The sequence below is a fragment of the Scaptodrosophila lebanonensis genome, unplaced genomic scaffold, assembly GCF_003285725.1.
Source record: "Scaptodrosophila lebanonensis strain 11010-0011.00,11010-0021.00 unplaced genomic scaffold, SlebRS2 tig00000053-arrow-pilon, whole genome shotgun sequence".
In the NCBI taxonomy this organism is placed as follows: domain Eukaryota; kingdom Metazoa; phylum Arthropoda; class Insecta; order Diptera; family Drosophilidae; genus Scaptodrosophila; species Scaptodrosophila lebanonensis.
Genome location: NW_022060548.1, coordinates 6,464,832 through 6,536,920, shown reverse-complemented (window position 1 = coordinate 6,536,920; position 72,089 = coordinate 6,464,832). Strand labels below are relative to the sequence as shown.

General features: G+C 36.2%; 3 protein-coding genes and 3 non-coding genes across 7 annotated transcripts in view; 2 read left to right on the top strand and 4 right to left on the bottom strand.

Annotated features, from left to right (window-relative positions):
• Positions 1-6,235, bottom strand: part of LOC115623441 (homeotic protein deformed) — a 16,836-nt gene extending 10,601 nt beyond the window's left edge. Inside the window, exons 1-4 of the mRNA XM_030517790.1 lie at positions 5,579-6,235; positions 5,261-5,545; positions 3,551-3,651; positions 3,295-3,472 (exon numbers count right to left, since the gene is read on the bottom strand). Of these exons, the coding sequence (XP_030373650.1) occupies positions 3,295-3,472; positions 3,551-3,651; positions 5,261-5,545; positions 5,579-5,984 (970 nt within the window). The 5' untranslated portion in view covers positions 5,985-6,235. The remainder of the gene's footprint in view (positions 1-3,294; positions 3,473-3,550; positions 3,652-5,260; positions 5,546-5,578) is intronic.
• Positions 6,236-50,433: 44,198 nt separating this feature from the next.
• Trnak-uuu lies at positions 50,434-50,506 on the bottom strand. Its single transcript has one exon. It is a non-coding gene; the product is annotated as a tRNA-Lys (tRNA).
• Positions 50,507-51,309: 803 nt separating this feature from the next.
• On the bottom strand, positions 51,310-51,382 carry Trnak-uuu. The gene has a single exon. It is a non-coding gene; the product is annotated as a tRNA-Lys (tRNA).
• Positions 51,383-52,197: 815 nt separating this feature from the next.
• Trnak-uuu lies at positions 52,198-52,270 on the bottom strand. The gene has a single exon. It is a non-coding gene; the product is annotated as a tRNA-Lys (tRNA).
• Positions 52,271-52,898: 628 nt separating this feature from the next.
• On the top strand, positions 52,899-61,768 carry LOC115623718. Of its 2 annotated transcripts, none has more exons than XM_030518200.1 (8): positions 52,899-52,943; positions 59,917-60,030; positions 60,098-60,346; positions 60,408-60,938; positions 60,998-61,101; positions 61,162-61,279; positions 61,344-61,500; positions 61,562-61,768. In XM_030518200.1, the coding sequence occupies exons 2-8, from the start codon at positions 59,991-59,993 to the stop codon at positions 61,680-61,682; spliced, it is 1,320 nt and encodes a 439-aa protein (XP_030374060.1). In that variant the 5' UTR covers positions 52,899-52,943; positions 59,917-59,990; the 3' UTR covers positions 61,683-61,768. The 2 variants fall into 2 exon arrangements, with proteins under 2 accessions (XP_030374060.1, XP_030374059.1); XM_030518199.1 differs by lacking the exon at positions 52,899-52,943 and adding an exon at positions 58,125-58,596.
• Positions 61,769-62,563: 795 nt separating this feature from the next.
• On the top strand, positions 62,564-64,486 carry LOC115624242 (pro-corazonin). The gene is made up of 3 exons (XM_030518861.1): positions 62,564-62,602; positions 63,602-63,848; positions 63,908-64,486. Exons 2-3 carry the CDS (start codon positions 63,643-63,645, stop codon positions 64,173-64,175), a joined length of 474 nt encoding a protein of 157 aa, XP_030374721.1. The 5' UTR covers positions 62,564-62,602; positions 63,602-63,642; the 3' UTR covers positions 64,176-64,486.
• Positions 64,487-72,089: the final 7,603 nt, after the last annotated feature.

The following is a 72,089-nucleotide window of genomic DNA, read 5'->3' as shown; positions in this document are numbered from 1 at the left end:
CCCGAGGGTGGGGAGGGGACTTATAATACAAATTTGGTGGGCCAGACCACACGCCACTTGATACATCGGCCTGGAACGTGGAACGCAACAACATCAAGTGAGTGTAACTCATTTGTAAGAAGTAGAAGTAGAAGAAGAAGAATAACAACAACAACAACAACAACAACAACAAGAGTCGTGCCTCAGCTACCAAATTGTGAGACGGAGGGGGAACTGAGCAGCCACATTCCGAATAACGAGAGATGATGCACGGACGATAATCAAGTTTCGTCTTGTTTCGTAGTCGTACGTCTCATGATAAATGTCACAACATTAACATCAAATGACACGGACCATCCGTCACTCAGTCGGTGTCGTCGATGTCGATGTCGATGTCGAAGTCGAGACCGGAGGCCGGAGGCTGGAGGCTGAAGGCTGGAGGCGACTACTCGTGTACCTTGCCGGGCATCAAGAAGCGTGTGCCTCTGAGCGATCGTTTGTTTTGTCGAACTACTACTTCAATTTGATGGCGATGCTAATCCCTTCTGTCTGTCTATCCGTCTGTCCATCTGTCTGTCTGAGGCGATGCAGCTGACTGGGCTAATTACAATTAACCACGCGCGGGCGACACTCGTTTAGGGTCAAGGTCGTATGCGCCTGCCTGCTGATTAACTGAAAACTTGTAATGGTAACGCGGCTAATTAAAAAGCAATTTATCAAGAACCTACACAGCCAATGCAGTTTTTAGCCACAAATGCACTCAACAGCGCTCCAATGGCCCATAGCCCCCAGCCATTGTCATTACGTTTTGGCCATAATTGCCACGAAGGCACCATTCATGAAATTAAAACAATAAGCGCTGACAAATGTCAATACGTGCTCGCCTCAATGGTTTCTGGTTAATGGACGACGCGACAATTTACAGTAATTATCATTATATCTGGCCGAGTTGGCAGACAACCGACCGAATGCGTATGCAAAGTAGATTTATATAAACATATAGGGGGTATATCGACAGACCCAAGTTCAGGCCGCTCATTCAGAGCTTTGTGGTGAATGGAAACCAGTTTCCAGCTGGCGTTCCTTCTCTTTTTTTTTCCTTCTCTACCTGTTAGCCCAGAGCCGCCAAAGTGTGAAACATTTGTGAAACATATTGCAGGTGTTTAGAAAATGGAAAATAATATCAGCACTGATTATATATTTATTGCTAGTCGCTCTTTATGGAGCAAAGGGCCGAAATATGGCTTGCAATTTAGAGGAAATGTTATGGAAATATTATAGAAATGGGCAGGGCTTTTTAAACAAAAATTAATAAATTGTGTTTCTAGATTTGCAGAAACAACAATTGACAATCAAGGGACACAAATTTCTAACCTTTAAAAAACAGTTATGAACTAATTTCCAAAATATACGAGAGAGAAAACAAATACGAAGTAAAAATATGAACTTCTGCGCTTTGAAGAAAACATTATAAAATGAATATATACATTATACATAAGAAACCAATTTTGTTGCTGGACTAATATGGAGCACACTTTTAAAATATGTATTTGGCAGCAAACAGGATTTTTAGGAAGCTATCAGACCGCTTATTTAAGTGATTGGTTTCTGTCGAAAATCGAAATTTCGACTACTAGTTCTAGTACTAAAAATGCAGTTAAGGCGCTCAGGTAGAATATTTTGGGTACCATTTAAAGCGGACACTATGGGAAGCTATTTGGGTAATTTTCCATTGAGACTGAAAGTATGAGGCGCTTACATTCTTTAAAACTTTCTAAAGTAAGCCTAAGCATAGAGGTTTCTTTTTAACGAATAAGCGAACTCTAACTTCACTTTACTTTTTATACATCTATATCACAAATTTGTTGTAATTAACAAATATTTCACAAACTTAACTTCAATATATTTTAAAAATCTATTATTTATAGCTAATAATTTAATAACTTGTAATAACTTGACTAAAAACCCATTTGTAATATCTAAACTATTTTGATATAATGGAGCTTTAAAATTCGAAGACAAACCAACGTAGACAAATTTTATTTTTGGCCTTACTGCGATTCTAGTAGTTTTTAAAGCATTTTAGCAAAATTCTTTATACCTTATGTTATGCAAATAATTAATTACAATTTAAATATATAATAAATATATATATATAATATTAAAAAAGGAAACTTTTTAATATTAATATAATATAACAAAGCGAGTAAAAGGAAATCCTCATAAGAGATGATGTTTTTACAAGAAAAGAAAATCACGTTCTTTTAACGTCACGGCTTTTCAAAAAATATTCCTATTTTTTTTTACCAATTTTCATTTCAAAGTACTTCATAACCCCTTTCTGACTAGCACACACTTCTAGCCAGAACAGAAGCCCCGACAGAAAGTACAATCTATTTTATTTCTTTAGTTTTACTTAGTTTAAGTTCTCTATTGTATGGATTTTTTATATACAAGTATGTATATGTATTTGTTTTTTCATTTTCATTTTTCTTCTACATCGACTGCATTTTGTCGATGAAATAAATAAAATATATGCCTACAACAATTTAATTGCGCATCCCTTGACATTTTCATATAACAAGAGCTGTAGCTAAGGAGCTCTGCAAGCTTCGTTAATCCCGAGAATTTCTCTATAATTGCTTTTAGCTGTCTAAGTAGTTCAATAATGAAAGACAGCATAAAAGTGACATTTCTCGGTTTAGGAATTCTTAAATATTCCAGAGATAAAGCTAAAAGCCTTGCTGAACTTGATAGTTAAATGGTATTTCCACTGAACTATGCTCTTTCACTTTTGCGGACTTGAGAGAATGCTAAAATTTTGTAACATGGCCAACATTTCTTGAGCCAATTAACAATATTTGTGACTTGCAGTTGCGTCGAACTAGCTCCAGCTTTTACTTTTCAGACTTCTGCTAGAGAGCTGCCTAATTTGTGGTTATTTCGAAACCACAAATGGATAGCTCTGCCTTCTCCGGACCTATTTTGAATGCAATAAGTACGTGTAGGGTACACTCGAGTGCTGAAAGAGGAGCCTATTCGGTGGTGGAGTGGCGGCCACTTCTATGGATATGCACATGTGTATGAAAATGTCACTCGCCATGCATATTTAGCCTCAACAGAAGGCGTGTCACTCTTGAGTTTGATTAATGAGTGCTGGGCGCAGTTCTTTTTTGGGCGACTGGCATGCTTTTTCGCAAGCCCGGAGCCCTACAATGTCTGTCAATGGAACAAGTGGGTGTTGGCAGCTAAATAATTTAATTAGCCAGGCAGCCAAAATGGGGCAGCGCTTAAAGTGTAGAGCGATATACTCACCGACACCGGCCACATGAATCTTCTTCATCCAGGGATAAATAATGCGCTCCCCGTCGGTCGTTTCGGCCATCAAGTCATCATCGCTGTCTGAATCCCCCAAGTCATCGTCGTGGTCGTTCGAGCCCAGCTCGTCTGGCGATCGATCGAGCATGAGTCGATCCTCCTCAGACATATCGTCCTAGTTGGATATGAAGATGTTGTTGTTAATGGCATGTGTGGGGACGGGAGGGGGGAGTGGTTATGTGCTTATATTTACATTTTCTGATCCCATATCATCACAGCGTAGTCTCATTCCCAGTTCTTGCAGTTGTTGGCCGGCAGGTACAGCTTCTTCGATGCGTTTCTCCAATTTTAAACCTGGAATGCATTGTTTTGCTTAGTGTTTTTGGGTTCGTAGCAATGAACCAGAGAAGGTAAGAATAGGTTCATAAATATCTGCTTTCAGATGTGATCGACAGCTTATTAAAGATCAGGATTAAAGTGGGTTGCTTTAGATAGTTTGGGGATCCATTTACACATAGAATGTTGCTCTGAGGGGACTCCCCGCCCTAATCTTGAAAATTACGTTAGCGGCAAAATGAAAACTTGGCAGATTTAAATATTCTTTAAAATCGTTTGAATGCAGGACTTAAAATAGGGTCTGGAATGGTGAGAGATTTTATTTCCAATAATTTAGTTTTGCAGTTCTTTACAGTATTTTCGAGGCTAGCACTGAATAATTGATTGATTAATAATTGAAAATGGAAAACAGTTTTCAAATATTTGTTCAAATATTAAATAAAGCAGACGTTTAAGATGTGGCTATAAATATAGTAGTATTTAACTTAATTAATATATATTTATAGCTATCTAAAAGCAGTTTTATTCAATTTCTCATCAGGGAATTTTTTTCATCAAAATTTTCAGTTATTGTTTGTGGCTTTATTAACATGGCTATTAATGTAATTTGTTTAGAGCTACCTAAAATCAGTCTTTTGCACTTATTTGTTTAATTTTCGTTTGTGGGTTTGTTAACAACTTATAGCTAGCCAACTGGCAAATAAAGTTCCCTCAACGAGTTGGCTATTAATGTAACTTGATCAGATTTTTCTATTTGGTTTCTAACTCAAAAGTTGTTACTAAGTATAATTGTTTGTTCTCTGTTCAATATTGACTATGAATAACAAAAAAAAGTTCGGTCTCACAAAAGATGTTTGAAAATAAATACATATTTGTTACAGTCATATACTTTGAGGCAATTGAGAATAAGTTGAGACATGAAAATAGTATATATTTCAAAGTAATAAATGATCTAAAAGAACTGATAAGTAAGTCTTTAATTCCATATAAAAAAGGACTACTTGGCATAAAAGATACTCGATAAGAGTCCTTCGATTTCCTATCTTGAAATTTTGAATTACTTGCAAGTACGAGTATTTAGACAAATCTATAGGCAAAGTTAATCAAATTAATATAAAATAGGTCGATTTCCAAATCGAATATTATTTCGCAGTGTAACTAGAGCTGTACTAGGCTTTATTAAAGCCTGATATTTAAATTGAAATCACTCTAATTTGACATCTAAGAGTAAAGCCATACAAATTAAGTTTTAATTTGAATTAACTTTTTAATATATATTAAAATTAATTTATAGTAATATATTTTTAGCAAATATAAATTGTAGTTCCAAAGCATGTCATCATAATTCTTTCTTCCTTTTTATGGAACGTTTATTTATTTTTAATTAATTACAAACGTTTGACAAAATATAAAATAACTTTGATGTATAATATAAATATTTTTCTTCTTAAAAAAATCTCCACTACTTGCAAGAATTTAACGAATTTGTATGCAAATTATTTGCCTGTCTGACCGCCACTTTAGCAGACCTTTTCAAGCTGCTTTTGCATTCTCAGTTGGGACGGGACGGGACGGGACGGGGCAGTCACTCATTCAGGACTTTGGTCATCTCTAGTACTATACATACCTAATTCCTGCAATCCCAGTGCCGTATTCGTTGGCGGCTCTGTGGATGAGCATTGCAGGGGCAGATCCATCATTTGGGAGTGCGGCGAATGGCCCTGAGAGTGCGTGCTGCCGACACTGCCATTGGTGCCATAGTATCCGTAATAGTTATTTGAGCCGGTGGACACTGCCGCCGCACCACTGCTGTTTGGCACATTTACCGCCGGCCCATAGCCATTTCCGAGTGGGGGTCCCACGGGCTCCGAATGCACCGCACCCGCCGATATGTACTCCGGAGCATGATGCACTGCGGCGGCAGCAGCGGCGGCCGCATGGTGGCCATAGTAGCCGAGACTCTGGTGCGGATGGTGGTGCGTGGGCGTGGCGGCGTAGTTGGTGTAGCCGGCGTTCTGGTGGTGATGGCTGGAGAGGGCGCTGTTGCTGTGGTGCGGGTGCGAGTGCGAGTGCGGATGAGAGTTGTGGTGGTGGGCGGCGGCGGCCATGTAATCGTTCACATTGACCATATCCGCCGGATGTGTGGCGTGCGGATGGGCGGTCATTGTGGAGCCGCTGCCCGCGCCACCCCCGCCCATATGGCCCGTCGAGGCGGTCATCGAATAGTGTCCATTGTAGTGATGATAGTCGTCCGCTACCGGCGGGAATTTCGGGTCCAGACCATTGCCCATGGACATGGGGCTCTGGACGTGATGCGGCGCATGTGGATAACCCATGAGGAATGAGCTCATAATGACAACAACAACAGCTCGACTGAATGATGATGGTTGTGGTTGTGACGATTGCTTAACATAAAACGGATTCTCCCTCGCCCGGACGACCTTGATCAATTATTACGGGTTAGATGTTATTTGTATTGCACACCAAAATGATTCAACAATCTTTTCTATTTAATAATAAATTTTCTCCTTCTTGTAGTTGTTGTTTAATTTTATTTCTGCTATCTTGGCTATATCTTTGCAGACGTTTTGTTTAATTACTGACACCGCGGGGCGCTTCGCACACAACTTGGCAGCATTTTCGTGCTAACCTTGGCTTAGACACTTGTTTTTGTTGTTATTTCAAGCACACACATACAGACACACAACAAGCATTATTATTTTTTCAACATTTTCTGTTCACTTTTTCCCATTTATTTCTTTTTTTTCTTTTTGTGCACATTTATTAGCTCCGATCGGTTCAAATTCGTTGAATTTTTCTTGGTTAGCTTTTCATTAATATTATGTGTATTTTCATTCGTTGCGCGCAGCCGTTTGAAAAATAACAACAACCGCAGAACCGACAAAAAATTGAAATTCTGATTTTCTTTCGGTCAAGCAGCGGCGCTAAAAACATTCAATTTCCAACCACACGACGCGTCTGACTCACGAGTGCGAACCGTTCCATTCGAGCCATTCTTTTGTTGTGCCCGAGCTATCGAGTGCTGAGCACAAGCGAACCTGTTTCCCTCGTTCGCATTCAGTGCGTCCCCCTGCTCGCTCCGCACCGTCCCGCATTCGCCGTCCATTGCCATTGACAGTGCGTCACACGTCAGAGTCAGCGAAACTCGCTATACTGGTTTCTCGTTTCAGCCGCAACAACAACAACAAAACCACCACACTAGGGACAGCCCACACGCATAAGAGCCGGGCTTTGGTTTCGGGTGGGTAGCCATGCCGGCAGACGCACAGCACGCCATTTTTCCACCACCACCACAACCGCCATGCAGTACACAGGCACGTGTTAGAGCAGCGCTTCGTTGTCGCAGAGCGAGACAGCATGAGCGTTTAAACACACCCATTTCCATGTGAAGCGCTCATCGCGCTCTCGCTACAGTCGCGTCCGCTTAAAACGTTCCTCTTTATATTACTGACGAAGTAATAGTTCCCCAAACTAAAAGGTTACAATAATAGCAGTAAAGGGGGTTATAACTTATTATATACTGAGCTAAAACAATATAAATATTGAAAGTTGAATGCATAAGAAAAACTTTAACTCTGCAAAACTTTGGTAATGAACAATCTAAAAAATGATTATTTATTTTAATAAAATATGTTTAAGGGTATTTTTTGTTTAAATCTCTAAATAAATTTCGGTGATTGTTGATTAAGAAGTATACAATTAAATGATGCATAATGTCAAACTACGTTTTTATTATCTTTGGATGAATATTTAACAGAGTTAGCTGTTTTCAATTTTATTTATTGCATAAATTTTTACTTAAACTACGTTTTTAATATCTTTGGATGAATATTTAACAGAGTTAGCTGTTTTCAATTTTATTTATTGTTATGCACCTATTCTCATTTGGAATGGATATACAAAATAGGAAATATAGTTTGTGCTTCCATACGAAATCCGCTTGTTTCAACCTTTGAATGTTTAATTATGGGGTTCAGAATAAAAATGAAGTCTTAGCTTTTAGTGGCATCAAATATAGTTCAATGGCTTACAATTAAAAATTTTAAAACTTTCTTTTCATTAATTTTAAAACAGAAATTTCTACACAATTATAGCAATTTCAGTAGTGTTCCATTTGCATTCAACGAAACGTTCCCAAATCTAATGGAAAAGGAATAGTTACGAAAATAACATTGGTTCCATTCGGAAAAAGTCCTTTTTAGGACACGACTGTGTTATAGAGCTGCAACAATTGCAGCAGACTCCACTGTTGTCCATCCTGTTTGCCTTTGCTGTGTAGTTTTTGCTTTTGCCATCTACGTCGCGTACATGAGTGTTTCATTTTCTGCCCTCAGCTATGGCGCACACTCGCATTTGAGAAACTGTTGGTGCGTGGTGAAGGACCGCCCCTTTTCAGTACGCTTTTCATCGATCTCGCGGCGACCGCAGCTATGAGTGGACCAGACCATTTATTTTCCAGAACTTACGCACACGTCCACATCTCTCTTCTTAATGCGAATGCGATGCAACGGAGTCTTATTGACGAGCAAACGACAATATCGATCGCGCAGACTTTCAACACCAGACGCGAAGGCTTTTGAATGGCACGGGATATTGATGTTGTTGTTGGTGTTGTTACTTTGTCGGCTACCGGGTTGAGAGGCTCCTACACAAGCATATATGCACGTACATATAAATAAGTCAGAGCTGACTTGCAATATCTGGTATTGCTGTTTAAGGTTCAACGAATATCGCCGCACTTGGCGTAATGTTTCATTATTCTATGGTTGCTGTGGTTTTTGTGGTTGATGGTGCTGTTTTCCATTGTTGTTGTTGTTGTTGCTGTTGTTGTTATCATTACTACCGTGATTTTTATTGTTGCTGAAATGATGAGGATGACCAGCAGTTATTCAAATGAGGGAAGCACGCATGGAAAATCGATAGAATGATTTTTGTATAATTCATCGAAAATGAAAAGAAGGTCGCACATTTTACGCTTTAATATTTCTGTAAATATTTGGACTCTTCTTCCATACAATTCACATAATTAGTCACTCTTAGAACAACAGCTTCCACTTCTTTCTTTCTCTCTCTTTCTTTCTTTCTTTCTTCTTAGTAAGTTCAGCTCTCTTTAAATTCCATTTACAGCCTCTGTGTGTGTGTGTGTGTGAATAATATTTGTACATGGCGACTTTGTATATGTATTGGTGAGTCACGCTTTTGCCATGTGTCGCAGTCGTGAGGTGAGATTGCCTAATTGCCGAATAATTGAACTCGGCCCCATGGAGCACACGTGCTGTACTTCGCCGTACTTGCAAAGCCATGTGTGTTCAACTTGTGTGTATATGTGTGAGTGAGCGCCTGCCAACGGCCACTAATTAATCGACTTCCAACTGATTCGATTTTGATGGTCACTATCAAAACATCATTAAAACCATTAAGTTAAGTGAATGAAAACTACGTTTAATGTTTAATTAAAGTCTCCGTCGCCATCCTATTCCAGAGGATATGTATGCCGTTGTCTCATAGACATGTGCTCTCCCATTTAATATTTAATTTGGGGAGCCAGCCATCAGTTCTCACATATTCTTGAAACAATATTTTTATAGTAGACTAGGTGGACAGTTTTCGAGATGAGGTCTGGAGTAATGTTTAAGCCAACTATTATTTGAAATTAAAATACAAATGCAAAGAACAATTCAACTAAACATAAATTAAAACGCAATCTGATTTTTTTGACTTAGTTTTACAAATCAATTACTATCGACTTAGGTGTTAGGATAATTATTAGGATAATTGTGAGAGGATGTATCGTCATTATAAGTTTTCAAAAGAGGAGAATTTGAAAATCTTGAAATGTATTATATTTCAATTCAACTAGAGTTGCTCAAATCGTACATCGATCAACAAAATCTGCTTCTGTGCCCGTATCGTTTTTTTAGCAACAATTCAAAATATTTGGACTACCCCAACGATACAAATACTCTCTGAGTAGCTTTACAAATTAAAGTAACTATCGCCACTTAAGTTTAACAAACACAGAATTACTGAACTGGCAGGGAATTGTTTTAATTATTTTAGTGCTTTTTAAATAAAGTCTGTTTCTCTAAGCTATAGTTCTTCTACTAAACAAAATTTTTCAATCAATATTTAACATAATAGCTAAACATTCATTTATATTTTTATTTATTTATAAGCCCTATCCTAGCGTTACAAGTATTGGATTACTTTTAAATTATTTCGCTAGTCATTACAAATTTAATTATATTGAGCTTATTATTAGGTTATTTTCTTATTTCAATAATTATTTTTAACATTCAAAATTTTTATTAATCTTTATAATTATTATATATATTTGTATGTTTGTTTTATCAGTTTTTTACTTAATCTATTTTGCCTACTAAACTAAGTGTTAATATTAAGTTTTAGGTATTATTTATTTTGCTTATAAACGAATAAAGTCTTCACTTCACTATTCGTTTCTTTAGTTAATTTGTAATTGTTTGACATGGCAGTCTAAAATTAAAAGTAACGATCTTTAAAAGGCAATTAAATAATTATTGTCAGTAAAGGAAAAATAAAGATATCGTGTTGAAAAAATAACACAAAAAAGTATTTAATCAATTACTCTCAATATTAAAACTAAAGAAGCAAACATGTCCTTTTCAATTTACAGCATTTTATTATATTTCATTATTCATAAAACACATGTTACAAAAATAACCTTAGACCTTAGTTCAAATTTTCAATAACTCATCATTTATATTGTTGTTAAAAAATTTTTAAAAAAGCTATCCTAGCATTTTATAAATATTAATTAATTAATGAACAAACTGAGGTTAAAAGAGTTTTTTTGAAATCTTATTTTGTTTAGTTAGAACTTTAAAAACAGCTAACTAATTTAAATAATCGTACAACACAGTTAAGTGACCCACAACGAGTGCAGGGTGGAGCAAGCGAAGGGCTCGACTTTAATTTCGATTTGCATTAAACTATTTACTGAAAAGTGAAAACACGATAAAAATCTTGTTGAAAAGCGGCAGCAGCTCTCTATTGTTTACTTTCTGGGAACAACATTAGTGGCTGCTACATTGAATTTGGCCAAGAGACTGGCACGCTGGGCACAAGCTGGCCACCTGGGAGGAGGCTGCCAGGAGGGCGGATGGATTCTTGGCCGGGTCGTTTGCATAGCAAGCGCGTGGGGTGGTGGCAGGTCTGTCCGCTGTCCGCCGTCCGTCGTCCGCTATCCACAGTCCGAAGTTAGTGCTGCAGTCGAGTTGGAAATCCCAATTCAGTCCCACAATCAGTTGCGACTGTCAGTCGGCGAAGGAAGTTCACTTGCTGCACATCGCAAATGTGATTAATGGTTCCGACTGAGGCACATTATGTGTGCCCTGTCATGAGGAGCTCTTGTATTGTTCCTATGTTCTTCTTATTCTCGTGCTGGTGTTCTTTGTTTTCTCTTTCGTTTTGCTTCAGTCGTCTCATCTAAGCCAGCCATCAAAAGTTTTTTCGTTCGTGTTTTTTTTTTATGTTAACGTAAAAAAGAAACACGAGAATATGTTCACAGATACATTTCGTTGTTGTTTTTGTTGTTGCTGGCTGCTGGCTGGTGGCTGATGTTAGAAATATGCATATGGGTGTATCGAGGTATCTTATTACCTGTTTAATGCGCATAATTGTGTTTCATTAATTAATAGACAGCAGCATTTACAAATTGGATATTAGAGCCATTTTGGCAGCACCTGAAAAAATATAATACTCGCATCCATCTAAAATAGTAAGCTGATGCAAAATATGAGATCGACACATACGTTTTATTAACGCAGCATACTATTAATTTTATTATTTCTCTAGTCGTTTATTAATTCGATCCCTAATTGAGAATTTTAAATATAGTATGCAGAGGTATATACTTAGGTATATTAATGGCAAGCGTTTAACGATTGCTTGTATCCATAAGTCAACAAAAAGGTCAAATTGCGTCTTACACTTGACTAGGAATTGAACTAACAACACTTCTTTAGAGTGAACTTTTGTTGCTCTTCATAATGTTTGAATGAAACTGAAATGAAAACTACATTTGTTTGCATTTAAATCAATAATATATTGACAAACGAGAAGGTACCAAACTATCAATTAAATCCAAATACATATACATATAGGTATAGTATATAACAAATATCGTTCAAAACAAAACATATTGAAATCAATTGAAGTATTTAGCAACATAAATGGGTTTTCTAAAAATAGTATTTTCATTCCGGGGGAAATCAAAAATAAAAAAGTTATTACAGCATTCATCAATCATCCGCTTATTTATTAGTTTCCAAAGTCTCTTTTCAATTTTTTGCAAATAAATATACTTGTATTTGTATTTGCGAATTAATATTGGTATTATCGATGTTATTTCTATTCCATCTTGCCCCCCTTTTCGAATCTAATTAAATTTGGTTGAATAGGAAGAAAGCTAAGCGCAGCAGGTTCTTACAACTTTCATTAATCATACTTTTTTATTCATAATTTTTATAATTAATAAAAAAAAAAAATTTTTTTTTAAATAATTCTTTTTAAATAAGAAACGATTTCTCGCTAATGTATTTGTACTTATTTTTTTTAGTTGATGGATTGAAAAGGCGAAGCAAAAAAGTATTTCCAGTCAGTCAGTTCGAAAATAGATATAGTTATGATTTGTTGCACATATGCATATGTGTACATTACATTATATTTATTTTATTAAATTCAGGCTTCGTTACTTGAATTGCATTTTAGTTGCTTTTAAATTAATTTTCAAACCCAACAAATGGAACGAAACCAAGAAGTAAACCCTCAAAAGTATGCAGCTCTAAGTTTTAATAGCATTTCATTAATCTGTAGTCTGTCGTATTTATTGAATATTTATTAATATTTCATATTTTTTTAATTTGCATAATAATTATTAGTTTAATTATTTAATTCGGTTTTTGTTGATTACTGTTTCGTTTATTTGTATGTTATTTGTTTAATATTTTAATATTAATTTGCCTCTTTTAATATATTTACTTTTCGACTATTTATTTAGTATTGATTTTGTATTACATATTTATTTTATTTATTTACATTTATATTATTTCTAGATTCTGTGTTTGAGCTAACATTCTTAGTACTTATTTATTTGTAAATAATTGCTTTATTGTTATGCAATATTATATCCATGCTATTATTTTTATTTATGTAAATATTTGTTTAAAATGTAAGTAAATATTATTTATTTTTTAGTTGATATTTGATAAACTATTTTTAATGTTCAGTTTTATCATATTTTTGCATAATATTTCTAATTTGTATTTCTAATTTGTATTGTGTAAAGTAACATTTCAACGCTTAGTTTCTCTCAAAATAAAATTGCACTAAAATATGCAAATTACTTATAACAAACGATTTCACTGTGAAGAGTTCTTTCTCTACAAGTATAAGAAGGATTTTATTTATTATCTATCCTATCCTATTCCCATTTCCCTTTCGAGAATCCCAGTTGAGTAGCTTAGCTGAGTAAAATCTGTTGAAATACTTGCCTAAGGCTAGTCCAATGGCATCTTCGTGCGGGTGTTTATCAATTTTGCATTTTCCTCTCCCGTGGAATACCAACCCTCGGCGGGGATTTGCGTTCCTGGCATCCCAATCAATCTAACAATAAGTAATATGGAAATTGTGTAAGCGACATGTTGACAAGTGCGATTGAGCGTAACGAGAAGTGTAGGAACTGCTGTTGATTAGCCACATTCTCCGACCGAGCCCTGCCTTCGATATCCCTCCCCGTAACTGCGATTCATTTGGAGAAATCTCAAGGAGGTGGGAGCCCGAAGCAGGATAATCGAGTGGAGTGGAGTGGAGTCGGTGGAGGTGGGGCTGAGCTCGGCTGGGCGTTGGAGGCGCATTGAAATGATTGATTGAGTGATTAATGATTGACCGAGTCCATCATTAGCGAAGCTGCTGCGGCCACAATTAAAGCTCAAATCGATGACAATGACGAGCCTACAAATACGGCATTTCTAGTGCCATTAAATTCGAATTAAAAGCATGAATTGAAAATTCCAATAAAGCTGCAGTTTCAAGGATCTTGCCTTGCTTTGTGAGACTCGCCATTTTCGTTTTTTTCTTTTACCCAAGTGGCGAGGAGAGTGTTGCTGGGACGGGACCAATTAAATGTGGTTCGCTTGGATGCCGTTTGTTGAAACGCTTCTTCATTTATCAATACGCTCAACTATTAGCTGTCATATTATGTTCGAGTCGGGCCTCTTTGGCGATATAAACTATAGAAACGACGACGAGTGTTTAACGAAATTTACACTGCGGCAGTTTAAAATAATTACACGAACCTTTTCAAAATGACCGACCAACTGACCGAACAACTGACTGACTGACTGACTAACTGACTGAGTGTCCAGCGCTCGGGGGAAACCCTTCCAGACCCGCTCACTCCTCCAACGGTCGCTGGACAGGTGCCCATTACACAAGACAGATTATCTCTGATTGATTTCATTTTACAGCCAAACTGCGTCTGCCAGCCACAGTCCATAATGAAGGCTGAGCCACTGCGGTTGCATGCAGACCCAAACCCAAACCCCAACCCCAACCCCGGCTCGGACTCGGACCACAACCAAGAGCTTCGGGCGAAATCGTTCAGCTCGGTTTGGTAGGTTCGGACGCACTCGCCGCCAATTGGTTAAATGAGCGCGCGTTTTGAAAGATGTGTCCGTAATTGCCTCACATTAGCCGAAATTTAGGAAATCTGTTAAAATTATGCTTAATGATGGTCACAGTTTATCTTTTTCCCTCGCCAGAATTCTCAAAATTTCTCATGCCAGCCACCGCTCTTCTTTTTTTCCAGCTTTGTAATGTGAGCAGAAGATTCGTGTTACCTTTGGTAAACATGGGAATTAGCATGAGTGCTACTTATTTTCTAAAAATAAAATGATTAACTACTCGTACAATGGCTGTGCTTTATGTATTTTTCTATTCCCCTTTCTCAATGCTTTTTATAAACAAATTTTGTTTAAGAATTGATTGAAAGTGCACTTGAAGTTGAAGGAAAAATTGTGTGCCTTAAAGTCCAAGTAATTAGCAGAAAATAAAATAAAAATAAATATAAAATAAAATATAAATATAATTGAATAAATTACAGCAATGTACAGACAAGCAATTAATTTGCACAACAAGTTGTGGATGAGTTTTAAATAAAAAGGTTCGTTAAAATTTTTAATAATTGTATGACAAAGGCATGCAAAGAACTCTGGGGATGAGCTCTGGATAGTCTACTCTTAAAATAAAATAAATTTTGGTTTCTGTATCTTAGTCGATGGATAAGCATGTACAAGAAAATAAATAATTAAAGCATTCATAAATAAAAGCTAGACTACCAGAGTATTTTACTTTACGATTTTAATTGAATACGAAATTATTACGAAATTAATAAGTTTTGCTTTATTTCGAAATTCGCTACAATTTCTGATTAATAAGTGTTAAGCTTTTTTCAATATTATAATTATACTGTTATATTTATAACTTAAATTAAACTTATAGGTGTTCAGTCTAAATTACAATTTAACATTTATAATTTATATAAAACTGTATTTAGCAGAATAAATACTTTTTCTCCTCATTTATCGCCCTTGACTATAAAATAAAATTAATTAAAAAGACTGCTCTCAAAAGACAAATCTGTAGTAATGCTAAGGAAAACTCAGTTGAATTTTTGCAAATTTTGGAACAACATTTTTAAGTCCGCTTTAAAATTGAATCGATGCTATCCACTATTTCGAAACTTCACAAGCTTAACTTTGAATAAGCCATATACATGGGCGTAGCCAGAATTTAGTCCAGGGGGGCAAGATTTTTTGGCGGATTTTTTACTATAAAATTATTTCTACTATACAAAAAACACATGAAAAATATGGAAAAATAGGGAAAAATGCAAATTTGAAATTCCCAATGTTTGTTCCGTTCAGAATCTGCCCGCTTTTCACCCCCTCGCTACGGCCATGGCCATATACATATACATAAATACATACATACATATACATATATTTAATTCTCAGTTCCTATTTGGAATTTTAACCAAAAAGTATAAGCCAAAGAATTTTACAAAACAAAGCATAACTTATTCTTTTTTCGGATTTGCTCGACTGTAAAGTCGCTTTTGTTTTACTTACTTTTTAGGTAATATTGGATAAACAATTTATTAATTTGAAAACAATGTGAAATGAATCCAATGCATATATATTTCCCTTCTACATATTACTATGAATAAAAGTAAACAAGCTTAGATTTACAATCATTGTAATAGAAGTAGAATATATATAAGGCACTACTTGTTGATTTATTAAATAAATATATACAAAAATTTGATTTATATCAGAACTTTTTTGAGGTTCTTAGGCTTATGGTAAGATCGTCGAGAGATGTTTGATATATGTACTTTTAATACTAATATACGACTTTTTATGTCTTTTTTTGATTTAAACATCTAGTTAGTATATATACCATTTATTTATTGGCTAACTCTTGGCGTCAACTCAAATCGTCAACTCTCTAGCTCAACTATTTGGAACAAGTTAGTTAATTAGTTTTGTTCATGACGATTACGTAACACACAATTACAGACAACAAATTCACTTCAGATTCTAAGAAGCACCTTAGCCCTATGCCTGACCTCCTTAAAAGTCGGCCTACCTTTCTATAGTACTTGTACTTTTGTATATATGTGTGTACATAGGCCTGGAAGAGTTAAAAGCCCACATGGTCGCTGGTCGCTGGTCGCTTATCCATCAAAGAAAGCTGGTATTTAAGGCAGCCCTTTAATTTAGTGAAACTTTTTGAAGACCGCCGATAAGCTCGAAGCCGAACTCGAACTCGAAATTTCCAATTACGTTTGTGTCAATCATAATTAGTAACAACAACGGCGATTTCTCATTAAAGGCCTCGGAAATTGAACATAAACGTAACATAAATATAAACACAAGCCCAAACAAAATCAAAAGACTACAAAACGGCTTAAGAAGCCACTTTCTCACACATGTGCGTGGCTCGGGAGCGTCAGATGAGATGAGATGAGATGAGAAGAGATCCGAAAACAGCAACGGATTTGGTCTGAAATCGGAAAAGTCTTGTGTGTAGTTTTTGTCGTAATCAGCGTGCCAAAGGCGACTCACGCAGAGCTCCAGCTGGGGTGGACAGAGAGAGAGAGAGAGAGAGAGAGAGAGAGACGACAGCATCAGAGATGGCCGAGAGGGACGAGCATTTGTTGTAACATGTAATTTGGAGTTTTCAGGCGTCCAGCACCGAACACCCTGCACCCTGCACCCATCGCCCATCAGCTATCAGCCATCATCCAGCGGCCAGTAAAGAGCTCTCATGTTGGTGCTGGCGGTCTGTTATGAATGTGACTAATTAAATTTAAAGATATCCGAGAGATTATCAATCTTTGAGGCGAATCGCCAGCAGAGCTCGGCCGGCAGACTGGCTGAGTGGTCGAGTGGCCGAGTGGCGAAGAGGCGGGCTGGGCGGGGCAAGAGCATCGATACGCTTCGACACGAAAAATTCACAAGATACTCACTCGCGTACAAAACAAAGCCCCAGCAGCAGCAACAAAAACAACAACAACAACAGTCAGCAGTAAGAGCACATTTGTTTCATGATTGAAATAATGATTAATGAATGCGCCGCCAAAATTCAATTCGAATTTACTTCACTATGTTTGGGCCCGGACGGGACTGCAACTGGGATCTGCACTGGCCGGGACTGGCCATGGAACTTTGGATGCTCCGAGACCGACCGCCGACAGAGTTCCATGCGTGAAATCGTCGGCGGCTGAAGCGGCATAGAAGGGAAGGCCGGGGAAGGGGCAGGGGAAGCGAGTTTGCGATGCATGTGGCCTCCATGTTGTCCAGAGAATGCGCGTCTGTGTGGGAATAGTGGCGAGTGTATTCATGTCTTCGCACGAGAGATATTCGTATATTCGTATATTCTCGTCCTGCCACTATCCAGTGCCCAACCATCAATTACAGCTTTTCGGTTCGACCAACGAGCCAAGGCTGCAAACTCCAGGCCACAGCCAGTGGCGGAGTTCTGTTGCTCCTGCTGGCCAGAGGCGTGCAGCGGCAGCTGTTTTTTGGGGAAATGGGGTAATAGCAGCTGAAAAACAACCGCTTTTCTTTTGATCAGCTCTGGTCGTTAGCTTCAAAAGGTCTAAACCCTTAAGAACTGTGTCGCTAAACAGAGTTTTACATATCTATACTAAGATTTGATTGTTTGTTTGTTTATTTGCTTGTTTGAATTGAAAAGGCTCCGAATCTAGTGGACCGACTTAATGGATTCTTTCACTGTTGGGAAGCTATGCTATCGACGGTGAACATGGGCTATATTATATTTGCAAAAAAGAATGGAATCCTTACTAAAACGCAATGTTTTACGGTATGTGGACCTATCACGGGTCGGAGCTCCTGAAAATCAGTTTGTTTTGCTACCATAAAATAAAACATCAAATATATTTTACAGAGAACCTCTGGCGTAATAAAGAATAACAAAAAAATCTAAAAACGAACAAAAAATCATTAAAATAATATCTAAATATATAAATAATATATAATATATATAATATATATAATATATAAATTGTACTCCTTCTTACTCCTTTACTCCTTTTACTCCTCATAGCAAAAAGAAGGGTGTATGTGTGTTATAAAATGTATAATTTTTAAAATGTTTGTAGAAATACCCGTGCGAAGCAGGAACAGGACGCTAGTGCACTATCAATTAGTTGGTTTTAAACAAGCTTATAATAAAAAATGTAGACGAAGAATACTTACTACTTGTATTTTAAAGCAAACTTTTTAGCTTATTAGGCGTTAATAGACATTACTGTACATTTATTTGAAAAGCTTTCTTATCAACATTTTCAATTATTTTATTGATTTAGTCCTAGCTTGGCGAAACTTTAGCCAGAATCCTTTATGCACATAATTTCTATATGTTGTGACCCTTTATTTATCACCAGCCACCATTCAGTTAAGGAATGGGTCAATTTTATTTCGTTTGGATAGAAAATTCGATCCAATAGGGTTTTCTATGATAATTTGTTAAAAGAAAAACCAGCTTGAAGGCTTATGTTGCTCTGGCTATACATTTTTTTATATGCATCAAATGTTGTGATTTACGATTAATTCCAAGTTACAAATGATGAAATAAATAAAAACAAATTAAAATAAATAAAAATAAAATAAATAATAAAAATAAATGATCAAATAAATGTGACCCATTGCTTCTCTTTAAATCCAGCCTTTTGTAACCCAGCTTTTGTGGTTTAAGATTTAGTTTGTGGTACATTTTAAGCTCTTGAGCGATTCCCACGATTCCAACGCAATTCTCGAAGTAGGAGTGCCATTTTGAAATTCTCAAAAAAACCGAACATTTACAGAGCACTTTTTTAAGAATAAAATGCCATATTTCTACATAATTATATATCCTACCAATTATTGTTATTTATTTATTTATTTATTTATTTATTCCTAGTGCTACAAGAATGATTCTTATAAATTAATGCACTAGTCACATTAATTAAATTTCCTTAGATATTATTAAAATTCAAGTGATTTCATTAGCGTACTTAACCTATTTATATTAGATACATTTTAATTATACATAAATTTAAAGTGTATTATACATAAATTTAAAGTGTATTTGGTTCTTATTTTTAATATTATTATTATTTTATAATCAGAACAAAAATGTTGCCTACTGAGTGTAAATGTATTAATATTGTGCTCTTACTTTATTTCATTTAGGTATTTTCTTGATAGTGCGCATGAATTCTATTTCTAAAATTTCTAAAATGCGTTTCATTGCTGATTGATTATACACTATTAAAAATCACAAATTTTTGTCATTTTCCCCCAATCCAAAATATCCAATAGTTTTCCCTCTAATGTTTCCAGTTGCTTCTATTCCTTATAGTTGGCATCACGGAATGTTTGCTGTTACATGCTTTTAAAGAGCTCTGTAAATAGCCAAAGTGTTAAGTTCAGAGTCAGTAAGTAATTTAATTTAATTTAAGTAATTTAAGTATGAAATAAGACTCTGTTCAGAGTCAATTCCTGGTATTTCCTTTAAGTGGATTAAGCTTTGATGCTAACCTTCTCATACCATCGTATTCTAGCAGACTGTTGCTTCTGCAACTTCCATTATAAGCAATTCGTAGGACTGTACTTGGTTTGATTTTTCTCCACAGTTCAGCCTGTAGATGGTGATGTAGACTCCACTGTTTTCTTAAGTCGTCTTAAATTTTTAGTTCTTCCTCTGCTTTCTTAGGTCGCCTTAAATTTTTAGTTCTTTGTAGATTTATTTGCCATGTATCTTGTCTAGATGCACAATTGACTACACTTTAAAATACTCTTTCTCACTTACTCTCAACAGAACGCTTTCTATATATCTCTCTCTCTTTCTCTCTTTCTCTCTATTTCTCTCTACTCTATGAAAACTGTTCCTTTTAATCGTCTCTGGGAAATACGGCTGTGAGTCGACTGGCAGTTAAATTTTTCACCCACCGAGCTGGAAAGTTTCCTGGCTCTCTTTTTTGGTCCATAAGTAAATTAATTGGCATTAACTATAATTAATATTTAGTTTGAACTTATTTATTTTTATTTATTTATTGTTAATTACTTCCTAGTGCAACAAGTGGATTTACTTATATGTTGAAGCACTAATAACTTCAAGAACTCTGTCGCTAAACAGAATTTTACATACAAGTATGTACTATATGTTAGTTAGTTTTAAATAAGTTTCTAATTAATAATTTAGACAAAGAATTCTTACTATTTTAAAGCAAACTTGTTAGCTTATTATTTATTTTTATTTGTAAAGCCCTCCTATCTACATTTTAAGTTATTTTATTGTTCTTTGTAGTCTATGGGGGCAGCACAATCAAAAGAAAAAGAAGCTATAAAAACCGAATATAGATTTCCCCACCTATTTTCACGATTTTCTCTCAGTGCTGCACGTTGCACCAAAAACAACAACAATAACAGAAACAACTGCATCGGTATCGGACAAGGGGAAGGGGGAAGGGAAGCAGCAACACCTTTGAGAACGTTTTCATTTGGCTTGAACGGCCAAATGGCTTTGTTAACAGCACAGCTTTGTGCAGTGGCGGGGCTTAATAAATGTTTTTTTAATTGACTGCATATGTGCACGAGAGCCCCACACACACACACACATACACACACACACACACACACACAGCCATTGGACACCAATACAGGCATTGCTTGGTGCAGCTTCTCTGGGTGTGTGTTTTGTTAAGCGATTGGCATTGCGATGCACGCAGGCGCCTTTTAGCCAAGTTGTGAGTTGGCTTTCAAGCGCTTTTTTCAGCGCCTCATTACGTAAACGGCTTACGAGTACGTGCCCCATAATTATCGCTTGGCAGCCGATGTTCCGTGTCTCACAATTCAGCAATTAATTCATGTTCTTTTTTCCTTTTTTTCTGTGCAAATACTTAGTTTTGTTGTGATGTTAAGTGTAGGAGTTGGTGTATGTGTGTGTGTCTCGGCTTAATTAATGAACAGATTTCTACTCGTAATCGCCTCCACATTACCCAGTCATGGAATTAAAACTGAACATTGTCGGATTTACTTGTATTCATTTAGAAATGCACATCATTCTAAACTTGAATTAGTTGAAGTATTGAACGCTTGAAAAAACAAACAATGGTTTCTAGGAATTGCAGTTTATTTTCATTTCATTAAATCACTAACAAATTGTAAATATTTACAATCAAGCATATACTTTTGTGTGTTATATAAGAAAGCACTTTGATTTTTGTATTAGCAGAGTGGTTTTATTTAAAACTGTCCATCAATAAATTGGTTAAATAAACTTGACAATTAATTTTATTCATTTATGAGAAAGCACATTTGACTGCTTACTAATATTTAAATTTTCTATATACTACTAAATATCAATGGAATTGATTAATGAACAAATAAACTATAAAAGCAATGAAGAGGTCCCAACCTATTGACCCTGCCAATAGATTTATAAAAATTATAATTGTAAATAAGACTAAACTCCTCGTTTAATTTGCATTTCCATTTAGCTATAAGTTTAATTAAAGCTATTAAAATAACAGCAGAACTAGAGTGAAGAAAAAAACTTGATTCAGAGCATTATCTGAATCGAAATCGAAGTCGATCATTAGCACTGGCAGTGAGCCCATTATAGGAATTACGAAGACAACTCAATTACCACCCATGGCTGCAATTAAGAGTGAAGTCACGTGAAATCCAATTGTTCTGCTTTCTCGATTGGCTGAGCAGGAACTTGACTTCGACTCCGACTCCGACTCCGACTCCGTCTCCGATTCCATCCCAAGATCGAATCTAAGCATGTCGCCTGAAACTCTGACCGCCTAACTGCCTGACTGCCATGCCTGCATATGGCCCGAAACAAAACAAATGATCTGTTCCAGGGAAAGACTGCTTTTTGCTTTCTTCTTTTTTGTTGTTGTTCCCTTTTGTTTTTGTAGAAATCCACAGGAAGAGCACAAAAGTTTTCAATACTGGATCGGACCGGGTCTGGCTCGGTTTATGGCTCGGCCGATGCGCGTGTATGTCAGACTAAAGGCGACTTTTCTTGCTGCTCGTTCTGGCGCATAATTAATGATCTGCTCCATATATATATACAAGTATATAAACACACGCACACCCATATGTGTGTGCAGAGGCTTTGGTGTAGGTCTTTGGTTTTTAGTCTTCTCTCGTACAATGTCTGTCCGCCAGCTTGTCTGCATATCTCTCTGTCTGTCTGTCGGTCTGTCTGTCTGTCGGCTGCCTGATTTTTATACCATTTCTTATTTTCCGGCAAACTGTCACTTTTCTATCTCCACTGCCGTGATGTGCGTGCCGAGAGATACACACAGAGAGACATGAAAGAAAGACTTTTCCGCTGGACATGCACACACATCCGCATATCGCATGTATAAGTACGATATACACACATCTGTCTATATGTTTTCATGCAGAGTACAAAAAAAATGTGTTAACATAAATTACGGATCAAATTAAAAACTAAAGCACACTTGCAACTCCTAATAATCTAAATTATAATAAACAAACAAATAAAATTAAAACCAAATCAATTGCATTTAGTTCAAGTCAATTAAAATTAAAAATAAATCAAATGTTGAAACTTAAATAAAGTTAAGCTGAATTAAATTGGAAATGAATATGTATTGTAATGACTAGCGTAATAAATTAAAAGTAATCTGTGATAATAAATAAATAAAATAAAATAAAAAGCAGTTATTTAATTCATTTCTTAACAAGTCAGCCTTGAGTTAAAATATGTAAATAGCTCCATATTTGTACTAAATTCAGGAATAAATTTATTGAATAAACTAAGCAAGGTCGGGGGGTCTTTTCACTAAAAGGCGTGAAATTCTTTGAATTTTCGGGTAGAGCCAGACTTGGCTGGAGGAAGAGCAGCAAAGCCTAGAGCCCAGACTCAATTCTGTGGGTAACTCTTGCTAAATGATCTCTCAGTTATGAGCACCAAAAATTGAGATTGTGCTGGCAGAGTAGGACCAACAAAACCAAGGGAATCTTCAGCCCCAAGCACCACCCCCTCCGACAATCCAACCGAAGCTAATCTTGTTTTTTCAACAATACACCTCTTCTGAGAAGCACAGAGCGTTGTCAAATACCCCTGACCAGTTGTTTCCAAAGTTTTTGTCAATTCTAGAATCCACCTATTCCTATTAACAAACCATGATGATTTCCTTTCTCGTGTAATCGTTCAAAGAGATGAAGAATTGTTCAGCTATATTAAAACAGAATGTGAGAAAATCCCCGAAAATTCAAGCATTTAATTTTATTAAATATGTTCCCTGATGGAACCGGCTTCATGAAAACCTCTATTTGGTCCTGAGTCCTATAAGTAATCAAGTTAGATATGCAAATAATATATATGCAGACTTTAGTTTCTTGTGATAATTAAGATACATAATATTCATTAAATTCTTATGAAAGGGGACAACTTTGCGCGCAAATTATTTGCCGATCTAATAATAAATTTGGGAAATCTTCATTGTCGACAACATATAGTATCTCTTTTTTTATATTAATCCATATATAAATAAACTATTTGAGTCATAATTTAACACCAAAATGTTGGTCTATAAAAAACTGTAGATAAGTCATTTGTGCTGATGAATATACAATAAGTTAGGTTTGAGGAGTTTTCGAGCTTTCGGGTTTCCAAACAAATAAATATTAAACTAAACAAATTCAACAAATCCAGCAATTTTTCTTTTGACTGAAATCAATAATGTTTTACAATTCTTTTCTGAACTTAACAAGTGCGTATTTTTCTCAGTGTAGTTGTATAGTGCGCCAATAAGCATTGCTTGCCTTTATTTTTATATGAGAGTAGGAATTATTGCATCTGCCAGCGCGCTTGCAGTTGTTTTGTTGTGCGGAGGCAGCGCCCTTATCAGCTATGTGTGGGAACTTTGGCAAGATTGGAGGTATGCCACACCATAACTCATACCCAGATCTGTCCCACACCACGCCACCCGCTCCCCCACCACCAACCCCAACGCCATGGGTTGACAGACAAGTGAAGCTCGAGTGAAGCGCGGCTGCTTCTGATTAGAGCTGTGCGCGTGACACGAAAGTGGCGGCTTCACGCACATTCACGAATCAAATTTGGTTGTCGCAGTTACGAATTCAGGATATTTTTGTTGGTTCACACGCATTTAAAAATCTTTTCTGAACGATTCTAATTTTTATTCAGCGAGAGGAAAAGAAAAGAATGTTTGTCTGTGTTTCCCAGTTTTTACAAAATGACCTCCTTTTTAATTCTTTTTTTTTAATTGCACTATACTTGCCAAAATTGAAATTAGCTCGTATTGCGATATAAATATAAACTGCTTGAAAAATAGAGTATTTTATTTAGCTTAAGATATGTTCGTCTTACTAATTAGTTTTAAAAAATTTGTGAAATCGATAAGATTTCAATAAAAATATTGAACAGAATTTAATGAAATGCCATTTTTTAATTACTTACTAATAATAAACTTATAATAATTATGGAATAAATAAATAATATTAAATAATACTAAATAAATTAGCCGACTACTTTTGTAAATAAAGAAAAAGTACCTTCCAGCGCTTCTCGAAACAATTCACGAAATCAGAATGGCAGAAAACTCTAAAAGACTTACACTTCTCCCCATGTTTTGTAAGACAAACTATTGGCAAAGTCCCTTGTTTATAATAAAATAAAGTATTTGAACTAATATGATTTGGTAAATCGGGTAATTGGTCGCTTTACTTTACAGTACAAATATTTTCGTAACACTTTTGTGCATCCGAGCAAATGGCATTCTTTAAAATTCATGAGCTGCTTTCCTAAAGTATCCCTTAAAACTAAAAGCTTATTCTATTCTAAAACGAATATTCTTGAATATGTGAGAAGACTTATATCGTAATCCTTTGGAAAGTTGTTAGAGCTGGCAAATGATGCCAAGAAATGTAACTTATGCTCCAAACTAAATACTGCTCTTAAAACATCATTCTCATTAAATCCACTCACTAAATGAAACCCAATTTAGTGAATTCTCGTGACATCCCTTAAAACTAAAAGTTGATTCTATTCCAAAAGGAATATTCTTGAATATGTGAGAAGACTTATATCGTAATCCTTTGGAAAGTTTTTTGTGCTGGCAAATGATGCCAAGAAATGTAACTTATCCTCCAAACTCATCACTATACTTAAGACATCATTTAACCTTCTAACTAAATTGTTTTTCCTGTGAATTCTCGCGACATCGTCAATGCTCGTGAATTGAATTCACGCACAGCTCTGCCGGCAGTTTCCCTTTTTAATTCCATTTCTTATCAGTCGCTCGTGTCTCTGTCACTTGTGGCTGAGGTGTGTGGACTGAAGGGGGAGGGTGGCCGTAGGCAGGAGGGGGAACTCCCACTCCCACTCCCATTCCCATTCCCACTCAGCTAATCAACGCGGTCTCAGCATGTAAATAGGCGCATCCTTCTTCAAACAATGTCGCCATTTTCTTTTCTTTGCACTTCTTCGGTCCTTTAATATCATTTCCACATCCACGGCCATTTGGTACCGCCCGCCGCTCTCCGGGTATCTGTCACTCTGTCCCTTGGACTCATGCAAAAGATACTTTTCTTTTCTTTTCTGTTTTTCCTCGACTACTACCTTGTTGTTGTTGCTTTTCGCTTTCTTCGCGCCTTCGCCAGCGAATGCGAGCGTGTTTGCGTTTTCCCCATTTCATTTTTTTTCTGCGTGCGTTTTTCATTCTTTCTTGCTTTCCTTTTTTTTTTGACACATAAAAGGACACGCACCGCGTCACATCATGAAAGGATTGATTAATGATTCGTTGATTTCTCGCCCTTATTCTCTTCAGCCACACTCGGGCACATAATCCGGCCTCGGCTTCATCTTTTCTATTCTATTTTTGCGCCAGCAGGCGACGCACACGAGCACAAACACAAACACACACACACACAAATATATACTTACAGATATGTATATATATACAGATATGTATTTACATTTATATAGCATGCCTTAGGCTCAGTCCAATTTTGCGTAAAGTGAGTTTTCAAGCAGAAACAATGCCTCACTGAGTCCTAAATGCATTTTCTACGATTTTCCTCCTCTTCTCTCCCTCTCTTCCTCTCTCTCTCTCTCTCTCTCTCTCGAAGAGGAATTTTCATTGCCGCTGAGGGAGTAATTTGAAGAAAACATTCTGAAATGAAAGAAAACCGCACATTACCGGATCAGCCAATGATGAGTAGGCTGGGATAAACCGATTTCTAATCACTCTAAAATATTTGTAATAAGTCTAATTGGCTTGAACATTTGAGCTAGAGCAGGAACTCCCTTGATTTTTAGATGCTTTCGACTGCTCCTGAAACAATTTATTTAAATGGTGGATCCCTAAACCGTGTTGCGGGAGAAAGAAGCTAATAAAAATGAATTAATTGCAGAATTAAGAAGCTTGAAATAAATGATGTTTGTATATTCTTTCAAAATGTAATATCTGTCTCATAATGCCGCTGCTGCCTCAGTTTGAATTGGATGAAGATGTTGAATGTAGATTTAAAATAGTATACGCAAAGGGTGGAACGGTACTGGGTATGAAAAAAGAGCAGGAATAATAAAAAGATAGGGGGGCTGAAAAATTCAAAAATAAATAAATAAACAAAAATATATTATATAAAATATACTTGTATTATATTTTAAGGAAGCCACCAAGGATTAGTTTTATTTTTCAAACAGAACATTTCATAGCTATTCTTATAAAGTTGCTTAAATTGAGTTATAAGTATTATTTTCATTCTCATTTGTTTGAGAAGGCAGTGCGATCAAGGCTGGTTGTTTTAAGCAGCGTTTATTTTTTAAGAAAATTAAACACTCCTTTAAGAATCGATCGATTTTTAATTGTATAATTCGTTTTCAGATGCTGAGCTTTCTCTATTTGAAGAAGAACAATTTTATGATATTTTTTATTTATGCCATGAATTATTCAAATAGTAATAGTATATAATGTCGATAAGGCGTAGTTCGGTGAACGCCTTAATTTGAACATGAAATTCATTTTCTTTAGAGACACTGTAATCCAAACACCAGCGACTTTTTTATCACACCAGAAACTTTATTTATTTTCTTTGTAGTTGCTCTACAAACTCTCTTAAAACTATATTTGCTTTAAGCTCGTCTTTAAAGTATAGTAGAAATAAGTTCAGTAGACATTTTAAAATACGGCAAGGGAATATAAAACGGAAGTGCGGATTTGTTTAATTAAGCATTTGTTATTAAAAGAAAACATAAGCTATAGTTGTCCTCAACAGTGTTTTTCAGGGGGTTTTCCATGCCTTGCTAATGGATTGTCAACATCATGCTCTATTTAAATGAAAACAAAAAAAAAATGAAAAATTCATAGCTTGCTTTTCATGATTACATTCGACAAAACTTTTGATAAAACCTTTTAGAAGTCGCTTAAGCAGCTTATTAACTGATAAAACATTCTTATTAATGGGTGTTCAAATATGTAGAGCCCGTGGCCTATAGAAGTGCAACTTCCAACTCCACAACTCGCTAGCTGTTTAGGTTTGTAAATGGAATTCATTAAGCCAGAAAGAAAAGCTTTCAAGCACGAGCTCATGAATAAAACAACAGATAGAAAGCAATTATCATCAGCCATTTCACACACGAGGAAAACTCGCACTCCCACTCCCAATCCCACTCCCACTCCCAGTTGCCACTTCAGCCACAGGACTGGGCCAGGACCACACACAGCTCAGCATATATGTATCGCTTTGAATCGCCAAATGGGGTCAGCACGAAACACGCACACACACCTCAACAAAAAGGGTCGGTCAGCTCGACAAAGTGTTGATATTGAAAGTAATTAAAAGGAATGTCCGACTGCTCTGCCGATTCTCGATTTCCGACTGCCGACTCCTCACTGCTGGCTTCTGACTAATTTCGACTCGAGTTGAGTTCTGACCGATGTCCATTCGTTATTAGCGCTTAAGCAGCTGTTGAGAGCTGCTCGACACGCTGCCGAAAGTTGTAGTTATAGTGGGTTGGGGGTGGGAGGGGATGATGTTGGGTGTTGAGCTCTGGGGGATGCCAGAGAGGGTCGCACGTAAATCACCAACTCTGATTGACATTCCAGCCACCAGTGGCCATTTTTGTTGAAACAACACGAATTCCTGCCCAAATGGACAGCTGAACAAACAGACAGACAGACAGACAGACAGTCAGTCAGATGGACAGCAGATAACACACACAAGCACACACACATGCAGGGTGGCCATTTCTTTTTTTTTTTTTTTTTTTTGAGGGTTGAACCTCGCACTTAAAGTGTCGAGTTTTGCGTCTTAAGACTAGAAAAATGATGCCACGGCGTGTCCCATTTTAAAATGCGTTTAAAGCCGTGAAACGTAGGTTGGCTTCACAACGAAAAAAAAGGAGGCTACCACGCCAACAACAACAACTACTGGCACCAGCTACAACAACAAGACAAAAACAACCAAAAGGCGAACTGCGTTACAACCTTCATCAAAGAGAATTTGACTGACAGGTTTTCAAGATGTTCGCACTACCCACCAACTGTTTCCTCTGCTGCTCCCCTTCGGCTCGACACACAGACACAGCCCAACAGACAGACAGACAGACATTTATGTACACAAGTAAGCAAACATTTAAATACACATGTGTGTGTGTGTGTGTGTGTATCCCTTCAGGCGAAGAGCCAAAAAAAAATGGCCAACATCAGCAGCAAGTTGTTAGAAATTCGTGTTTAGCAGCAATTCAACGAAATTTTTTACAATTTTTAACAGAATGGCAGCGCAACACTTTTAATTCTTCTTTCTCTCCTATTTTTATTTATTTAATTTGTAAACACATTCAATAATTAATTTTCTGCATTTTATAAAACCAGTATTAGTTTCAAAATCGCCATCTGTTGCCTGTTGGCCTTGGCTTCCACATTAAAAGCAGCTGCTTAGTCTAGACACAAACCCCTAACATACGCCACAGTTAAGGTTGCTGTTGCTTTCAAAGCACCAAACTGTTATACTGTTAACGTGTGCACGAAATAAAATCTTTGCTATTCGATTTAAAATGTTTTCGTTTTTTGTTACGAAAATATAATAAATAAAATAAGAAAGAAATATAATAAATAAATATACAAATCCAAGCAAATGTGTTCTTATTTGAAATGATACTTATATTTATTTTATATTATTTAATTAACTAAATCAAAATATCAATTCAAATTAGTTTTATATTTTGTTTTATTATTTTCACATATTTTATACATATGGACTTTCAAAGTTTAAAATAAAACTAAAATTATGCTGATATGCTAATAACAAATTTAAATAACTTAAAAATTAAAAAAAGACCAAGAACATATTGAAGCTAAATATATTAAAATGGCAAAGGGAAATCGAAACCAATGTTTATGAACTCAATATAATAACAATTAATTCAAAATACAATTTATTAATAATAATAGTTAATTATTCTATTATTTTCAAATTGTACTCCTGCAACTTTTTAATTTCAATTCAAACATAAAAATAATCAAAATCATCCACTTTTTATATTTATAAAAAGTAAAACAACCTTTAATATTTTCCGCTTTCAATAAAATACAGGTAATAATATAATTTGTAATATAATATTAATATTGTGCGGAAGACGCATAAAGTTGTGCTGAGGACTTAAAGTGGATAAAGAATTACTTTATTCGATATATTCTGCTTACATCACGGTAATGTGATTGATATTCATAAATTTTATTACTTTTTTAGAATTAATGATTAAAGATTAAAGATAACATAAATCAAAGAAATATAAATATATGTATTAAATGTAATTAATGTTGTTAGTTTTAATCAGATTTTAAATTAAATTTGATAATATATTATAAGTATACATATATATTTAATATAACTAATTGTGTTCGTTTTAATCAGATTTCAATTTGATTTGATATTCCATTGTTCGTGTTTAGAGCGCTCGACCTTCAAGCACAGCCAGTTGCATTTACAAAAATAAACAATAATAAACAAACTAATAAAGTATGAAATGTTTAAATATATGCTAGCTTCCCTGCTGAGATAATTGAAAAGAAACATTCTTTCTTATTGTATTTTATTCTCAATCTTCAACTCTTCCATTTAAAAACGTGTGCCAGCGCATTAACAAAAAATGTTCAAGGGATTGCATTGATAAAAAAAAGATGAAGGATGCGTTTTGCTGTGACGGCTTCGACATGTCGATAGCAAGGTTCTTAGGCCAAGCAACTCATTTATCAGACCACGTATAGTCTTATTTGACAATTGCGACATGATATATGTACTTTGGGTTAGTTTTTAATCAACAAATTATCATTTCATTGTTCATTAATCATTATTACATTTAAGCTTATACGTATATGCTACTCTACAAAATAATAAAATACTACATTTAAACAAACGATAATTGTATTCGTTTTGCATTATCAACTAAGTAACTTTTTAAAACTCTATAGACTCTATAAACATAATAAAAAATTCTTTCGTATTTTGTTTATATTTCAGATAATAAGTATTGGTGGAATTTACTACAAATGCGTAGAGGAACTGAATCACATTATTCTTCGGAACAGCTATGAATGTATTCGTTGTTATTATTAGAAATTACCAGAACTCTCTTATCTGCTTAACAAATTTTATCAATTCGTTAATGAACGAGCAAGTCAAACCGTTTAACTTATCAGCTCGAGCCATTTTTAAGTATTAATTTTCACGCCAATTCACAACACATATTAAGCGCGGCTGTCATATGTTCTATATTTATTTTGCAACTACACTCCGATATAATTAATCTACTCTCTTAAGTGGGACGATGAAGTTATCCTGGATTTTAGGGTGTCGAAGTGGAATCAAAGACTAAACAGAAGGAAAAGCTAATTGAAAATGGCAGCCATGGGCTGAAAATTTAAATGACTCTTCGCGCAAATATTTATCGAATCATTGTGCTATCGAAATCAAATATCTATAAAATTACGACATTTATTTAATAATAATGCGCATTTTATTAAAATCGGTTCTTTAGGAAAAAGTGTTATATAATAATAAGTTTAAAAAATTCATATTTTGTTTATTTTTTCTAATATTTTATAACTGTGCCGGGGCAGAACTTAACTAAAAATGTAAGATAAATTAATTTTCTAAATAAACAAAACAAATGAAATATTTCTAGATGGTATAAAATTGTGTATATTTGAACAACTCATAAATATTATTATTGATATAAAATGAAAATTAACTGAAATCATCAATGTCTAGAGTACACCAAATCGATCCATTTTTTTACAGAAAAAACACCAAGTTCAAGACAAAACCCATCGGTAATGTAAAAATCAAAACATCGATTTATTTGCATTACATGCTACTTATTCTATTATTTTTTATTAATTTTTCATTTCATGTTTTTTAACGATTAAATGCTTGCACTTCTTAATACATTGCAGTTCGATTGATCACACATATATTTGACCATCATTTTTTTTATTGCAAACTCCGTAGTCCGGGACCGACATCATATTTTTTTTTATCTGCGCTTAAACTATAGAAATAATGGATTATGATTTTAAAAACACTTTGCGAAATCATATCAGATGAATACTTTTTTAAATAGCTTCATGAAATCATATCAGATACTAATTTGTTCACATTTTATTATTCGAAATTAAACATTAGACATTATTATTTTGACTCAGCAATATCAACTCGATATGGATAGCTTTTTCATTATTGTTATGCTGCAAAGAAAATAGAATATAGCTTGACCCTCCAGTTAACTGTAGCGTTTTATAGTGAAATGCCGTGCTGACAATGCCAATAATTGAATTTCTCAACTAAGCACGAGTACCTGCCAGTACACATCCTTCTGGGTGGAGCTCTTTTTGGCCACCATTGGGTAGAGAGAGTAGGTGGTGCGGGGACAGGGGCATGCGATTCAAGTGGCGTATGCAAATTGCAGAAAGTGCAGGCAAAGAATCACAAGCCGAGCAGAAATCGGCAGACTATTGACCCAAATGTTGGCAATTTGTATGCAAAACCTGAAACGTAAATTCAGGCGACACGGCGAATAAATTCAAGTCCTGGGCAAAGGGAGGTGGGAGGACGTCATCGAGCGGGTAACAACATCAGCAACAAGCACAAATGTCCGGTTACGAAATTTGAAATGCGATTTCAATTGTTCAAGGATAAGAACATATGTACAAGTACTACAAGTATGGTGGGGGCCAGGGCTGGTGGAAAAACAACTTGAATTAAGCAGCCGGAAATATGCTGGCGAACTGTACTCTGAAATTATTCTAATTTTTACTCCCAGTAATCAATGCTTGAAAAATTTGAAATATATTTAATGTAAAAGCAATAATATGATTTCTTCAAAATAACGAAAATATTAAAGCTATTCGTTTTTATTTTCCAAACTCGTTCATTTCCAAAAAATAAGAACAATTATCAAAATAATGTCATTTATTTATCAATTTAAATAGTTTGTTTTATTCCGTTAAAATAGCGGGTTTTAATTAATTTTGTATTTTTTAAATGAATACAGTCATATTTTAAATCAGTTTCATATTTTCTTTTTAAACGTGATTAACAAAAAAAAATAGAGATAATATTTATTAAAAGCAAATTAACTTTTCCTTATCAAATAATCAAATAATAATTTACAAGTAATCCAATACTTGTAACGCTAGGATATGCCTTATAAATAAATAAATAAACAAAAATCTAAACATATTTTTAACATCTCTTAATCTAAATTTAACCGTTTGTAATATTAACTAATCGCTGAAAATAATTTACAGATTAAAATATGAATTTAGTGAAATACAAGTCATCTTTTTTTTACACAACTCCAATCTGTTTTATAATGTATCAAAATAATAATAATTATCTTATTGCAGATCAGTTTGTTTTAAGCATTAAATTATTACTAAAAAAACACAGATTAAAAAATTGATTTAACACATGCATGAATGAACAAGAATGTTAAATATCAAGTCAACTTTCCAAAGAGTTCCAATATTTTGCTAATAATCAAGGACAATTTCTTTAAATGCAGATCAGTTTGTCTTAATAATTATATCTATAATTTTGAATAAAATATGAATTTAACACTGTAAAAGAAAGAGACATACTCGTATACTTTATTTCTCCACAGTCTCATAATTTTCCACAATAAATCAAAGCAAAAATTTTATAGCAGAGCAGTTTATTTTACTAATGAATCATTTGGGAGAGCATTCCATGGCAACATGGGCTTACCCACAATAAATACCTGTAATACCCACCAAAAAAGTGAGAATAAGAAAGATAAGAAAGATAAGAAAGGCATGACCGCATTGGCACCCCTTTAGGGCTGCCCTCAATTAAGATCAAGGGAAACTATATATGCATTTAAACAGCTTAGATATAAAATATATTGTGGTCTCATGATATTGAACTAAGCACTAGACTAGAAATTGTGCCTAACAGTGGGAAAATTAGTGATTGCAAGCGAGCAAAATATAAAATGTAAGTCATAAGTTAGTCTTGGTTCTCTTCTTCAATGTGGCTCTTCAACAATTTTCTTTATGTTTAGATTTAGGTTTGGTATTTTGATAAACAATTAATTGACATTTCGATTAAATTGGAAGTAAATTTTATGTTGAAGCATTGCTCGATAGAAATAGAGTTGATCAGACTTGAATGAAAAGTACAAATTAGTAATAGTTGTTTTGCAACACTGGTAAGTGACGCTTTTGCATACATTTCCATCTTTAATCACAACTTAGTTCCTATTTAAATTGTTCGATTTACACGTATCAGAAATCTCGTTGGACTTTGAGCCACACAAACCTCTCTAGAACCGAATTTGTCCTTAAAGCTAATGTAAAACAAATTCGGATCTACAGGGTGGATGTAGAACAGAGCAATCACAATCACCATCACAATCAATATCACAGTCACTATCAACACTGAAATCGCAGTTGGCCACGAGTGGAAGCGCACGCTGAAAATTGCGAGAAGAAGGTGAAAAGTTAATATATACATAGATTGTGCATATTAATAGGTAGGTAGTAGATATATACCTATATGTATAGTATACCTTTAGATGTGTTTGTGTGTGGAGGTTGCCTATATTTAACTAAGACCTCTCCGGCACGTCAGTTGAGCTGAAACATGAGCAATTGGCCCAAAGAAAATTACATGCGCATAGTTAAATTCTTGCTTTATCGTGCCACACGTGATGGCAGTAGCTGCCTGCCCCCAGCTCCCAGCTCCCTGCTCCCAGCCCCCGGGTCCGGAGCACAAGAACTTTATGGCGAAATTATGAAATGACCTATAAACTAAATTACAATGCTCACAAATGTTTGAGGGATAATTATATTGTCGTCGGCACGCTGCCATGAAAATTAGCGTGTCAGTATCCGTGTCCATGTCCGCCATCGCTTAAAGTCACGAATGTTGAGTACCCGGCGGGGTCCTTGTTTGCTTTTAGGGTCTGCATTTTTTCACTTTCAACTCCAAGAAATGTGTGTGCATTTCTGCGGCGCGTTGTCTTCGACTCCGGCATGGAAAGGGCACTGAATGCCATATGGAATTCATCGTCACCTGTAAGCATGCGAGATTACACCCGAAAATCTATTTGTTATCGGAAGAGACGACGATAAGATAACGCGCAGATAATTTGGAATGTCTTGGGGTCTTTTGTGTCTTATTCTTGGCGCTTGACGCTTGGCGGGGCTCGTTATGTGCACTTAGCCCATTTCGTTCTTGTATCTACTTAATTGATGGTGCATGGATTAGGGTGTATCGCGTTTACCTGAACGCTACATAAATGGGAATGATAGATAGGCTGATAGGTGGGTTGATGGGAACGGAATCAATCAAGTCATTGCTCAAGTGTCGCCTCACGGCTTAGCAGCCAGTGAGCTCCATTTTCAGAGCCCAACAATCGAGCTAATTTGTTTGGTTGGCTGGCGGAGGCGATGAAGTCGCCCCGTTATGGGCGCCATGTGGTTAAGCCTTTGAGGCTTAGGCAATCGTGCTCTACATTTTTTAAACCGACAATGGCTGGGACTGCGACTGGGACTGGGGCTTTCATTCATGGACGCGGCGTTGCGTTTGCACTCGTTGGTCGATGTGTCGATGAGTTGTTGATGATTCAGCAGAACTAATAGTGCTGACTAATGTGCAGGCACGAGGACGCGCGCCCCTAGGGCGACCATGTGGAACAAATCATAGCCAGCGGGGCACACATGACGAAGGTTGTGCTGTGTGTATGTGTGTGTGTGTGTGTGTGTGTGTGTGTGTCCTTCAACACCAACAGCTTTAACATCCTTGGTGGTCGCTTTTAGCCTGCAAGTAAAGTTGCGAGTTGCGTTTCAATTAATTAATGTCTTTTTAGCATTATTCATTAGCACTAATCGCCTAGGACCAAATTAAGTAAAATGGCCCGCCAGCTTAAGGTTTGTGAGGGGTGCGACGCAAGCCAAAGTTAAGCCCACAAAGTCAAAAACCTTTCGGGTAGGCGTTTTAAAACCCCCAGATTAAGTCTGTAATGGCAACAAATCTTGCGTAAACAAAGGAAAACGGACGCTGCCTGCTTTTGCCAACCCTCAACCCTGGTCCTACACTCTAACTAGGCGAGCACTCTCACTCACTCCCCCTCTCTCTCACACACACACACACTCTCGCTGGCGTGCGCTCTCTTTGTCAGCTTGCCTCTTTGTCTGACAGTTTTGGTGGTTGTCCTTCTGCCATTTTAATGGCTGCTGCTCCGGATTAGCGCGCGCTCTCCAAATGTGTACACACAATCCACAAACAGACAGACAGACAGAAAAACAGACAGGCAGGCAAAGAACAAAGTGAGAGCCAGCTGCGAGAGCAAGGCTGCCATGTTGCTGTTTGCTGGCTAACTGGCTGGCTCGCTGGCTGGCTCGCTGGTGGTGTGCTCGCAATTTTGTGCACGGCTGAGCAAACATGCACGTCTCGACTCGTGTCGACTGCGGCATTTGGAACTTGGAATTTTTCACTCAGCAAAGGCAGAAAAAATTAGAATGCTCCAAATTTAATTGCGATACTCGTACTATGTATTTGGTTAGTGACGGCATACCAGCTAATCCCTCTCGCACGACCCACAAACTCAACAAACCTTGAGAAATTAGCAAAGATGCGCCAAGTACAAATTTGCAAAAAGAAAAAAGAAAAAAATGCATTACATCATCCCATCAACATCAGAGCAGCCATCGCAATTCGATGATTTGCTAATTGATTCCGCATGGACTTCAGTTAACACATTCATTCCTCCAACAGTCGTTTCTTCAAGTTGTTTATCAAATGTGAGTTAAAACTGGTTCGACAATGGAGAAATTCTAGGTCCTTATATAATTTCCCAGAGAAATGCTAGTAATTCGTAATGCATTTAAACAATACTTTATGTGCTTGTTTTGTTTTAACTGAGTGTCTGAAACCCGTCCCCCTACTTATAAATTTTTATTGCTAGCTGTGAAGTCACTTTCAGTTTCTTGCGAATAAACAAATTTCTAAATATACATACTCGAGTATCTACACGGTACACACAAATATACACATGCAGATACATTTATTTTGTTTGTTTTTACGGCAGTACATTATAAGCATTTCTACATTTATGCAAATATATGTTTAATTTCAATCGCGTGCGAACACTGTGGCCAGTGGAATGAGTAATGGATCCAGTAATTACTAGATTTTTTTAAATTTATAATTAAATTTGGTTATAAAACCAAGTGAATCCCAATCGCGTATTTATAGTAGTTAAAATAAATTAAAAACGCCTATTTTATTAACAGTATAAATGAGGAACTGTTGAATTTAATTGTTGATTAAGCAAGCCGGTTTCATCACAAATGTTTGACTGTACATACTAGTATATACATACATAAGTATATATGTATGTACATACATTCAGATGTATGTTAATAATAATTTAGATCACCACTAAGTTTGTCATTTGTCTCAAAATTAGGGCGCGTGCAGAATGGCTTAAATAAATTTGTTTCGACGCTTATCAAACGAAAGGGAAACGAATTTAAAAGATCGCTGGCTTCTGGTGTTCTATAATAGATACGATGTAGAAAGAATACAAACATATAGTAAACAACAAAAGCTCTAACAAAGCGTACAGAATTCAATGCCAGCTGAGAAAATGTGCAATAGGCCCAGTCATGGAGAGAAAAACCCAGCTAGCTGTAATATTTATACACATACTATACATACATACATACATATGTACACATGGGAAGTAAATGTAACTGAACAACTGTTAAGTCATTGGAATTATACATCATTAATCATGTACTGAATGGATCTACCAGTTATTGTCAATACTGTGAATTGCTGCTGAAATCATCTCTGTTTAAGTACTTTATTCCTTTTAGTTCCTTTTTATTCAAATTATCCAGATAAATAGAAAAAAGTTAATGTTGTCATTTGAAACTTCAAAATGTTTAAAGCTTTAATTACAGTTAAAAGGTCCATCACAGAACATTTCAGTTTTGATTCTCTTTTACTTTTGCAAAGATCAACTGATAAGCCATTTGCGACTCTCAATCTTTTTGGCTGTCATTCGAATGCACTTGTTAATAGAATTGCAATTCCCACTCCCTAGCCCTCTCACTGGCACGGAAGTGCGCAAAAGGCAAACACTATAAACATACAAACATGTATGTATGTATGTTCGATTGTGTATGTATGTCTGAATGCTCGGCTATCATTCATGTCTGCATCCGCGTGCCGTCGGCTTCGGAGCAGCAGAAGAGGGGCAATGACTGGCGAATTTGGTGACTTCTCCTGTGTCATGTTTTGTTTTACAAATGAATACGACTTCGCACATAACTTAAGTCCGTTGGCTTAAGAGCTTGAGAACCGAAAGGGGGAGAGTAAGATGAACCACAGTGCTTTCCACAGGAATACTATGAATTATTTGTGTACAAGAATTTATACATAAGTATGTACATCAAACGGTGCGTTTTATTGAAGGATAAATGTAGTCAAGGAGTAATATGCAAAATAAATAATATTTCATCTTTAATAACGAAGTATTTATGGTATGTTTCATTTTAAAAATCCAAATGCACAAAGATTTTGTATTCGTTTGAAGAAATTGTTTGCTTATCTAGTATTCAGTTAAGCTCTAATTTAAAGTAAATTAGTATTTTAACTTAGGTAATAGCATTCCCCGATTTTGGGTTAGTTAAAATAAAACTTCGATTAGTCCTTTTCTTTATAAATTAATGTGATTAGCTCTTCCAATAAGTTCTTTGCTTTAATCGCTTATCTTTCACTCATAAAAAGCGCATTAGAACAGCCTAAATTTGCAAAAATAATTTAAGAATCAATCATACATAAGTTCCACACTGAAACATCTACATTTGAAAAGCTACATACTCAATTGTGAATAAGTCTTAAAGAATATCTTCAAATAAAAAATACTATAAAATGAATACCCTTCAAGTATTTAAATGTGAACTATATTACATTTTGCAGTTATGTTTAGTTTCAAAGGTGAGCATAATTTCCTTTGAAAAATAATGCAATTGGCCATTGCAACCTTCCTAAATAAATTCGACCCATATTCACTCTGTCAATTTCAGGGAAAAGGTTTTTCAAACAATTTGCTTCACTGTACTTTAGCGCGCCTTTGGCCTTTCTACACTGTTTGTTTGTTTGTTTGCATCTCTCTGGGATTGGGAGCCGTAGCCGTAGCCATAGCCATAGCCGGTCGGTCGGTCAGAGAACTTGAGGCCAAGGTTGTTTCCATCTACCCGCGAATTGTTGTTATTGTCGAGCGTTTGTTTTGTTGTTGGTTCGCGAGAACGCGACAGCACAACCAATTCAAAGAAGAAGAAAAGCAAAAAAAAGAAATAAAAATGGGTGCAGGTAGAAATGAGAAGAGAGAGGGCAATAAAAGAATTTGAAACGGCTGCTTGTCTAAAAACTTGGTTTCACCTTTTCAGAGCGTAAATTTATTTTGAACCTGCAAGTTGCGGCATTTTGCGTGCGAGTGTATGGGTGTGTATAAAGGTGTGTAGGTGTGTGTGTGTGTGTGTGTCTGTGTGTTTATGTCTGACGCATGTTCGCGGAATATCACATATGCCTGCCTACATACATACATACACACAAACATATTCGTTTATTATTCGTTTATAGTGGACTGACTCTTCGCATACCGGTTGTTCGCTGCTCCTTTTCCCTGTTCCTTTTTGTTGTTTACAAAATACGCGACTGACTGTTCGTTCTTTTTTTTTAGTTTAGCTATTGCTGTTAGTTGTTGTTGTTGTTGTTGCTGCCCTTTGGCTCAAAATGAAAATGCGCGCGTAAATGTTGTTCGCTTTATAAAGTGAAACATTTCATTTGTCCTAGGACCGAGGACATAGGAACAGGCGGAGTTGAAGAACAAACCTCGATGGTGTGTTGGGGAAAAGTGCAAGCTGTGTCCTGCAGTTGTGGTTCCTCAATTGTGAGGCGAATTTGCATGAAATTCAAATAAATATGCCATAGCAGTGCCCGAACCGAAACCCAAACCCAAACGAATCCACCCAGAACTGCCGAGCTGTTGCACTCATCCGCTGCGCTCTCACCCCGACCTGCTTTCCATTTCCTCTACCGCTCGAAATGTGATTTGGGAATTTAGAACTGAATTCTGAAATTGTGGCATGTGCAGCACACCACTAACCGTCTTAGGGGTAGCTCTCTAAACTGCAGTTGTAATGCTTTCAGTATGGGAAACCCTACTGAATTTTTTCCCATTTTAATGGCATATTGCAGCTGTTGAGACCACAGCTATCGACAATTGTTTTTTTTTATGCCAATATGTTGTGGCGATGCTTTTCAATTAATTAGATTTTAGGAGACAATGCTGGACTTATCAATAATTAATCTTAAAATTAACTAATTAACCAAAATTCCTTCCTTTTTTTTTTTTTGTGTGGAGATAAATCTAATCTTTTGATGTGAATGAAATGTAGCCGCATCTAGAGGTCTTTAGTAGAAATATTTAAGTCCCATCAACTGAACTATTTCATCAAAATGCCCTCAACTACATTGTTGGGAAGCTACAATATTTGCTTTTGTTTAAGCATTGCTTGAATCTACAATTTTTTTAATAAAATTTAAAATAAATAGCAAAGCAACTTAACAAAACACTTTGAAAATCAAAATTGAATGATTTGTTGATGCTGATAAAAATATTTTAAATCGATAAAATAAAATAAACTGCATTCCTTTTTTGAGCCCTCATCTATTTGGGCTTTCTTGGCTAAAATCATCTTCATAATACCAATAATTTTACGTTTAGGTTTATTTCTACAATATACTAAAAAAAGATTTCTTTTCGGATTTCTTTTTGACTGGAAATGGAACTGATAATTTGTCCCAATTCTTCGTACATTTATTTATTAACTTAAATTTAACAAATTTATTCAACGCATTACCATTTCAGAACTATTAATTATTATACTGAATCACCACCTCTGCAATTTTAAATTCACCATCAAAGTTTAAAGCTAAGTTAAAACCTAAAAACTGCAAAGAATATGAAATTATAAAGTATGTAGAGGAATTCAATTAAATGCTTTGTCAATTATCAAACAATTATAATTACAATTCGACATAAAAACAGGCGTGAATGCAGGTCATTGTAATGCTCATATTTTACGATGGTCAGAACCTTAATAAAAGTTGCTTTACCGATTAGGCTCCCACCCGCATAATTCAGATCAAAGCTATTTAGAAGGAAAATTGTTATTTGTCATAATTGTAGCTGTTATTTATATAAATAAATTTTGAATATTTGTTATGAAAATACAAACTAATTACCTTCAACCAAAAATTTATAAAAAATGCATTCACATACGTCTGTTAGAATAGTCAGCTCTAATTTACAATTTTGAAATGAATTTTAAAATATGTGTAATCACAAAGCTTATGAGAAAAAAATGATATCTTAATCGTCTGAAAAATGATTAAAATTTTAATACAATGATTTGTTATGCAAGTTGAAATAAAAATGTATTTCCTTTCTAAGGTTTTTTATGTGAAAAAAATTATATTTTAAAACTATCGATTTTATTACAAAGTTGTTCACTTAAAAGTTTGAAATGATTTTTGGAACATTTAAGAATGTCAAATCAATTCAATGATAATAATATTTAATCAATATTTAAACTCCATAAACAATAATTTGCTAAACTTACTAGTCATAGTAAAAATGTATGTAACATTAGTATATTAAATATTTTGGTAGCATTAAAGTTTATTAGTTTGAAGACTAATTTTGTTCAAAAAGTACTAATACCACTTTTTTGTGGCTGGGCTTGGGTTTTAAAAAGGTCAATATTTAATTTTTAGAACGAGTTACGAACCCTAAAATAATTTCCAATCTGTGTAGTTGAGTGTAAATTAAATTCTTCATTACAATTCCAAACTTGTTTTGGTTTAAGCCTGACTGTAAGCTTTTTAAGTTTATTGCTTAGATATGATGTATATGTTTTATACTTGCAGCGAAAATGAAATGCTATATATCAAAAGAAATTTAAAACTATGCCCTATGTATGTATGTCAGTATGACCTATAGGTATGTTGGCTCTTCCCCTGCCAACATGCATATGCTTATATATTTATAGATCGTTATTTGAATAACATAATTCAAATGTGGGTCAAAACCGAACCGTATGAGGAAACTTTGTACACGCATAGCAGGTGACTCTTGACTCAGTTGGCCCATAAAGCGACTTTAATGCCAGCTGTTAACATTTTTATACACATTTCTAGTTTTTGTTTTTGTTGCTGTGGGTCATTAGCAAAATACAGCATCTGAACCGGCTTTTGGATGTCATAAAATATCAAAATGCGCTTTTGTCTCCAAGCCGGGGCCGATATATACGATAATTAAATGAAATCTTGAAGCGATGAATGAATAAAATAGCAATAAAATGAAACGATTGACCCAACAACCAGCGAATTATAAAAATTTGCATTTGACGAGCCAACGAATCGGATGATAAAGCAAAAGTGGCAAATAACAGTGGGCAACAAAAATGGGGAACTGCTAGCGCCCATAAAAAATGCAGCAGACTCTGTCCCTGGGTGCGTGAGTATGTGCAGGAATTGGATAATTTTCTACACATTAAGCTGATGACAGGACGAAGTGGCAAGACGATGTGGAAGGCAGAGCCAGTTGGAGAGGATGCAGTGCGCCAAGCGCTAAGTGCGCGCTATAAATGTAATTGCAGGACAGACACACAAACACACACAAACACACACAAATGCAGCACAGATTGCAAGCACACACACATACATGTATATAACACACACACACACACACTTAAGTATATGTACGTGTATATGCATTATGTATGTACAGCTCACACTTTTATATGGACAGCTGCAGCAGTTGCAAGTCCTGTGGCCCGTTTCGACCTTAGCCAAAAATGTTTCTACGCCATATTGAGCGCCCATTCCCACACACATACACACTAACACACACCAACACACACACACACTCTTACGCATAAAATGCAGCCGTTACCAATGGCCAGGGTTGCATCTTGGCCGGAGAGCTCAGCCACTTGCCACTCGAGAAACTTTCAGGTCGGTGATGATGATGATGCTGATGATGGCAATGAAGCAACTACACTCAGAGAAATCAAGTTTATAGATTTTAGAAAATCAAAACAAACAGTTTTCTAATGTTTAGACTGATGATTGCTCAATTTAGAAATTATAGCATTGATTAATGACAACTGTTGCAGATTTTATTAAACTGCACTCAGACAAAAAGCGCACAATAAAGGACACCAGAGAAATATGCTATCATTAGGTAATACCTTTTATTGAGTTAAATTTGAGGAACTACTTGTATAGCACTCATTTAACAATATAAGAAAATTCAGACACTCCAAATGTCATTGTTTGCTCTTAATATGAGATAGAGAGAGAGAGAGTACTCTGGGCTGTACTGACTAAAAAATATGCCGAGATATGTGTATGTATAGTATGTATAACAAAAAAATGGTGGGAATATATGTCAGCTTTTAAGATATATGTACATACATCTCATCTTTGAAAAGAATTCGCATACTATAAACGAATACCTACATACATATATAAAAAGTGGTTTTGATAAATTAAAAAAAGAGTTTTGTACTACGATTCAAATCCGTAAGTCCATGAATATACTCCTAATAACGGCAAGGGTTTAAATTGTGCCTTGTTTTTGCACAAGATATTTTGTTATTTGAGGATATATAAATTATGTTATTATTATTACCCTATTTTCCAGGGCAAAGTTCACTTAAGTTAAGAGCAGGCATGCAAATAATTTACCGACAAATTTGTGAAGTATTCATGGAGCAAATGAACATTAGTAATTTCCAAATATGTCTTGATACATTCAACTATATAGAATTTGATTTTAATTGAAGAAACACCATATTTATGATATATTTGCGAAGCTATTTGCCAATTTGGCCATATCTCAAGTGAAATTATCGCTGGAAACATTTGTATTGAGAAATAAACATTCTCAAAAGTAGGAATGGTGTCTATATTGGATTTATATGACCTATTTTCGAGTATTGCAAGTATATTTCTTGCATTTTTTTTTTCGAGTGTACTATTAAGATGAAGATGGACTAGGTGGGTGTGGGAGGGAGAACGGGACAGCGGGTGCTCAGCAGCTGTCGCCAGGATATTTCTTTTTCAGTACACTACTTAACCCATGCATTAAATGGCGGGACAAGTGTTTTATAGCGCGAAAAAAAGTAAGCGATGGCAGCGGGCGCCGAACAGGGAGTTCGCAATCCTCACTGGCAGGGGTTGCTGCTACGAGCCGAGTGCCGAGCAGGGTGAACTCATGGCTGTTGTTGTTGATAACATTGAAGCTCAAGTTGTTGAGAGGTGTAGAATGGAAGGGGAGGTGGAATGTGGAAGGTGGTCGCTGGATGGTGGGAAGGAGCCGGGGCCGGGGCTGGGGCGGCAGGGCGTTAAGTTCTGCGTAAATGAAAAGTGGATGAAAGGCGCTGCTGCCTCAACCTCTGCTGCTGCTTCTGCTGCTTTGCACAATTCCGGGCGCGTGACACACACACAAACACACACACACACAATCGTGCGAAAGGAGAGCGGTGTCGACGAGTCAAAACGAGGACAGAAGAACGTTGGACATATTGGCTGTTTGGCTGGGTGCGCGGCCAATTTCTGGCACATGCGTAGAACTTTGCCTATTTGGTTGCTAGTTTTCTTCTTTCCTTTTTTTATACCCTCAACCCGAGCGAAGAGCTAGGGACACCAAACCTAGTACATAGACTTGCCTTATCCATGCCCATAGCAAATTTATTGAAAACTATACATGACTCTATCATTGCATATAGCTTGCGTAGGAGCGATCGGCGCAGAAACTTGATAGAACCACTTTTGTGTGTATGAAGATATCGCAATCTAACTTTCTACTAATATGTTCTTTATCACAATTCCACAGTATAATCTGATAATCTATATAGCTGACAGAGACGCGATCGGATAAGATATCACAACTAAATTTGGTATTTTTGAGTTTCTTCTAATGCCACCAACTAAAGTTCCTCCAATCGATGCAAAATAGGAACGATTGGTGCTACAAAGTTTGTTTTATTTGAAGAACTGTGGCGGAGTGAGGTGCGAGTGCAGGGTATACGACAGTCGAACTGATTTGTTTGCTTTCCTTCCCACAATGTACTTTAATTCACAAATTTAATTTTGAACTCACCTGCACCGAATTGCTGGGTGCAACAAATCCAAAGACAGTTTAACTTCAGCTTCAGTCAGTCAAGTAAATACGTTTCCAGCGCTGACCTTAGGCAGTGACTGTTAGCCACAAAATGTGTGACTTTTGACAGAGTTGGTAATGTGAAACGCTCAACCAAGAAACACGTTAAAGCTAAATTGTTTAGCACACCGAAAAATTCTTCCTCAGACTCTACGGTCTACAGAGTAGTGCCGCAGTCGTGTTAATTGAGCGGCAGCCATCATTCAGAGGAAGTTGACGTTGGCATTGGCGTTGGCGAGGGCAGCGCGACGCGGCAGGATCTTAAATTGAGCAGCAGCAGCAGCAGCCTTAGTAGCAGCCGTAGTAGCAGCCTGCAGGATGTGCTAGACAGTGCAAGCAGCGCAGGGCAGGACTTTGTGCCGCCGCCGACGCCGCCGTGCTGTTGCTGCTGCTGCCGCTCTGACCGCGACGACTGCTGCGTTCGGCATCGAATTTCAAACTGAAGTCACTTGCCCGGCTCAGAGCTCGACGCAGACGTCAGCGAGCCACCGAGCCAGCCAGCCAGCGAGCCAGCCATCCAACTAGTATGCTCTACAACAACAACCAGCAGGGCGGGATGCAATAACAACAGCAACGAACGAACGACAAACGGCGCTTTTTGCTAAGTTGATAACAGCCATGTTGTTGTTGTTGGTGTGTTTTGGGTTTTGGCTGTCAGAGAACAGCAATAGTCAGAGTAAAGAGATGCGGCGAGAGCCGCAAGAGAAAAAATGGAGAGAGCTACACTAAGCAAAAAGTTAAGGAAAAACATTGCGGTATACAAAAAAAAACATGCGGTAACACTGCAACTGTTTTTTACAGTTTATCACAAGTTTAACAACTTTTTGATCAAATCTATTACTAGAAATCAGTGGAAACATATTGCTGTCGACTTTTAAAATTCCTTAAGATATTTTGAAGTCCTCTTTCTTATTTTTAAACTTACCATAAGTTGAAATATATTTTAATATATAATATATTAATATATTTTTATTTCTACACAATTACGTACTGAGAAAAACATAACATAACGTATAAAAATAAGTAGTTAAGAGACCTCTGTCTTTATTTTGTTAAACTCCTCCTTTAAATAGATATAATGTATAATTAACAATAAAATGTTGTTTTGAATTTACAATAAAATTTTATTTTCTTTACATGGATTTTGGTTATAAAATAAATCTTTTTGATTTTTTATACAAGCATTTTATGATAAATTAAATATTCCCTAGTCAATAATTTATTTTGCTTAATCTGCATAGAAATAAAATGGTGCTTTCTGCATACAGAAAGGCATTTTAGATACCGCTAGTTCTATTAAATCGATTTAGTATAGCTTTTCTATTCATATTTATTTTATATAGTGGAAACAAGAGGCCGCTTTTGTGAAACTTATTTTATTATTAATGTGTTAAATGAAGTGGATTCAATTTTAAAAAATGTATGTCTGTATTTGTTTTTTAAATATGTATGTTATAAAGCAACTATTCATATAAATATTCACTCTCTCAATGTTGAATAAATTCATATTAAAATAGCATTCATTTCATATACATACACGTATAGTATACACGTATGTATGTATATGCTACCATGGAACTGTTCATTCTAATTTGCAAACACCAAATTTTTTATAAAAATGTATTTATGTATTTGCTTTGTATATGAAACAGATTTTCACAAAATTCTCTGCAAACTGATAAAAATGTGCTTGTATAGTATTTATTTTATGGGGGTATGTTATTTCTCTTTTATTTCTTTCACATGACAACTAAAATATCTATGCGGGTGTTTGAAAGAAACGTTTCTTAGTTTCAAAGAAATATGTACATTAGTCAAGTACGCAGATCGTTATTTTAAGCTAAAAGTGTTGTTAGAATTATTATAAATATTTAGCAATAATGCGGCAAGTAAAACCTTTTTGATGTCAAAATTTAAATATTTCTCCGGTGTACACAAAGCATGTGCTTTTAATTCTCCAAACCGCAAGTCTCCTTTTACTCATCCTTTGTGGCGGACATACATATGAACATGCATACATACATATATACGCACATATGTAGGTTTATTTATAAGTATGTGTGTATGTATCGGGAGAGCGCAGGCTTTGTAGAGTTTGTGGATTTTGTTTCCACTCTGAATGGCTGTCCCAACACTTTTTCGTGTGCGTATTCTGCAAGGATACGTGCCAGGATACGTGCTCGTCTCTCACGCAATGGCTGTTGGCTGGCAATTTACGAGCGACGCCTCTCCTCGACGCTCGTCCAACGGCCACTCTCGCCCGCTGGAGTCAATGAAACTTCTTTGTTGCACGCTCCGCGCGTTTAAGAATGAAATCAAAGTGGGATATTTAAAGCCTCATTAATCAGGGTACGACTAACGCTCCAAAGGACCAACACCAGCTCCAGTTCCAGCGGTTGTGGCAGAATGTAAGGCGCCGAGTGCCAGACACTGCCTGGCTTAAGACCAGAAGTGGATGCAGAAGGGAGGCGTTAATGTGCTCATTAAGTTCAAATTTGTTGCATCGATAATTGTATGCTTCCCAGTCAAAAGGCTGCAACTTTTTAAAGTGCCCGACTATGCTCAAGTAACATATATAGTTCACATAAATATAGTATATAGTAGATATAAAACACTGCTTGGGCGCGCTGTTAAATTAACAAATATAGGCACATGATTCGCATTTTTTAAGCGGGTCGCTCGGAAATTAATTTTATTACTAACTACCCATATATGCCTTAAGCCACGTATGCCTTAAGCGGCGGTCAGACAGAGTTGCATTGTAAATTATATGCCAGTCTGACCGCAGATTTAGAAGTAGGGCGCTAATTTGATTTTGATGTGTGCTTTAATGAAACGCGTTAGGGAGTGTTTCAAAGACAATAAAGTAAATTAGTATAAACACTGCTCTTTTAAAGCTAAGCTTAACACTAAGTATCTGTAGCGTCGATATTCTCAAATTCCTAACCAACTTTTAATTAAAAAGGGTACAGTCAAACATTTGCCGCTAAGCAACCAAAAAATAAGTGCGGACAGGTGTGCTCGACTTGCTTATTAAATTAACACGAAACAAAAACGGAATTTCCAAAGTCTTATTTATTTATTAAATATTGAATAAATGTCCCCTACTTTACTCTTGCAAATTAATTAGTGTCTCTTTCATTATTTCCAGAGCAAAGAAAATTAATTTTAATAATGCCTTAAGCCTTTCTCACGTGACAGATGGCAATAGACTGAACAATTTTCAAAGAACTTAATGATTTGCTGAGACATTCTTCTAAAAGACTTGAAAATAATAAGAGCTGTACTCTTTGAAGTTTTATTTAGGCATACACTTAACAAAAAAAAGCGATGTAGAAAATTAGTTAAATTGCAGCTATCATCACGATTCTTTTAAAAAATTAATTACCTCATCACAGAACTACTAAGAACTACTACTAGGTCTGGGGTTTGCATTGTATCCCTCCTCATAATACCTTAAAGAAAATACACAATATAATCCTGCTGGAAGAGTGATAGAAAATTCGAGGGTTGCTGAGCGCAAAGAATGTCCAACTTAATACTAATTTTGAACTGTTAGTTTTCGAATATTGCGCAAATATTTTGCTGCTGAAGAAAGCTACTACGTCATTTATTTTGCCCGATCTTTTATGATAACTTAGGCCATTAATATCCGTTTCAGTTATTTAAATTTATACAAGGATACGGACGTTGAAAACCAATTATTCTCTATTTTCTGTGCAAAAAAAAAGAAGTTGTTTTCATGTTCTGTATTTAAGATCGTTCCTGGGTTGGTCAATAATTAAATTGTGTCAAAACTTGTGATTTCGATATCATGCTTCTAGGATGATTGCGGCGTGAAACAAGCTCCGGAATCGATTGAGAATTACAGAATTCTTCACTAACATATATTTTGTAATAAAATGCAATTCTAAATACATAATATTAGCACTTCTTTTTCTAGATGCACGCAATAAACAGAGAGACGACATGCTATGATTCCGTGTGGAAACCTATTTAAGAAAATCCTTTTTCACACAATCCGATTTTCCATTCCCTGCACGTTTTTTTCGTTGCTTCTAAACATTGCAATAATTTTAGGATTTTCGCCAATTCTAGGTATAACTGTCATATTCTTAGCATTGTGTGTATCATTTTCCTTTTTTTTTACAATTTATGAGGCCTTTTGCTCCGCTACAGTTTTTTTTCTTTTGGAAGCGCTACCTGAAACAAATTTTCCCAACAGGTATGAGGCATATGAAAAATATGTAACGACGGCAGCATAGCCTTGATATTTAGGCTGTGTACATATACATATGTATCTTTATGTATTTAGGTAGTTGGTATATGCAAGCGATTTCTCTCACACAGCAGCGCTTCGAACGTCATGGAACAGTTTCGAAAATCGTCGGATTATCATATAAATATTTGCGTTTATTTTATAGATTAACACGGCCTTCTTTATACAAGAAGTGGTTCGCTTTCCGCAGTTGTTGTTGTTGTTGTTGCTAATGTTACCATTGTAGTAGTTGTTGTTGTTGTTATACAGTCTAACTCTGTTACCATTTAGTTTATTGTTGCATCGTGAGTGCTCAGTTCAGCCTCCGTTTCAGCTGCTCTAGCAATTTGATGATTGGTCGTAATGAATGCTAATTAAGCGTATGTATAGATATGTATATATGTACATATGTATGTACTATATTGCATGTATTAGTTTTCTAGTTCACTTGCTACCGTCGCAACAGTGAACAGCAGGCGGAGCTGACGCCAGCAGCATCCCACAATGAGTTCCTCCAGAGCCAGAGTTAGAGCCGCCTGCTCTGTTGGTATTCGGTTGGCGATAACTATTCGGCAGAGTAGCTGAAGTGTGTCAAAATTTTTTGGGCGTAGCACAAAACCTTGCTCAATCGACGACGTCGACGCAACACATATACATACATAAGTATGTACATGCATAGATATATGTATATATATATATACATATGTATATGTATATAGAGTCTATATAGGCAGGCACACAAATGTACATTATGTTCTTGTATATGGGCTGTATGTGTATGAACACACAACACGTCTACGTAAATGGAAAGACAAACAATAAAAGGTGCTAATTTCATGAGGGTTCAATTAGACGTTCCGCTGCTGTACGATTTCTTTTTTTAGCCGCAGCCCCGTTGTTGCCATGTCTGGGTTGTTGGAAGTAGATTAGAGTCTATTGGGGAAACGAGAACATTTATTTGAAAAAGCCTAAATTCCAGCGCTATGTTCGAACTATTCATAATGTCTTGTAGACATAGTTTACTTTTAATATTAAAAAGAAAAATTAAAAATAAAAAAAAATCAGATCGCCCGAGCAGGGACTTGAACCCTGGACCCTTGGATTAAAAGTCCAATGCTCTACCGACTGAGCTACCCGGGCACATGTTTGACGCCTGTCCGATTACCAATAGCTATAGGTGTCAGCAAAAAGCGTCCTGCGCTAGCTTCTAAGCTCAATACGAGTTATTCGCAAAAAAAGCTCATCAATTCTACCCAGACGATGGCGATTTTTTATTTCCTTTTTTTTTGCAGAGAGAAATTTGCTGATCTAAACTATTCTATGAATACTATTGCATAAAAGAAAGAGAGGGAAGGACTTAAATATACAACAACAACAAAACGTGACTTATTTGTAAGAATTTGTGTGTGTTTGAAAATAAATGTATGACTAATAAAAGCTTGCACATACATATGTATTTAAATTGAAATTGTTGTTTTTTAAATGTCTAAATATGTATGTAATAGTCACAGTCTACTAAAGTATGACGCAATATACCATATACTCAGGTATATACTAAAACTACCTTCTTCTTCGTTCAATTGGGATCAGATTACGAGTTATCAGAAACTAAACATTATATAATAAAGAAATAAATCCTCAAATAATTTTGTAACTTTAAGATCCTTAAATATTAAATGTAAAACATTAATTAAAGATGAAATATATAACGAAATATTTATATATTTTTGGAATTAACTTTAATTTGTATTCTTTTTTAAATTAGCACATTCACGCACTGCCTTAACGACACACACTGCATTATCATTTTTGTTCATGTTTATTGATTGTTTTATTTCATATACTCTGTATTGATTATTTAAAAAATTCAGCAACATAATTATTAACTCTCCATATTATTACAACAAAAATAATTGAAAAATACAAGGATAAAAAAATTGAATCGCCCGAGCAGGGACTTGAACCCTGGACCCTTGGATTAAAAGTCCAATGCTCTACCGACTGAGCTACCCGGGCACTGGATGGACTTTATAGGTCACAAAACAACAGGCATTGGGACTCAAGAAGCTTCTTAATATTTTGAAATTCGAAAATTTTTAATTTCTTTGTTAAAAACATGATTATTTATAACAGACAATACTGTTTTACACCGCCAATATAACGGATATACATAGATACTTATGTGAAGGTTTTCTAAATAAATAATTTATAAAAAATTGCCATATTTAATCTTTGCAGCAAATATATTAAAGATAAATAAAATGCTATCATACTATAATATCTATTAATTTCAAATGACGTACAAGTAAACGTAAATACAAAAAATTATTATAAATATATTATTTTAACGACCCATCTTCGAGCTAATATTTGCTAGCTATTAACCCACATTTATTTCTTATAAATGGTGTTTTAGTTTTTATTTACCATTTGTCAGATAGTTTGCCTAGGAATCTTCAACTTTAAAGTTTTAATTGTACTACATAGCTTCCACTAAATTTAGGTTTCCAAATGGGGTCATTAATTATGTCCACCTAGCCATTGAACAATATAGTAGATATCGATGAACACGTTAAAAGTAATCAATCATTTAGTAAAATAAATAAAATATTAATTATGTATTTTTACACACGGCATTCACATCACAGCCACACTGTACTATCGTTAAAACTGCTTTGTTATTTATTATATCCTCAGTAATTTATTTGTGTGTAATATACCGAAATTTATAGAAATAAACTAAAAACTCAATAGGCACTCTACATGCATATGAAAAGTAAGTATTACATAATAATTTATTTTAAATAAAAAATAATCTAAAAAAGTAGTGTCGCCCGAGCAGGGACTTGAACCCTGGACCCTTGGATTAAAAGTCCAATGCTCTACCGACTGAGCTACCCGGGCAGTTGGAGTAGGGTTGCCAAAAGACTTACAAGCACAAACGCAGTTTTTGCCCAACATCTCTTCTCAAGCAATTATTTGCATGCATTGTGAATGTAAACAACAAGCAATCCAGTTTAATGAGGATTTCAAATTATTAAAATCTTATTTCCATTGAAAGTAATTTTACAATATATGTATGTATGTACATGTCGGTAGGATCTACAATTGTTGTACTAAAATGAACAATTTATATGAAGCCTACTGTGTCGCAGTTGCTGTAAGCATTTCTTGAGCAGTCTACAAAAATGTATGGCATTACTTGGCTCTTAAAATATGACAAGATTATAATCTGTTAGTCAGCTCTATTGAAGTGCTACCAATAAAACTCTGAACACTTAATTCATTGTTAGTGGGCATTTGGGTAATATTTTCGCTTGAAATCCAGGGCTGCTGAAGTGACCGGAGCTGCCACTTCGACGCAATAAAAAAGTAAAAGCGTTTTGGTATTTTGGTTTTATTTAGTTAGATATTAATCGCCATTGCTGTATATTCCCATTTTTCAAATGCAGTCACACTTATGTGCGAAAATCCAAAATAAATCAAGTCTGCAACTTGGACAAGAACAAACATTAAGATGTGAAAGTAAAGCGATAACACAACTTTGACTAACAGTCTGGAATATGCTTGTCTGACGGTAACTATTTATTTATCTAAACCTCTTTCATTTATTCATAATTGCAATAATTATTTTTGCACTAAATGTCGATGAAGATGAGCAGCGGCCATAAAGGCATTTCGCTGGGAAGGAAGTTCCAAAAACTAAACTGTGGATATATGTACATAGATAGATAGATGGTTTCATATCAGTTTTGCACATGAAACTAGAACTTCAAAAGCAACGCTTAGCGAAGGATGTGCCACATGCATTGGAACCAACAGGACTTCTAGATTGTTATTTTCAAGCTCGGCATTAAACATGTAAGACAGTTTAGAGGTTTGCGGACATTCAGACAAGCATTGGGAAATCACATTCCTTGATAATCCTCGCTAGACACTTTGGTTATTCATTAGGAAACTATTGAAGCCATGAAGACTGACCGCAACAAAAGGGCCCAAAGCGGTATAAAATAACCTGCTACATTTATTTTAAAACGTACAGTGACGAACAAAATTATTGGCACAGTTGGCACGTCTGACTTTCGCACAGTGTTTCTCCATGAAATATGGTGATATTTAAATAAAACAAATTTTATTCATATACATTGATCAATTTCCTACTAAAATTACTTTATTTCATTCATTTATATTTTTCCATTAATTTAAGAAAATTAAAAATATAAAAAAACAGCCGTTTTCGCCTGAACAAAATTATTGGCACACTTGGGTAATAGTGAACTATATTTTCAAAATTTCAACAATATAGCAAAATTTTTTTTCAAAACCCCGTTATGTTTATATTTGGAATGACATAGTTGTAAATGTTTGAGTTAAAAACCACGCAGTGCCTTTTTTTATAAGCAAAATCTCTAAGATTTTAACAAAATGAGCGGCAAACAAAAGGAAACCACTGAATCTCAGCGGAAAATAATTTTGTATTTGCATAATCAAGGCAAATCATATGCTGAGATTGGAGAAATTATGGATAGAAGCCGGTTTACCATTCGGAGCATTGTCCAGCGTTTTAAAGGAGCCTTAACATTGGAGAGTGCTAAGCACACTGGTCGACCCAAGGCTTTGACCGACCGGGAACGCACCGAGATCATCAGGAAGGTGAAGGTGAACCCAAAAATCTCTTCAACACAGATTGCAGCTCAGGTTAAAAATGAATTTAGAAAAGATATTCACCCGATTACGGTTCGGAGGACACTGCACAAAGCTAAATACAAGTGCCGCGTTGCTAGAAGAAAACCACTTATTTCAAAAGTCAACCAGAAGAAGCGCTTAGCCTATGCAAACGAATATTTGAGTAAGCCGATGGACTTTTGGAACAATGTCATCTTTTCCGATGAAAGTAAATTCAACATTTTTCAATCTGATGGCCGCCAAACTGTTTGGAGAAAGCCTAATACGGAACTGGAAAAAAAAAACATCGCTATGTCTGTAAAGCATGGTGGTGGAGGCGTCATTGTGTGGGGCTGCATGTCCGCTGGTGGTGTTGGCGAACTTGAATTTATAGAAGGAACTATGGACAAAAAGTATTATTTAGATATCCTTAAGAGAAATCTAAAAAAAAGTGCCGAAAAGTTGAACATACCAGCCACGTTCACGTTTCAATACGACAATGACCCAAAGCATACGGCTTATGATCTGCGCATGTGGCTTGCACATCATGTAAAACATACTTTGCTGCATCCGCCCCAATCTCCAGGTCTAAACCCCATCGAACATTTGTGGGAAGAATTAGATAGACGTGTAAAAAAACGCGCTTATCTACAAAGGCCGAGCTGAAGGTGGCACTGGTGGAGGAGTGGCGCAATATTGGATCAGAAACCACTCAAAGTTTGGTTTCTTCGATGCCCAGACGCTTGGAAGCAGTCATTAAACATAAGGGCTTAGCCACAAAATATTAATTTATGTTTAAAAACGGTTATTTATGTTAATTTTAAGTATTTTTGGTTAAGTGTGCCAATAATTTTGTTCAGGCGAAAACGGCTGTTTTTTTATATTTTTAATTTTCTTAAATTAATGGAAAAATATAAATGAATGAAATAAAGTAATTTTAGTAGGAAATTGATCAATGTATATGAATAAAATTTGTTTTATTTAAATATCACCATATTTCATGGAGAAACACTGTGCGAAAGTCAGACGTGCCAACTGTGCCAATAATTTTGTTCGTCACTGTATATTAAATTCCTCTGAGGTCAGAAATGTAATTACCATTCTTGGCACCTTAACATGGCAGGCTGATTTTAAAAACAGCTGTAAATATATTTAAAATATTTGTCGTTGGTTAATAATAGTGGCGATGTCAAAACAGTAGTTCGTATTAAGCTTATAATGTCCATAATAAAAAATTGAAATATATACACAATCTATACAAGTATTTATAATTTGCATGGCGCAGTTCAAAGCATTAGGGAAGCGGTCTCCCACCTTGAATTTCCTCACTAGAGAGCCAGTTCTGTGTTTAAACTTTTTTTGTTTTCTTTTAATTCGAATGCGTAGTATATTTAGCTCTTTGGTGCTTTCTCAAACTAATATAACAGCAGTATAGCCTTGCGGAATATTGTTTTGTTTTCATTTTACTCTCAAAAATATTTCTAAATAATAACAGGATATGCGTTTCATTAGTTTTAATTAATCTCTTCGCACGACTCTCTAACTCTTAAATTCTTTGTCATTGATAGAACATGAGTATTTAATTAATTTAAAGCCATGTTGAGCTTGAGCATTGACTAGCCTAATAGGCTAATAGAAATGACGAAACCGGTTCGACTATTTTCGTTACATCTAATATTTTCGCGCAAATTCTTTGTGGGATTCTGTTTCTGTATTCGTATTCTTTGTTAATTTATGGCACATATTTCCGCTTTATGTGCATTAAAGCATCATTTCTTGTTAGCAATACGTCGTTAGAGAAGATGGATGGCTGCGATAGTCGGGTCAGCACTTTAATTTGTTTACTATTTATAGAATGACGCCCGCTTTGTGGGTTCTGAACATTTTCGAAATGCCACTTTCTTCATTTATTTGTTTTTTATTTGAGGCGCACATTAAATTAATTGCAGTGCGTTGCATCAGCAAAATCCAACGAAGACGACACTCTACGAGTTTTACACTTGTGGGTGATTGTCGGTCTTTGCACAGCATCGTATGGGGAATTAGATACACATAACTATGAATATGAATATCTATAAATGCAAATAGGATATAGTATAATTATAATCAAGTTAATCTGGCTGTAATATACGTTTTTAGCTTTAGTTTTTCTATGTCAAATAGTTAGCTAAGTAAGCCAAACATTCAACATTTTCAAGGTCTATTCTCGTTTCAGCCTGAAAGAACTCTCAGGGGTTGAGTAAAGCACTTTTAGATCAAGTTCCATATGAAGTTCAATCATCGATTGAATATAAAAATGCTAGTTTACTTTAATATCATTACAAGATGATGATCACAGGCATAGGAATTATACTTTGTTTCATAAGATTATAAATTTGTTCAATTCCTTGCCAACGCAGAGCTTCCAAACTTATCCACAGATTGATTTGAAAAATAATCTCTAGAAAGACCAGAAAAATTAAACTCGAATCACCTTACAAAATAGACACTGACACAGCACTTTAAAATAATTTACAAAGTCTGTTGATCTAAAATACTTGTAACATTCAATATAAAATATAAGTATATTTGTTTCAGGATTATATATTTTTTAAAGCACTCATTTGCTTGGATTAAGCAAGACTATTTGCCGAAGAATATTCTAATACTAGTTGTTTAACGCTGTCAATGTCTTTTTTAATAGGCTTAGAACAGGTCGCTAGTATTATTGTTTGATAACTTGGCTACAACTTGTTTATACGTCATGCCGGCGACTTTGACTTTGACATTTTCATTGAGAGTCTTCGACCACCACAAACACTTCTCACGATGTGTTAGAGATGTGCGCGTGACAAACACAATATATGTATATTGGAAGCAAGCATTCCATTGCTTTTTCCTTTTTGTTATTACTTTTAATTAAAGGTAGCTTTTAATATTTGTTGTAAGAAGTACAGAGGAAATTATATTTAAATAAAAAATTAAAATCGCGAAAAATTGAATGAAAAAATTAACTTCACTTACTTATTTGCTTACCAAGTAATATTAATATTATTAAAAAATAATGCAGAAAAAACATTACAACATAATAAAGGACAATTAATGTTAAAAAATTCCAACCGCATCAGTAATGTTTAAGAATAATAAAGAAGCTGACTATTCGGTCTATAAAAGCGTATTTAAAAAAAGGTATACATTAATCTTGAAACACAATATACCATTAAAGGGACCCTTAAGAATCAATGTTGTTTGAGAAATACCCCTCTTGCATTAATCTAGCTTGCGACAATCTTTTTGGTACAGCCATTGTTCGAAATAGAAGAGCGTTCAGTTAGTTCATTATTTATGTTTAGTTTAAAAGAAACGTTCTTAAATGTATAAAAAAATGTTTTAAAAAAGAACTTTCTAACTTACCCAACTTTATTGGCATTTTTCGTACTTCATCTTAAAACTAAAATAATCTCATTTTTCCAGATCCAAATAAAGGTTTATTTTTTAAACTTTAATAACACATTTCGGTTTTAATTACAGGTTTTAAAAACTTACACATTTTTAAATTGTTTTCCACAATTAAATATTATGCTTTCTGAAGCAATTTTGTTCGATTTTTCACTTCGTTCGTATTCACTTTTTGAATTTCACGATCATATTTTCTGGCATCACGCACAGCTCTACTACACACACCCTTATACTAGGCTAACTGTTTTGTTGCTAATCAAAGCCGCAATTAAAACAAACATGCTAAGCTGAGAATAAAATTTATAAACATATATTTAGAGATATGTGGATGCATTGATTGTTGATTGAGCGGCAGAGTCGGAGCTCGTACGGGTTTGTTCTGATCGCCGGAGCTGGGCAGAACGTATGCAAATTGAAAAGCTCATCGTATGCCATCGAAATGGCATATGTTTCATTATTTTGTTGGCTAAATGGCAAAACAAACCAAAAAATAATAAATTAATGAACAAGTTTCTGGTGCGTTAAATGACGCAGCCTCTGTCTCTGTCTCTGTCACTGTCTCTCTGTCTGTGTCCGCCTCTGCCTCTGGTTGAGCGCGAGATCGAAACTAAAAGGCAGTTTGTGTTTAGAACTTGGCGCGTGCGCGTCTTCAAGTCTCGATATTGATAAAGAAATGTGCTAAATCGATATACCGATATAGAGAATCAGCAATCAATCAATAATGGCAACGGAAACGGAAACAATACAGCCTGAGGCTGTCACTGAGCCCAAGCTGAATTATTTTCAGAAACTGTGGCGATATCGCCAATATTTGGTGATCGAACCCTTTTTCTTCTTCTATCTGATGGCCTCCGTTTTCAATTCCGTGGCCATGCAGAACTTTCCTCTAGATAAGGCCTGTCGCGTAAATCTTGGCTATAGTAAGGCCGTTTGTGACACCACATTGGATAAATCGGTGCTGGGAATCGAGTGCGATGACTTCAATTTCGAGAATACCACAGAAGGCGCCTCCAACCTACAGGCCCAGATGGGCATCTATTCCGAAGGCTTCAACTACACTGTTTGCAAGGCAGAGCTGGAGGCACAGATATTGGCGTCTGCAGTATCGGGGAAGCGGGCTCCCATAGGTAAATAGCCCTCACCCACCTTGAGATTCCTCGCTAGACAACCAGTTCCAGGTTTAAGAAATTTGCATTTTCTTCGAATTCATATCCAAATTCAGGTTCTTGTTGCGTTCTCAATCAAACAATTATAAGCACAACAGTGTTGCATTCCAAAACCCTGTTTTGTTTTTATTTATTCATAATTTTAGCTAAACTTATAAAAGTATACAAGTATGAGAAGATGCGCGTTTCATTTGCGCTGATTGGTCCACTAATTTGCACCTCTGGGTCTCTTTGCACGTAGTCTCTCTCGTAGTCCGCCACTTAAATTGCTGGCCATTGCGGGAATACGGGTAGTTGATTAATTTAAAGCCACGACTAGCTTTAACAATAAATAGAAATGACCAAACCGGTTCGACTCTTTTTATTACATCAAACATTTTCGGTTAAACGCGCCGCCAACATTCTTGAAGGTGTTTCTCTGACTGTCTTCGAGTGTTGTATTATTTATGCGACACATGCATAAAAAGGAAGGCCCCATCGTAGCTAATAGATGATAGTTGGGTCAACTTTTGATTTCCTTTCTCGAAACTGTTTTTAGCACGACATCCGTAGAATTGCTTTCTGTGATGCTCTTATTTGATTTATTACTTTTTTATTAGCAGCGCACAATAAATTAATTGCAATGCATTGCATCAGCAAAATCCAAAGAAGACGACACTCTACGAGTTGTTTTTGTATTATTTCCAGATATTACATATATCTTATTTGATTGATCCCTCCTACATACTATACTGTAGAGGTGGAATTTGAGTTTAGCGATTATTTGGGAATCAAAAATTCAACCTGAAGTCAATATTTATGGTCAAATAATTTGCCAAGTATAAGATAGTAGACTAATAGGTTGCAGCGATATTTTGAGAATTTCTGCCTAAAGGGCGCTTTATCGGTTCTGGCAGTCCAGTGGAATCTAGTATATCCAAGTCTTAGCTGTGATTTTAATAAGTTCTCCCTCTAAGTCTTAGCCATGATTTTAATAAGTTCTCCCTACTACACACAACTTGTTGTGATCAATGATCGATGATTAAAGTATTTCTCAAACTTTGTAGAAATCTAGAAAATAACTCCCAGTCTATTGCGCTAAGATTTTTGAATATGAAACGGGGTGTGTCGCTCAAGTCTGGGGCCACTGTTTCCATTCACGTCAGTGAGTGAGTTTCTTAGAGCGGGGAGGTTGCTTTCTAACAATAGTGCATAGTTCCCAGCACTGGGAACTTCGGTTTACCATTAAGTCTGGTTCCACTAGCCACTTCTCTCAATGCATTCAAACAATTCCATTCCCAGCTGCAATATTTCCGTTGATCGTGCTGCTCTTCGCGGGTGGCTGGAGCGATCGTTACAACAAACGCAAGCCCTGCATGATATTTCCAATAATCGGGGAGGCACTTTCCTTCACTTGTAAGTAACAACCCAGAGCTTGTATATATATGGCTGGAGTATTATCTAATAACCTATGTTTGTGCAGGTCTGCTCATCTCGGCCATTTTCTTCGACTCGTTGCCGATGGAATTTGGCGCCTACTGTGAGGCTATAGTGCCTGCTCTATTTGGAGGCCTGACTTTCTGTCTGATGGCCATCTACAGTTACATAACCATCGCCACACCCGAAAATGATCGCATCTTCCGTTTTGGTATCTTCGCGATGTTTGTGACGGCCGTGCCATTTATTGGACAACCGATCAGTGGCTACTTATTCCAGATTCTGGGCTACACATGTAAGTTAATGTGTTTGACATTGTTTTACATAAATATAAGAATATCTCTTTTATCTTAAAGGGTCCTTTGCCTCGGCCATTGTGTTCCAAGTCATTGCAATACTCTACATCGTCTTCTTCATCAAGGAGGTAAAGGCGACCTCCAAAGCGGCCCCGAAACCCAATGAGAACGACGCCCCACCACTACCCGCGACACTGCCGCCCAGGCATGCAGCCGATAACATGGCCTACGAGACCACAAATTTGGATGAGCTGGTCCACAAGAATGTGAACTTCGAGTTGGCGCCACAGATGGAACCGCCGTCAGTAAAGCACGAGCCACCGAAGCTCGATGTGCCACCGCCACGTCGTTCTCTGTGTCGCGAACTCTTCGATCCCACGCTAGTCATCGACTGCATTAAGTTCCCTTTGATTAAGCGCGAGAATAACGGACGTATGCTATTAATTCTGCTGATCTCGGCCTATTTCTTAACCCTTGGTCCGGTCTCTGGCGAGAACGATTACTGGTATCGCTATACGCTGAAAAAGTTGAACTGGAACGGCAATGATTTCAGCATCTATCTAACATTCTCATCGGCCTTGGCCTTGATAGGTAAGTGGCCATTGAAGCCATATTCCACAATGATTCTTCTCTACTTCCTTATTTCGCAGGCACCTTTATTGGAACTGCCATTCTAAGTAAGCTTCTCAAGTTCTCCGACCCTGTCATTGGAATGCTCTCGGCCGTCTCCATTGTCGTTTCGCGTGTTTTGTTTGTAAGTTGGCATCGACAGAAGCTCCCGAAAATAGTTTCCTAAGTTCGTTCCATTCTTCAGGCCTTCTCAACCGACACCACATCCTTCTACGTGGCTGGAATAGTGGACATGCTTGTTAGTCTGCGTGTAATTGCAATTAAAACGATTGGCTCGAGCATCGTGGATGGCGAGGAATTGAGTAAGTTTTCCCATAACTTACAATATATATTCAATCCCTATCTGAACTGTACTTTTTTTTTGAGGCAAAATGTATTCAATATTCGGCATAAGCGAGCCCATTGGTCAGTTCATTTTTCCGCCCATCTACAGTGCCATTTACCAGAGCACTATTGAATCATTTCCGGGCGCCATTTGGCTGTTTGGTGAAATATTCTACATTCCCAATGTACTGGTGTTCATGTGAGTAACGAGTTGGGGTTCAATTTTATATCTCCTATATATTCCTTTATCCCTTTTCAAGTCTCTGTTACTTCCTGTTGCGTCGCAAGAAGGCCAAGGATCAACAAAATGTCGTGGAGCTGGCACAGAATGGAGCCAACAATGGCCATACAAATCCGGATACTGAAATAACTAGTCTTTAACCAAAACACCCACGAATTACTCCCTGTACATATTTCTAGCTAAAAATAAGAAACGTTTGCATTCGCAACATTTTATTGCCACCTTCGAAGATGTGTTTTCGATTAGTTTCTACAATGTCTTGTCTAGCAGAAAGACAGAGGAAGAAGTAGATAGATTATCAAAGTTTTTCTAAAACACGCTCACCTGGACTGAAGCTGTCGAAAGATTTTAAAGATTTAAAGCGATCTAAGGCGCCAACTTAAAAGATTCCTCATATGATTATAATAAGGAGCTAAAGAGTTCTTCGAAGAAAATCGTCAGACATCAAGTGGTTTTCTTAAACTCTTCGATTTATTGACCTTCTTGCTAGGCTTACATAAAAGGCTAAGAATAGTTTTCTTTTAAAAATGAACTGCTGATTTTTATCGTACAAACGTGTGGGCACTAAAAGAGCACCAAATTGTTTTTGCCCTGAACCCGTGCTGAATCTTTCGGCAAATGCGTCAGCAATCCTTTCGTTCGACTACAACTCGAGGGCAAGTGGTAATTTTTCAATCAACAAATGCATTCAAACTGCGCAGCCAACCGCAATGTGCCTGGATGTGTGGGAGGGAGGATGGGTGCTAAATACCGCTTTGGCCACACTTGAAACAATTGGCAACTAATAATCACAGTTAATCTGCATAAGTGCGGGCGCGTGTGTGTGTGCCTTGAGGCCAAGGAAGAGGCTGCTGCGGATGGTGTTGATTTTTCACACATGCTCTAGCCGCTATCCTTGAGTCCTTTATGGTTGTTGGGGGGCTTAATAAAATTACTACTGGCTTGCTCCTTCGCCTGTTCGCAAGTTGCTATAAAAGCCATGGCTATTGCCATCAAAGGCTCAGACGTTATTCCTCTGTGTTCGCGTTCAGTTCGCCAAACCTATTGAGACTTCAAAAAGGTAATGCTGTGCAAAGAAATTATTTTCATATCCTGTCTTCTATTCGTTTCTCTGTGAATGCGGAAAAGTTAAACAATTCGATAAGATGATGTAGAGTGCAAAAACTTTGGAAACTTAAATATCTGGTGGTTGAATTTCAATTCAAAACCGAGCCATATTAGTCGTGAAAATATTGCTTGGTCATTTATCCATACTAAGCGAGAACTAAAGATGTATTTCATTAAGAGGAAGAATCACAACAAAAAAGTATGAATGGAAGAATGAATACATTTGAAATGAATATTTCAAAGGGTTTATTACTGTTGTAATAAAACAGCAGTGCTTTGCTCTTTAGGTTGAAAATATGTTCATTTCATTGTGCATTTATTACAAAATTTCAAATACTTGGGTGGAAAATGAATTTCATATTCTTGAAAAAAGAACCCATGACGTATTTTCAAAGTAATGGTGGCAGCACTCTGTAGCATACTTACGGGATATTCACCATACTGCTAGAACACACCACTTAGTTGAATAGTCATGGTGAAATTCACGAGCGCCACCTATGACCCAATTCGCAGATTTGTGTGCTGAACGCGACAAAAAGCTACATTTTAAAGCTCATTGGTGTAAAAAGAGCTTTTTGGTGAACTTAAGAACAGTATTAGAGTTGGGAATTGAATTCTCAGCAGAAGGTGATGTTTTTTAAAAATTTATTTTATATATATATTAAACACTTTTTTCTATTGAATAAAACAAAAACCTTTCAAATCGTAGATTGTGCCAAACAAAGAGTTAATTGAAAAGAGAATTTTTAGGCATTATTTGAAATATATCTTTTTGTCGTTTTAAAAAGTAACTTAGTGGTTTATTTGTATTATATAGTCTTATTAATTTAATTTTTTTTTTTTTAACTGCTACCGATTGCAAGCATCTTTTGTTTCAAATTTAGAAGAGTCGTATTAAATGTTCATCATTCCTACATTCATTAAAACTAGACCCCCCTCTCTTAATCTATAGTTCCCCCTTGATTCAGCAAACGCCAAGGGCACCGATCCGAAATGATGCGCCTGTTGCTTCTGCCTCTGTTCCTCTTCACGCTGTCGATGGCCTGCATGGGGCAGACCTTCCAATACTCCCGTGGCTGGACGAATGGCAAACGAGCTCCCTTGTCCGGCCCACTGCTGAGTAGCGGACATTTCCAGCGTGGCGACGAGCAGCTCGCCAATCTGTACGACTTCCAGGAGAACGAACGCAAGCTGGAACGGTAGGTTGGCAGGATAATGGCTTCGAAATGTGTGTTTGTAATGCGAGCGTCTCCTTTAGCTGTTTGGTGCAACTGCAGCGCTTTGTGGGCAGCAATCTGCATCGATCCTACGCAGGAGCATTAGCCTACAACGCCAACAAGCCCGACATCGGCAGCCTCAACGCCCCCGCTCGCCCCAGCGCCAATAATAACAATAACGATAACAGTTTATATGCGAGTCCCCATCATCAATCAAGCGAGCTGTATGAGGAGCTCAATGCGGCAGCGGCTGCGGCGGCAGAGGCTGGGGGTCCCCCATCGGAGCCAAACGATTATAACAAACATTAAAGGGGTTGAGCGGATGGAGAGCAGATGGATGGATTGGATGGATTGGATGGATTGAATCGATAATGGCACATTGAACTGCGCTCTGGAGGCTGGCAGTGGCGTAGACGCGGAACGTTTCTGAGGATATTAGCAGGAAAATGCTACAAAAATGCAACAAAAAAAAAAAGAAAAAAAAAAAGAAAGAGGAAGTTATCTAGTAATTATGTTATATTGTAAATCTTGAGAGTGGCGTTGGATATTTATTAATTATATTGGCGGCTCATTTCCATGCCCGGCGCTGTCGCCCATCAAATATTCATGTAAAGGAAAGAAGTGCGTATAATAAATGCCTCAATCAAATTACGAGTACGGAGGAGGGCTGTTTGTTTCGTTTCGTTTCGTTTGCTCGCTTCCGGCAGGATAATTGCGCATTTATGACAAATGCTGATGCGAAAATGTTGTTGGCACGTTCCGGCAGAAACAATTTGGTTTGGCCGGGCAGGGGGATGAGCAGCGAGTTGCCAGCATCTTGCAGTTAATTATTTTAAGTGGTTTGGGCAATAGTTTGCTGCCAGCACCTGCCTGCCAAGTCATAAACGCGTCGCAAGGATGTGCATGGGAAGCGGACAGTGCGGCAATCAAACGTACCGCCATAAGCCTTGCTATCGGCTCATCATTCACGCAATCCCTTCACCAGGAAGATATATGAACTGGTCACGAGAAAAGAACAATGCATAGCAAACACACAGTTTCAAATTGAATTCCTAACAAGCTAATCGATCCTCGGGGAGGACAATAGACAGCTCACACACACACACACACACAAGGACTGCGAGGACATCGCAGCGCACTCAAAGCGCACGCTTCGAACGCACTGCTCGGTTGCTCGGGGAATATGAATTTATATCTTTTAATCTCGCTGGCAGCACGAAAAATAAAAGTGAAATTAAGGACGCAGGACATATTCGAGCGCTGGCCATGCTGTTTATTGTCAATGTCAAGTGGGCCTTCGGGGGTGTTACGCGCCCAATTGGGTGGTGAATCCTGACATCCTTGTAATTGCATTAAAATGCAATTGAAGTTCCCAGCAACCCGGACAGACTCACACACACACACACAGACACAGAGACAGACACAAGCAGAGACAGAGAGAGAACAGACAGTTGCCAGGACCTCTGCGAATGTCACCGTTGAGTGCTATTGAGTGTAGGTGTCATCGAATCGGATGCTGATGCTCTGCGCCTCCTAGGCGCCATGTAGGCGTAAATTGTATTGAAAGCTCCTTTTAACGCCTCTTCTTGCCAATTCCAGAGAGTGTCCGACTTCTGCCATGAGGAGCACATCAATAAACGAGCGGGCAAGTCCAAATCGGTTTCAACTGATGGCCGGACCCAGAGGCCTCATTCAACGGCGAACTTCCTTCAAAGATTGTTCAATAGTTTCTGGAGTTGTGGCTCAGCAATAAATAGATTTCAAGTTGGATATCAGCTTCACAATAAAAAAGTTATAATTGTATGTAAAGAAAATAACCCTAAACATAAGATGTCCTAAAAAAATTGACCAAAATTTGACTTTCAATAAAATAAATCACGAAAAACGGAATGTAATAAAGCAAATAATGAAGCATTAAAACCAAAAACAAATAGTTGTACTCTTTCTTTTGAAAATGATTTAATTATTTAGTTATTTATTTAGTTAGTTATTTAGTTATTTATTTAGTTATTTATTTATTTATTTATTATTTATTATTTATTATTTATTATTTATTATTTATTTATTATTTATTTATTATTTATTTATTATTTATTATTTATTTCTTTATTTATTTATTCTTATTATTTATTTATTTCATATTATTATTATTATTTCATTTATTATTATTCATTTATTATTTATTATTTATTATTTATTTCTTATCTTATTAGTTATTATTATTATTTCTTATTCTTATTTTTATTATTTTTTTTTGTTTTATTTCTTTACTTTTTACTTTTATATTCTTATTTTACTTTCTTCTTTATTTCTTCTTTATTTATTCTTTCTTTATCTTTCTTCTTTTTTTTCTTATTTTTTATTCTTTCTTTATTTTTCTTCTTTTTTTTTTTATTTTTTTATTTATTATTTATTTATTATTTATTTATTATTTATTTATTGATTATTTATTTATTTATTATTTATTTTTAACCCCATTCTTTTGAATGTATAGTACTCGTATGTAAGTAAGTTTTTAAAACAATTTTAAATTCAAATATTTCCAAATTGTATGCCAATTGTAATCACAACTATGTGCTTACTACTTATATGCGAGAGATATATCGTCTGAATGGCTTTATCTTAAATATTGTATTGTTGTTCTACAAGAAGTGAAAACTTGAGCATACAATTCTATATTTTAATTTCTTAAACACAAACCGAGCTTTAAATCATTGCCCAATTTATTTGACAACTTGCGGGGATAAGTCATTACATGTTTCCAGCGCTTTGCGCAAATAATTCGTGATTTGGAAACATTTTAAAATCATTTGCAATTAAATAAAACAACGCAAGCACACATTTGTGCCATATTGAACGTTTTTTAATTGTGAAAATCGCCATCGAACTGTCAATGAACCGAGTAAGTATTTAATGAGTAATTAAATACAATGATATTGACAGCAAAAATGTTTTTATAATGAGGTGGATCCACGCTAAAAAGGAATAATGCACATTATAGTAGAGATAGCTATCAAGGCTGCAATTATTGAGCACAATATCATTTATCAGTCTTTCAATTCAGGAAAATGCTTACGCAAGCTTACAAAAATAGGCGTACATTTAAGATGTTTATTTATATTTATATATAATTAAGTTTTCTATTGAGTTCAGCTGCACAGATGTATAAATTTGTATTCTTGTATGCAAATGTTTGCAGCTGATTGTTATAAATCAATTATTTTCTTATATATTTATTGGAGTGGTCTTTGTATATTCTTTCATACTCAGAATGCAAATCCCTTCCTAGACTTGATAGTAACCCCCTGGTTGATGAAGATTGATATGTTCTTCGGAGTCGCCTTCAAAGTTTTTATAATTATTGCAGATCTCCGCCTGAATGGACGCTTCAGCCATTAGGCATTCTAAAAATTTGTTCTCCAAGTTCTTTGACTTCTCGAACATTCCGACTGTCTTCCGTATTAATGAAAATCTCCTTCACACTTATGAGGATGCTTTATGTGTTTGTTTTTTTTTTTTTCTCCACTCTCTATTGTCTCAAAAGCTGTTATTCCGTTTTTATTCTGGTGTGCAGAAGTCACCTTTTAAATAATTTAAAAATTTCCGGTAAATTGTAATAAATACAAATACAAGTGGGCCTTTGCGGGTGAGAATGTTGTCTTACGAGGATATACAAGTATTAGCATGATCCGATAAGTCGTAAACTAGAAAAACCTTAAAAGATTTTTACAGTTTCAGAGCAAGAAGAAAACCATTGAATAACCTTTAATTTTTTTAAGAAATAATTTTATAAATGATGTTTTAAAGAATATAAAAAGAAATCGTAAACTAGCGATATTTTCAGAAAAACCTTTAGAGATTCTTGGAGTTTCAGAGTAAGAAGAAAACCATTGAATAACATTTAATTTTGTAAAGAAATATTTTAATAAAGAAGTGTTTTAAGGAATTAAAAAAGACGTTGTAAGCTGGCAATATTTTTAGAAAATCCTTAAGACAATTTTACAGATTAAGTGCAAGAATAAAGCCATTAAAAACACATTAAATTTTAAGTTGAAATAAATTTATAAATAGGCGCTTTGAAGAACTGAGCCGAAAAGAGGCTTTGTAGAGTAGCCCCAGCACCTTGAACTGTTCAACAATTCTTGCAAATTAAAAGCAAACAAATGAGCCAATATCAAAAGTCATTATCCGTAATCGGTAATCGTTATTTTCAGCATCGAGCACCGAACTTCAGGCTTGATTCGCAGCCTATTTAATATGCCTGGGTCCAGTGACAGTATTTGCTTCCCATAAATAACATGAGGAACATCTGTTGAAGGGTCAGTCGTTATCTGAACTAAAGTGCTGTGCAAATCTCAACACTTGCTGCGACACATCGAACAACAAACTGATAAATCAAGCAACTTTTCGCAGCGCACCCCACACTCCACACTCCTGCTCAACTCATCTCCTCACCCCGCACCCCTCGACAAGGACAAGCGGATAACAATTATATTAAACAGGAGGCAAAACAACATTGACACAGGATTTGTAACAGGATACGCGTGTAACCACGAAATGCCGCATCAGTGGACTCCGGCTCGGGCTCTGACTCCGTCTTTTTTTTTCAAGGGGGAGGCTGGCGGGAGGTGAGCAGCGGAAACAAGAACAACAAACACCCTTTCAATTAAATATTTGAAAACAACATTCGGCAATTATACAATTGACACCAGCTGAAGGCTGACGGCTGAACGTTGAACCCTCCCCTAGTCGCCACCCCCTGCAGGAAGCAACTTCATCAACACGGAATGTTGCAAAACGCGTGACTCGAAGGCACACGCGTCAATTTCCAAAGGACTAAGGCCGCAGGGACTTGCCAAGGGGAGGCGGGGGGTGCGAGCGGACCAGCAGGTTCATAAACAATAAGAATATGAACAACACGGGCCTAACAAGTACTCTTCGGTTACGCATTCGTCATTATACCCTTCTCTCTTAGCAGACTTTTAAGGAAGAACAAAAAAAAAAAGGAAAACAAATCTAGGAACTGAGAGCAATATTGCAGGATATTTGGTTTTTTTTTAGAGAACAGAGTTTTGCACACAGACTCAGAAAGTATTCCCAGCTTGCGACTAAGTTTTTTCATTTCAAGTATAAAATAACTTTTCAAAATATTCCTCGTAATAAGTTATTGTGAACCGACAAGTAGTTCGTGAATATAGTATACTAGCTCGAATATAGATGCCCTACAATACGCTTCAACCCCCTCATACCAGACAATCCTTTCAGACAGAATTGAAAGCTCAATTCGAAGGGTACTGGTTATGGTGATATCGATGGCCCTAAGGATATAAGACTGATCTGAAGGTCTAAGCTGCAACACTCTTAATAACAACAAATATAAAGAACTTGTGTATATAAAGAAATCTCTTGCTTCTTTTGTAATTCTTTATTTATTTTTTTCTTTTTTTATATTAATATTTCGCAACTGGTCCGATCATCATAAAAAATATGCCGTTCAAGTCGGCCAGCTTGTGTTTGTGCGATGTCATGTACACTTGCATTTTAAGTGTAGGGTATTCTCATAACAAGGACAAGTTGCAAGCGTTTAACATTAGTCAAAGAACATGACATAACAGGCAAACAGGCCTAACCCCCCAACCATCCCTCCTCAGCTTTTGGACGCTCGCATTATGCTCGTTTTCAGTTTGGTTTCGGAAATGTCGTAAGTCGTAGCATTTTTTATTGCTGAATACCTCGAGCGACACTCCCCCTCCACCTTCCACCCGCAGAACCACCTCCCACGGCGGGCCCATTCGTTTGTCGTTTACTTTTACGGTCTGCCATTTATTTGGTCAACAAACGGAGCCGAAATCTGTTGTTGCCTGGAATCCTGAGGTTAAGTTGGCGTATTTTAATATGCATTTGGGAAACATTTGTAATGCAGGTAGGCGGACAGACTGGCAGACTGGCAGACGGCACACTGGCAGGTTGGCAGGAAAAGGCCTTAAATGAGTTTCTTTTCATTTCAATTTTTCGTGCTTTTCACAAATGCGTGAAAATTTGAGACGCTGCCGCTTTGGCGTTGATTTGATTGTTCCAATTGTTGGGGCTGCTGCATAATTGATGGCCGGCTACAAATTTTGAGTTGGCTGGAAAATAAAAAGAAAAATTACAGAAAAATCAAAATTTGCCCAGAAGGCCACTTAAAGGCCAAAACAAATGCTCAAACGGACAGACAGTCAGACAAGGGGGCCAAGAAAAAAGGTCAATTGTGTGGATTTCTTTTTCTTTTTTGGCAAATAAAAAATGCAAATGCCTGCGTCCATGAAATGGACAATTGGGATTTAAGGACTGCAAATGAAAAGTGGAAATCTTGCGCTCTCGCCTGGCCACCTTAATTTGAATATTTGAGCAAGTGGCGCCTAAATGGGCATTTGAGATTCCACAGATTCCACCTCCCAATGCTGGCCCTCTTGATTATCTGCCGTCCAATTAAAACGCGGCCTCAAATCAATGAACAATGAATCGCAGTTATTTTCACGCTATAACTCTAATGGAAAACACCATAAATTTTCCAGCGCTACTCAATATTTTATAAGCCCTGGCTATAAAATTGAAATGTTTCTTTTTCTTTACAACACAAACGCGTCAATGTCGGGGTTGTCGTTGTTGTTGGTTTTTCGAAATCAATTTACGAACATTTTATTGTCCAGTTATAAATTTGTGTGTTTGGCAATAAATCCGAAAATAATGCCGCGTGGGTCGGAACGGTATGGCATACGTGCGAACGACTTAACCTCAACACCCCTCCTTCTCATCCTCCTTCGCCTTTGCTGTTGACATTTGTGTTCAGTTTTGGGGGCATTTGAAAAACCATCCCCCAATACTGACCACTCGACCACGCTATACTCAATAGATATGGATAGATGGTTGGATGTAGTACGAGCTTGTGGCTATTTGTGTGTATTTTTGTGAGCACTTTACACTTTTTATGGCACTGATGTGATTTTGCACTCAATTCGCCGAAACGACTTGATTAAATTTTCATGTGGAAAACTGCATTGGAAAACTGTTACTGCTGCTACACGAATTTCTACTCCTCGCTCGCCAGTCGAGTTGCGTTCCTCTTCCCAATTCATTTAACAATTCACATGATTCGAATATTGTCATCAGTTCGTTCAAGTTTCGTTTTATTTTTTAAAATTTCCCCAAAAAACAATCTTTGTTTTTTCTTTTCCAGCTGCAGGGCGCCACAATTGTCAAGTCATTCGACTAATTTGGTACTTGATGAGGGTTCGAGTGCCAGGGTTGCCAACGAAAATAACATTTTATTTATACAAGTTTCAAAAGCGAATATTGATTTTTGGTGGCTGATGCATTTTAAATACAAGTAACAACTACTTTAGAATAGTGGTGTGGCTGGGCTCAAAAGAAGGGCTTTCGAATTGTTAGCTTCCCTTTCATTTATTTCGAGTCCTTGACTCTTTTTATAGCTTTCAAGTGTTTCAGGTTTGTTGACAATCACAGCTGACCATTGGCCTTTAGGTTGTTGCTTACAATTTGAATGCAGATTTGTTATTTGAATACTCATAGTTTATAAATATACTCTAGTATGTTGTTCATTCAATCCCTCCTCCCACTCTATCTATATAGTTGTTTATTGTCCACTTTCTTCTATTAAATCTGTAGAATCTGCATACTCTTCTGGGTCAGACAGCTGCCATATACAGTGTTCTTCTCTTTCAGTCTTTTCTGCTATTTATAGAGAATCTGAAATAATTCCTGTACATGCGAAGGGTGGTTTGCCTGACATTTCCAAAGTTAATGGTATGTAGACAACATATACAAGTATTACAATTATATTTTTATATTTTTGGAAAAATAGTTGCCTTCACTTCTGTAAGTCTTTTGTATTTTATGCTTTCCGAAGTAGTTAGTCAACTACGACCCATTTATAAGCATATACCTACTTGGTAAACGATGCATTTATATTATAAAAATGAACACTAATGATAAATAACCGACTTCAATAAGCCTTTGACTCTTCTGCTCTTCAATCGCACTTGATTTTCCTTCCCTGTTTTGCCTTGGTTTTCGTCAAGTTATTTGAAAAAAACAGAACCCGGTTTTTGTAACATCTGGTGTTATCTTGGCCCTTTGCTTTTTACTTTATTTATTGAAGAATTACACTCTATCTTGCCAGATTCTTATTCTTCTTATTCATATATTATGTAAAGGTCCTCT

Coding starts and splice junctions, on each gene's coding strand:
- LOC115623718 (XM_030518199.1), top strand. CDS start 58,191: ATGGCAACGGAAACGGAAACAATACAGCCTGAGGCTGTCACTGAGCCC. Junction 58,597..59,916: donor GGGGAAGCGGGCTCCCATAG/GTAAATAGCCCT, acceptor TTCCATTCCCAG/CTGCAATATTTCCGTTGATC. Junction 61,102..61,161: donor TCGTTTCGCGTGTTTTGTTT/GTAAGTTGGCAT, acceptor TCCATTCTTCAG/GCCTTCTCAACCGACACCAC.
- LOC115624242 (XM_030518861.1), top strand. CDS start 63,643: ATGATGCGCCTGTTGCTTCTGCCTCTGTTCCTCTTCACGCTGTCGATG. Junction 63,849..63,907: donor AACGAACGCAAGCTGGAACG/GTAGGTTGGCAG, acceptor CGTCTCCTTTAG/CTGTTTGGTGCAACTGCAGC.